Raw genomic sequence first — 61168 nt, forward strand, 5'->3', positions numbered from 1 at the left:
AATGCAAAAAATTAAACGACACAAAATGTAGCCGAAGGGTAATTTTATATTTATGTATACACCGAAAGATATTTACAGAGGCATGAGGAAACGGCCGCAAAGCACAAATACAAAAAACAAAAAAGGCAAAAATAAGCTAAGGCATTACCTGCCAAGTCTTCAAAGTATCACGGCTCTCTATCCGAACCCTCAGGCTGGTAGCTCGCCTTAGGTCTCGACTTCAAGCCTCTTGGCCTCTTCAATCCCGGCCGCTAAGTCGACCCTTCGGGCTTGGATCTCCTCGAGAGTCTCTCTATGAGATAGCCATTTCACGTACTCAACCTTCATTATAGTACGGGCTTCGGCTACCTCGACGTCATTCTTGTACAGGGCTAGCATGTCCTGGGCTTCTGAGACCTCATTTGAATCCACCTCTAATTTGGATTTTAGCGCAGTATATTCTTGGTCGAAAGTGTCACGTTCTGCAATGGCCGAGGCAAGTTGCGCCCGGAGCTCCTCATTCAGCTGAGACCATTTGTCGGCCTTTTCTTTCATCACTCAGAGCTGCACTTTAGTTGATGCCAGGTCCTATTTGGTGGCATCCCGCTCTGATGCTAGGAGATCCATTTTTTCCCCAATACTCATCAGTTGAAGCCTTGACCTCATCCATTTCGGACCTAAGCTAGTCGATCAAGGTTATTTTCTCCTGGACCTACGAGGTTGCGGCATTAGCATTTGCATTTAACCTCTTGTTATCGATCTCGAGCACTTTTACCTTTTCAACCAGAAGGGCATGGTCATATTTCGCTTTCGAAGCCTCCTTTCGGGCTTTCTCCAACTCAGCTTGGAGGGCAGAGCGGTCGACCATGTCCCTAAGGACTTCATCCTTCTACTCATAGAGAGCTTTATACATCTCTGTTTGTCAGACCTACTCCTTGAGCTCGAATTCGAGGTGACTCACCTCCATCCTGGATCGGTGAAAGATTTCATGGTGAAGCATCGAGACCTGGGATAAAAAGAAAAGAAAAATCGTTAAAATACCATTAAGGCAAAGAGAACTCTTTAAGATGAAAAGAGAGGAAGGTATACCTTATTCACCGCCTTCTGAGCCTCGTTGAAAAGGCTTGGCCCGTCTACGTCATTCATTTTCACTTGGTCCTCTTCAATTACCGAGGAACAGAGATAGCTGGCCAATCGTACTGGCTCGGATAGCATGCTACTATGCGTCGGTACTGTGAACATGACCGTCTTCTTCCATCCAGGGTCCATACTGGGAAACTACTTCTCGGACTTTGGGCTCGAACTCATCCCACTGGACCCCGATTTCATGACCCTTTTTGGGATCTCTAGGTGGCCAAAGACGGAGTAATCCTCTAGCATGCCGACGTCCACGCCCTCCAAAAATGAGTTAAGGGCCTCATCCACGGCCCGGGACGATTCGGTTGGTTTTTCTGCGGCAGCCCGCGCTTAGTCTAAAATAGTCTCCATATGAGGCGGTGTCTCCTGAACTTCGGTATTTCCCGAGGCAGTCCCCCTCGGGACCGGAGGAGCTTCTTGTGAAGTTGTAGCCACTTGTTCTTCTCAAAGACCCCGTGATGAGGAAGACTCAGCCTTTCGAGCATCCCCCTCCGGGGCCACCAACTCCTGGTCTGCATCGATTGGCACATGAGTAATGAACTCCAAGTCATCGTCATCCTTGGAAAAGTCCTTGAGCCGATGCAGAGCCTCGGAATCTGGGACCTGGGCACCCGAAGCCCTTTGGGTGCTCTTTCTGACCTTGAGCATGATCCTTTTCTTTTTATTAGCCTCGGCATGAGCGTCTGAGAAGTCAGGAGACCTTTCTTCTTCATTTTCTCCTCCTTCTTTGCAACAACTTCGGCAGTAGGCTGTAGTGAAGCAGAGGGCTTTGTAGATGGGGTCGAGGCCATGGCCTCACTAATTTCCCGAAGTTTAGTGTACTTAAGCAAACCTGTGGAAAGAAAGACTTAGTCATAACAATGACACAATAAGATATTGCCAAGAAACAAAAAATCAACCAAAAAGGGGAGGGGACTCACCATGAGAACGAGCCTCCCACTTGCCTTTGGAAAGCTTGCACCACTCAAGCTTGGGTAGGTCAGTTGCTTGCATATGCCCTCGATCCACTCCCTAAAATGCAGGAATGTATTGGGGACTCGGCAGACAACTATATGTCAAATGAAACAAATAATGAGAAAGAAGAGTAGATACAAAAAAGCTTTGACAACTTAAGAGGAAGTTACGTTTTGAGTTCCACTTCTCGGGAACAGCATGAACTCAGAAGGAATGAGGTCCTCGGTCTTTATCCGATCAAGCCTACCCTGCCAGCCTCGGTCCCTGTCCTCGTCTATGCAGGAGAAGGGGCTTTTATTGCCCGATGGGCGAGCTTGATTAACCCTCATCAGAAGATCCAGGAGCTGTAGACTCGGAGCAAGTGGTCAATTATGAACCTAGGCTCCTCCGAGTTGTTCGCAAAGTGACGGCGAAGGGTCACGATCCTCCAAAGAGATGGATGAATCTGCCCGAGGTAGATTTTATACCTCTTACAGCATTCGAAGATTACCTTGTCAATCGGACCAAACGTGAAAAGATACGTGTAAACACTTAAATATCCTTCCATGTGTCTCGTGATGTCCTCGTCAGGAGTGGGAAAAACTATGTCTTTGCCTTCCCATTTGCAGTCCTCTCGAACTACTTCAAGCATCTCCTCGGTGATGGAGAAAATGTACCTCCATGCTTCTTCACCTCGGTCTCCTTGTGCAGAGGATTTCTCGACCTTGAAGTCGTTATATATGGAGCAGCCTCAAGGGATGAAATCCTTAAAAGGAGGTCCCGGGGCTACTACTGCTCGATACCATCAGCCGATGAAGAAGTCGTCGGTGCAGTATTTTAGGGTACTAATTTCAAAGACTTAGCCATTTTTATTTGAGGATATAAAGGTTTGAGGGTTTGGTATGAATGTTTGAAGGTTTGGAATGAAGGTTTGAAGATTTATTATGAAGGTTTGAAGATGAAATATGAAGATATGAAGATGTAAAGAGCAGGTTATGAAGATTTGGAGGGTTGATGAACAGATGAAAAATTCGAGGGTAACTCAAGCAAGTTCGAGATCAGAAAGTAAAAAAGTGAAAATAGGAAACCGAAGCATTTATAGGGAAAGAATAATGAATACATGGAGTTTCACATTCGGTAAATTACGAGGATGATCAACCAGCGGTTGACGCATGTCCAAAATCAGAGAAACGTGGCTGATGGGACGATTTGGTTCGTCAACTTGCTTATGGTGTGCGAGGGAAGGAACCAGGGTCAATTTGTAAATTCTCAACGCTCTTATAATTTACTCTCCGAGAAGTGAGGGGACTATCTGTGTATCGGTAAAATCGCGGATAAAGTTACCCCCGATTTCCCGTTGAGAAGCGAGAAACAACATTACTCATCACTAGCTCGAGTAAGGCCGAGGGTGCCCGTAGATCAAAACTAGGAGCGGACAGATGGTGCATTGGGAATCGAGCATGGACAAACCCGGAGAGATCCGAGCTCGAGCAATACAAAAAATAGAGGGTAAAAGGAAGAAACGATTAAAGAAGACAAACGGAGAGCCAAAATATCCACTATCAACCGGATATTACGGCCCGAATCACGCTCGATATTAGCTGTAGATCGTGTTTTCATGAGAGAGAAAAAAAGAAAAATATTTTTACCTTATTTATACTTGTATTGGGGTTAAAACTCCCCTACTATATAAAGGGGAAAAATATTTTATATTTTGGGTCACTGTTGGCACGCATATCAAAGCAATAAAGTTTACGTTTGCCCTTTAGTAATTATTCAAGTGTTCTTTAGCTCATCCATCTAGTTGTAACCGAGATCCATTCTGAGGGCTCGATTGGGACCGGTCCTTAGCGTTTGAATCTAACGCAAGGCATAATTATTTTGTCACATTTGGTTAGATCGTTTTGCCTCTTTTTAATTTAATTACTCATTGTTCTTTGATCCTTCAAGTTAAATTAAACTATGTGTCCTTTAAACCGCGTACAAATTCAATTGTTATCCTTTTTAAAGGTAAACAGCATTGTTACCTAGTCTTTTTCTCTCATATCACCCTTCATTATTATTAAATAATTTTATTTTATTATTTATCCTACCTTTTTATATAATAAATTTACCCTATATCATAATTTTTTTTATAATATTGTAAGTTTATTCTTCATATTGCTGGTGTGTGATATCATAAAACGACGGCAAACGATACAAACTATCCAAACATTGTATTCATCAAAAAATATAGTACAATGCAATATAATACAAGACGATATATTATGAAATGATTGTTAGGAATATGTCCTAATTTTTTTACCTTAAAATTTTATTCTTTTACTTAAAGGAATGGTAGAATATTAACCATAATTGTTTTACTTTTCCTTAAAAATAAATATAGATCTTTTCCATATTTGATAGATCCCTTTATTGGAGGAAAAGTTTGTAACCTCTATAAATTGAGTATTCCTCCTTCATACACAATAATATAACATAATCCACAATGTAGTAATTATGAGAGTTTTGTTTAGGGGGAGAATTTATTCTCTCATAAGCTTTTTTATCTTTTATATTAGTAATCATATATATGTATGTCATGGCCAGGCCCTGCAACGTCCGACTTCGTGCCATGGCCACGCACGACGTTGCACCATGGCCACGCCCTGCCTCGTCCGACGTCGTGCCATGGTCACGCCTTTCCACGCCCGACATCGTGCCATTTCCACACCCGACGTCGTGCCATGGCCACACCCAAATTCATGTCATGGTCACGCCCGGCGTCGTGCCATGGCCACGCCCTGCCACGCCCGACTACGTGCCATGGCCATGTCCGATGTTGTGCCATGGCCACGCACGATGTTTTGCCATGGCCACGCCTTGCAATGCCCTGCATCATGCCATAGACACGCCCTGCGTCGGGCCATGGCCACGCTCGACTTCGTTCCACGGTCACACCCTACGTTGATCCATGGCCACGCACGACGTCGTGCCATGGCCACGCCCTGCTACTCCATGTGTTGCGCCATGGCCACACCCTGTGTTGTGCCATGGCCACACCCTACGTCGTGCCATGGCCATGCCCTGCCATCGCCACGCCCTACCATGCCCTGTGTCGTGCCATGGCCATGCCCTGCCATGCCCGATGTTGTGCCATTGCCATGCCCTGCATCGTGCCATGGTCACGCAATGCCATGCCCGACTTTGTGAAATGGTCACGCCCGATATCATGCCATGGCCACGCTCTACCATGCCCTGTATCGTGCCATGGCCACATCCTGCCATGCCTTGCATCCGGCAATGGCCATGCCCTACGTCAGGCCATGGCCATGCCCTGCGTCGTGCCATGGTCACCCCCTGCTATGCCCTGTGTCATTCCATGGCCACGTCCTTCCATGCCCGACGTCGTACATTACCACGCCCTGCGTCATGCCATGCCCACGCCCTGCATCATGCCATGGCCATGCAATGCCATGCCCGACTTCGTGCCATGGTCACGCCCGACATTGTGCCATGGCCATGCCCTACCATGCCCTACGTCGGGCCATGGCCACGCCTTCCATGCCCTATGTGCGCCCTGCCATGCCCTACCATGCCCTGCATCATGCCATAGCCACACCCTATGCCATGCCATGGCCATGCCTTGCCATGCCCTGCCACGCCCTGCGTCATCCCATTTCCACGCCCATCCATGCCCTGCGTCGTTCCATGGACACGCCCTGTTATGCCATGCGTCGGGCCATGGCCATGCCCTGCCATGCCCTTTCATGCCCTACATCATTCCATGGCCATGCCCTGCCACGTCTAAAGTCATGCCATGACCAGGCCTTATCGTGCCATGGCAGCATGCCATGACCGACTTTGTACCATTGGCATAGGCCTTGGCCTCGCAAGTTACACCTCGAAAAACCTCTATTTTTGACATTGTATTGGCACATCACTCTTGGAATAGGCCTTGGCCTCACACGTAACACCTCGAAAAACCTCTATTTGTGATGTTGTATTAGCACATCGCTCTTGGCTTGTGCCTTGGCATCGCACGCAACACCTCGAAAAACCTCTAGTAGTGAAATTGGGTTTAGCGTCATAGGCAAGACTTTCCCTCGACATGACTAAGTGACAAGTCACATTGGTCACTTAATACACAAATAGTATACGTTCCAAGGTCTTGAGGATTTATTCGATTTTCCAACACTTGGATATAGCATCAAATAAAGAGTAAACCACTTTTCGAAAAAGTTAGAAATTGATTGGATTGAAGGAGGAAGGATGAATCAAAGCGACAAAGGGCTGAATCGCAGTGGATCATGCCAACAAGGCCACTCTGCCACTTACAATACCCCGTCACATATTTAAGTCATCTGCGAAGGATTCTACCTGCCGTTCGATGGAAATTGTACTTCAAGGCGGCCACATCGTCTCTTCCGCCGTGATGACTTAGCCAACGACACGTGCCCTTGGGGATAAAGGCCCCTACTACGGGTCGGCAAGAGGACGGCGGGCGCATGCGTCACTTCTTGCCCGGATTCTGACTTAGAGGCATTCAGTCATAATCCAGCGCACGGTAACTTCGCACCACTAGCTTTTCAACTAAGCGCGATAACCCATTGTGCGAATCAACGGTTCCTCTTGTACAAGGTTGAATTACTATTGCGACATTGTCATCAGTAGGGTAAAACTAACCTGGCTCACGACGGTCTAAACACATCTCACATTCACTGTTGGTGGGTGAACAATCCAACACTTGGTGAATTCTGCTTCACAGTGATAGGAAGAGCTGACATAGAAGGATCAAAAAGCAATGTCGCTATGAACGCTTGGCTGCCACAAGCTAGCTATCCTTGTGGTAACTTTTCTGACACCTCTAGCTTCAAATTCCAAAGGTCTAAAGGATCGTTAGGCAATGCTTTCATGGTTTGTATTTGTACTGGAAATCAGAATCAAACGAGCTTTTACCCTTCTGTTCCACACGAAATTTCTGTTCTCGTTGAGCTCATCCTAGGACACCTGCGTTATCTTTTAACAGATGTGCCTCCCCATCCAAACTCCTCACCTAGAAATATCTTCTGCCCGGATCGGCCTGCAAGCAAGCCATGGGTCCAAAAAGAGGGGCACTGCCCCGCTTCCAATTCAAGAAATAAGTAAAATAATATTAAAAGTAGTGGTATTTCACTTTCTCCTTTTGGCTCCCACTTATACTACACCTCTCAAGTCATTCACAAAGTCGGACTAGAGTCAAGCTCAACAGGGTCATCTTTCCCCGCTGATTCTGCCAAGCCCGTTCCATTGGTTGTGGTTTCGCTGGATAGTAGACAGGGATAGTTGGAATCTCGTTAATCCATTCATGCGCGTTGCTAATTAGATGACGCGGCATTTGGCTACCTTAAGAGAGTCATAGTTACTCACGCCATTCACCCGCGTCTGTTTGAATTTAGAGCATAAGGTAGAAATCACATTGCGTAAACATTCGCAGGGACCATCGCAATACATTGTTTTAATTAAACAGTCGGATTCCCCTTGTCCGTACCAGTTTTGAGTTGGTTGTTCGATGCCCAGGGAAGGCCCCTGAAGGAACCGTTCCCAGTTCATCCCCTAGGCAACACGCGGCGACCCGCTCTCGCCGCGAGAGCAACTCGAGCAATCCACCGATAATCGACGAGTTCGGGATTGGGACCCCTCATGCCCAGCCCTCAGAGCCAATCCTTTTCCCAAAGTTATGGATCCATTTTGCCGACTTCCCTTGCCTACATTGTTCCATTGACCAGAGGTTGTTCACCTTGGAGACTTGATGCAGTTATGAGTACGACCGGGCGTGGATGGCACTCAGTCCTCCGGATTTTCAAGGGTCACCGGGGCACACCGGACACCATATGACATGTGGTGCTCTTTTAGCCGCTGGACCCTACCTCCGACTGAGTCATTTCCAGGGTGGGCAGGCTGTTAAACAAAAAAGATAACTCTTCCCGAGTCCCCCGTCAACATCTCCGGACTTCCTAACGTTGCCGTCAACAACCATGTCCCGGTACAGGAATTTTAACCCGATTTCCTGACGGAGTACGTGCTAAACGCGCTATCTGTCGAGGTTCCCCCGACCCTTAGGATCGACTAACCCATGTGCAAGTGTTATTTACATGGAACCTTTCCCCTCTTCGGCCGTTAAAGTTCTCATTTGAATATTTTCTACTACCATGAAGATCTGCACCGACGGCCGCTCCGCCTAGCCTCACGCCCAAGTTTTTGTAGCGACCGTCGCGCCCTCCTACTCATCGGGGCGCCCGATGACCAAACCATATCAAACTAATATGCTTCTTATTATATAGTTTTTTTTTGTCGTCTGATTATCATGTTCAAGGTTTGTAAATTATTAGCTTCCCCATGACGCCTTATTATTTTCGAACCCAACAACGATATTTAACAACCATCTAAACAAGTTGTAAGAGGATTTGTGTTGGTTGTTGACACAACGGTTAGTCACTATTTTTTTCACCAATTAGCAGGATAGTTTTGAAATATACTTCGAGTCAATTTTCGACGTTCACTGCATTTTAGAGAAAAATAATTTGTAAGTTGAGCTATAGCTCAAGGTCTAGAGAAGCATCAGTGCTCCACCGTTGGCTTGACTAGCTGCATCAGTGCTCCACTACTATGGAGATTGGGGAGAGGGATGACTTGCAGAGGAAATCAGTCGAGAGAAAATATTTGGAGAGGAATGAAGAAAAATGATTCCATTGTATTCTGAAAGATATATATCATTACTTATGTACAACACCTGATCATTACTTAATCAACTCACTCCACTAGTTGGTTATAACTAATTCTGACTGCTTATGCCAACTGACTAACTACACCACTAACAACTTCTAACTACAATTAGTCATGCTAATAAGTATCAATTAATAGCTTTCCTTATAGACGAAGTAAAAATTTTCTCTCTCTAAACAAAACACTCTCAACGATAACATTCTATACCACCATCTGAACCACACGCTCTGACCCATGGAGCCTTCAGGCGGCGGACACCCGACGCGTCTGGACCTCTAATAGGATCCTCCCGATAGGGCGAAGCAAACCTATCAAACAATTCAAAGAAAACCCTCAAACTCTACTCTTGGCACGACACAAAATTTGAATGTGACCCCAAGTCGTCAGGAACAAGAGGCTATGATTACGAGATGGACGACTCATAATGGAATGCCGGCTGTAATTTTTAAGGCAAAAGACTATAATGGGGTGATGGCTGAAGAGTGTAAAAGAACTCTAGTTGAAAGATTTCTGAAAATTAGTCCCCAAATTGATAAAATTATGGCACAATTTTTAGAGAAATTCTCTCTGAAAGGAACAGTGAAGATAGGGGCGTGTGACAACTATAATGTATTTCTAGATTTCATAAACAATAAAGACTTTGACTTTATTAGATTCAAGAGAGTGGTGAAAATTACTGGCGCTCAAATGTGGCTACAAAAATGGCTACGGATTTCAAACCAGATGAAGATCTGCCAATTGTAACGGTATGGGCCTTACTCCCTAAACTACCATTTCATATGCATACTTGGCACTATTCCAAGCAGGTTATAGGGCTAGCAGAAACATTGTTAGAACTGGATATCGCCACTAAAACCAAAACCAGACCAAGCATGACCAAGGTAAGAGTGGAAATAGACCTTCTTAAACCTCTCCATACGATTGTTTATGTTGGATCGGAAGATGAAAATGTCCCATTAAATGGATATGTGCAAAAGATTGAACGGAAAAATGTCCCAAAATAATGTAAACACAGCAGAAAGCTAGGGCACTCTCTAGTTAATTGTTGGGTTGTTGAATTAATGAAACAAGAGGAGAATAAAGAGAAGAAGAATGAAACAGAGGAATCAAGCAGGGGAAACAGAATGAGAAAATCATCAGCAGAGTAGAAACAAAGAAAAAGGAAACTTAGGAAGAAAAAAATTGGCAAGTTCCAAACACAAAAAGAAATAGAAAAAATAAATAATTTAAAGCCAGGTAGGAAAGTCAAAATGTGAATGAACAAGATCCTCAAGGCCGAGAGAAGGAAGAAGATAGTCTTGATTAAGGCAATAAACAAAATATGGTGAAAAATGATGAAGAGACAGAAGACCGGGAAGAAAAACAAGCTACGCTTATTGAGGATGACCAGGGTGAGAAGGAAGAGGATATAGAACCAACTATTGATATGAGGAATATCAAGAAGAATAAGAAGAGGAAGAAGATACCAAAAAAGAAAAGATCTGTTAATTTCAAGCCTTTATTAAGAAGCAACAAGAGGAACATGTCCAAGAATTCAATAAGAAAGCAGACAAATACTTTAGAGACTATAGTAGAAGACAGTCTCAATGAATTAGAAACTAAGAATATCAATAAGGGCAAGGAGGAGACTACTAAAGATAAATCAAATGCTCTTGATACTGAAGCTGAAGTAAGTCCTAACAACTCTGTAGCAGCAGTTGACAACAAGGAAAAAGGATCCAGTACAAAAGAAAATCACAAGATTCAGAGAGTGTTAACAGGGGGATCAACATGAAAGCAACAAGCATGAGGTCTCTAACATAGAGTCAGCTTCTCTGTCATATAAAATCAAAAATCACCTTAGCATCCAAGTTGTTGTTGATGTAGATGATTGCAATTTACAAGATAAAGTTGTGCAAATCAACACCAAAATTGAAGAGGGAGTGAGTGAGAATACCTGTGAATCCACTTCACCTACCATCGCAGAACTCCTTAACAAGCAACCAGAAGACCCTGCAGAAACTCAATTAAATGAGGTATCCAATAAACATGGGATCTCTCTTATTAAAAGAGTAAGAAGCAGAGACGGGAAGACTTGCAAGAACAAAGACAAAATATAACCTTCCTCGAGGGAAAGGAGTCAAAGTTGATTTTTTTTCCCTATAGTATTCTATGATTAGTACAACCATATGGAATATAAAGGGATTGAGGTCTAAGAAGGCCTTACCTGGATTGAAGAATCTGCGTGACATCAATAAAACAGACTTTGTAGCCATCATGGAACCCTTTGTCAACAAGAGCAAAATCGAAAGATACAGGAGATACCTTGGCTTTCAACACTGCTACGCTAACACGAATGGTCAAATTTGGTATTTTTGGAAGCAGAATTGCAAACCCATTATCCTTGCAGATGAGGAACAACAAGTTACCATTCAACTCAAGCATGACTTGTATGATCCTGATTTTAACATCACAGTTGTGTATGCCAAATGTACCTCATTTGAAAGAAAGGATTTATGGAGCAGCTTAGAAAATATGCACTCAATCATCAATGGACCTTGGTGAATTGGAGAAGATTTCAACATTATCATGGATCCTGATGAAAAATTAGGAGGTAATCCTCACCTCTGTTTTAAAAGGCGTTTCCGGGGCGAGCCCCGGGGCGAGGTATACCAAAAATGCTCTGGGGCGATGGTGTGGGGCGAAAGTCTCAAGAGGCGTACGCCCCGCAATTTGGAGCGTACGCTCGGGCGTTCGGGGCATACGTCCGGGCATTCGGGGCGTACGTCCGGGCGTTCGGGGCGCGATATTTTAGTAAGGAGTAAGCCCCAGAGACTTTTTCAAATTAAAATAAAATTTGTTGAATTAGTCCTTCATATAATACCCAAATTCTCAAAAGTCAGTTTGGTAATTACTCAAAAGGTTTAAAAAGGAACTCAAAAGTATTAAATTTAAAAGTAAAGATCTTTTTTATTGAGTTAAACCCTAATTCATGATTTTTTCAATATTTTATCTTGTCCGCTAGTCTACTAATATCTCCTAAAAGCAATAAATATTTATTTATTTTTATAAATACAAAGAGAACTATATTCTTCTTCATAGCAGCAAATTTAAAATTCAAATTGCAGGTTAATCATCCTTTTTGTTCCTCCATATAAAAAACTTTATTCTTTGACTCAAATTACTTGTGCTTGTAAGTAACGTATAATAGATTAGTTTGATTAGTTTTTTTGTGGGGATGGAGCACACATATATATAGTTTTTTTCAATATTTATGCAATTTTACTTGTTTATAAATATTTACTGTCATTATATTATTTTATAAAATATTAAAAAATAAATACCTATGTGGCTTACGCCCCGCTGAGGCATATGTAAAATACCTCGCCTTATGCCCACGCCTTTTAAAATACTGATCCTCACAGAATGTCTAGGAGATTTGACTTCACAAACTGTATGGACTACTGTGAGGTCTCAGACATTGACTCTACAAACCCCAAATTTACATGGTGCAATAACTGGAGACCAAGGAAAAGAATTTGGAAGAGACTTGATAGAATCTTCATCAATGACCTCTGGGCTCAATTGTTTCAAACGTGCAGTGTTAAACATCTTAATAGATCTGGTTTTGACCATAGGCCCCTTCTGTTCAAATGCCACAACAATTTATCTCATAATATCAAATACTTCAGGTTCTTAAATTTCTGGACTAATCAACCAGGATTTTATGAACTTATTAATGATATTTGGACACCCCTATTTAGGGCAACTGTATGTAGAGGCTTCAGCAAAAGCTTAAAATATTTAGCAGAAAACTTACTCAATGGTCCAGGGATGACATTGGTAATATCTATGACCATGTTAACAAGTGGGAAGCAGAAATGGAACTATTAGAAGAAATTGACCAGGAGCATAATACTGAACAGAGCAGAGAGAACTTAAACATATGTCAGGCCGACTATATAAGATGGCAATCAATGCAAGAGTCACTCTTGAAACAAAAATCACAAATACAATGGTTTGCAGAAGAAGACTACAACACAAAGTATTTCTATAGTGTCGTCAGAGAAAGGAGGGGGAAGCTTCAAATTCATAGAATCAAAAACCACAAAGAAAATTGGGTCAGAAGTGAGGAAAAGATTACAAAAGCTTCTATCAAGCACTATGAGAAGCTGTTTAATCTCTCCAGAAAGGATGTGAATCTGAATATCATTGATTGCATTTCTAGGTGTATTACTGATGAGGAGAATGACATCATTAACTCTATACTAATGAAAGAGGAGCTTAGAAAGGTTGTTTTCAGTATTAGTGGTGATAGTGATGCTGATCCTGATGGTTATAACGAGACATTTTATCATAGCTGCTGGAAAATCATTAAATATGACATCATTCAATTTTTCCAGGCCATCTTCAATGGTAAACATCTGACTAAGTTCTTTTCCCATACGTGCCTTATGTTGATTCCAAAAGTAGAAGCCCCTGAGGCTTTCTCAGAGTTAAGGCCTATTATCCTAGGTAATGTCTCGAACAAGATCATTACTGTGATTATGTCCAAAAGACTAAACCCACTCCTACCCAAACTAATCTCTTATAATCAGAATGGCTTCATCAAAGACAGATTGATCACACAAAATATCCTTGATCAGGAGATTGTTCAGGGTATAAAGGGCCACAACAAAGGGGGTAATATTGTGCTTAAATTAGATATGAAAAAGGCATATGATAGGATATCTTGGGACTTCATTACTGCTGTGATAGAGAAATTCGGATTCTCACAACAATAGATTAATATCACTAAGAATCTGATTTCCAATGTTTGGTATTCTATTATCCTTAATGGTACCAAGCATGGTTTTATTACATCCTCACAGGGGTTGAAGCAAGGAGATCCTCTTTCTCCTTCCTTGTTCATTCTGGGCTAGAAGTTCTCACAAGATCCCTTAACAAGCTTCATGAAGATGACAATCTCCCTCATTTTAACATGCCATCCAGAGGTCCTAAAATTAATCATCTTGCTTATGCGGATGATATTCTTATCTTCATGGAAAGCAACAATAAATCCATCAAACTTATCATGAATAAAATCAAGAAATATGGTATGGAATCTGGGCAAAAACTCATTGTCAATGAGAGCTTCTTCATTACAGCTCCTAATACTAAAGCTGGAAGGATAAATAGAATCAGGAGGACCACTAGCTTCATGGACAAACAATTTTCTTTCAAGTATCTAGGATATCATATTTATGTAGGAAGGAAGAAAATTTGCTACTTTGAGGAGATGGTTGCCAGGATTATTAAGAGAATAAGCGGCTGGCAAGGAAGAATGCTATCGTATGGAGGGAAAATAATTATTATTAAAAATATTCTACAATCTCTCCCTTTGTACACACTATGTGCAATGTCTCCTCCAAAAGCTACTCTTAGACTCATTGAGAAACTTTACTAGATTTCTATGGGGTTCATATGGTGATAAGAACAAATTTTACTGGAGTTCATGGAAGAACTTATGCTTTCCAAAAGAAGAGGGAGGTATAGGCATTAGAAGAATTTAATGGCATTTGCTCAATCAAGAATTGGTGGAGGTGCAGAACATGCCCCTCACTATGGGCCAATTTTTTGGGAGCCAAATACTATATTAGAGCACACCCTATCTCTAAATCTATTACATCTGGGAACTCACACTCTTGGAGAGGTATGATTCAATTTAGGGACAAAGATAACAGGAAAATGTAGCTTCTGGTGGGATGATTGAACAGGTAAAGGATCACTCGCTAAGGTAGTCAATCATTCCAAAATAACTGGCAAAGTTTCAGTTGCAGAGTTCTTCAGAGGAGAGGGATGGGATATTAATAAGTTTAAAAGAGTCCTTCCCATTGAAATTACTCAACATATCAATAGTATCCAAAGAGGAAGACGGGATCAAAATGACTATGCTACTTGGAGGCTCACTGAGGATGGTCACTACTCTAATACCATTGCTTGGCATATGGTACGAACCACTAAACAGAAAAATCTCATACTTGGTAAAGTTTGGTATGAGCATCTAATTTTTTACCGTACTTGAATATTTTCCGCTCCCATCTTTTCACGCGTGTCCCTACTCTTTGTCCCCCACACTTTGTCCCTACTCCACTTTCTCTTGTCCCCCATGCTTGCCCTCATGCTTGTCCCCCCATACTTTATCCCCTCTCCACTTTTTTTTGTCCCCCATGCTTGTCCCCCCACTCACAAACTCCATACAACTCTCCCTACCCATTAAAAACAGCCGAATTCCTTTCTTCAAAGAAAAAAGAGAACGGAAGATAAACGGATTCCCCTCATTTTGAAGGTCAACCCTAGCAGCCTTTTGCTTTCTTTCTAGACAGAAGACGCCTCCTTCCTCACAACAGAGAAGAACGAAAATCCTCTCCAAAAATAAAGCCTCTGCCGACCTCTTCTTCTCCATTCACTCACACGCATACACTCTGACCTCACACACACTCACCATCACACTCACACAGAGATGGAGGCTCACCCACTCGTGTTTTGAACACACATAGCTGAAACTAAAGCTAGAAAAATTAAATGAAGATCTGAAAATCAAAATCCCCCAAAAGATAGAAAGAAAAGCTGGAATTTCCAATGGGGGTTTGAAGAGACCGATTTCAAAGTTCGATTTCTTTCTTCCTGGGTTTCGGAAGGTTGTTCGTGAGCCGTGGAATTGTTGTTTTTGTCGCTGATTTTGCTGATTCTGTGTTGCTAAGCTCTATTCTAGATCTTTCACCCTTACTTGGTTCCGGTTTGCTTGTTTCTCTATTACCCAGGTACTTCCTTTGAACCTTGGATTGCTAATTGGATAGGAAACGTGTCTATGATGGAAGATGCATGTGGGTTATGAAGTTAATGAAATAGTTTTGTTCAGCTCTAAATCTCTGTTGTTCTATCTCTGTTTAGTACTTTGTATCCTCTCATTGTCTTAATGTTCACCTAAGCAGGAAAATGATTGGAGTAGTAATTTTAAGAATGATGAATATGCAGTCGTTTTCTTCAATATTTTATTTTGTTTTGATAATTCAGAATATTCCCTTTTTTTCTTCTTATTTTTGCACTGTACATGCCTATATGTGTATTTGTTGGTCAAATGTCGTAATTATTGAGTGCCTATATTTGCACTGTTTCTTTTCTTTGAAATCAGTAGTGTTAGATTTCTAGTTTGGCCTTTAATAAAAGTGGCACCAGAATGTTAACTAAAATAAGTTCACTTTGAAGAATTCTACAAAAATAATAATTTAGCTGAGATTTGTTCATTAAAAGGCGTTATCAGGAGCCTTGAAAGGAATTTGTTCCTTTGTTAAAATTTTAGGAATAACGAACAGTACGTAAAGTTACAATTTAGTTATTGGTCTCGCATGGAATTTTATAAAGTAAGAGTCATTTACTTTTCTTCGATGAATCTTTCTTCTAAATAGCTTAGTGATTCGACTGATCCTCAATCCCCATTATTAAACTTTACGCTACACCTGCTTTACTCCATAATATTTGAACTTTCACAATAATCTCAAATTAGTTTTGGAAAAATCATGAACATCGTAGTTTGCTTTAGGCGCGATTAATAATAAATCATTGTGGCTATGGGTACGGTTCCCTTGGCATAGTCATGATACATAATTCCCAATTCGAGTGTGCATTTCACGTGACTCGACTACAACTTCAAATAATAATAAAAATTAACATGTTGTAAATCGCGGGTGCGTTTCACGTGGCGCGATACACAATATGTAAAAAAACAAATGAGTGCGCGACATCGCGACTTATTCAAACAAATTGCATAAATACAAAAAAGCAGTTTAAAAGTTAAAAATGCACAATAGGTTTTAAACATGTAATGATTCAGATAATCAAGCCAAGTATTAATTGTTAAGCGACCGTATTAAAACTACGGAACTCGAGAGTGCCTCACACCTTCTCCCGGGTTAACAGAATTTTTTACCTGGTCTTCTATGTTCGCAGACCATGATAAGAGTCAATTTCCTCGATTTGGGATTTAAAATAAATCGGTGACTTGGGACACCATAAATTATCCCAAGTGACGACTCCGAAATAAACAAATAATCTCATTTCGATTAATGTCACTTTAATTGAAAAAACTCTCTTATCCCTATCGCCCTCTGGGGAAAAGGAGGTGTGACAGCTCTGGCGACTCTGCTGGGGACTTCAAGAATTCGAGCTTGTACATTGACTTTATTTGTCTTTATTAATTTTTGTATATATTGTGATTTATTTGGGCCTATTGTGTTACTTTTCGAGTTTTTACCGTTTTGATATTGTTGAACTGTACATATAAATTGTATCTTCTCTCGCATCCCTCTGAGTCTTCTGATAATTAGTTATATTGTGTTTGCCTACCAGCATCACAAAATTTCTGTCTTGAGATAAAGCCAGTTAGCCTACCAGCTTCTGGTGAAGGATTTAGTCACACGTGTTTAGGCGGGAGAGCCGTTAGCTAGCTAGTGCTGTTCTACTACTAGTGACGCTTGACGCTCCTCGGCTCGGGTTGTCCGCCCGGGTAAGCCAGGTCTAGATACCATCTCCTTTAGGGTTTATAAACTTAGAAGAACAAGCCACAAACAATGAATATCCCTAGTAGGCTACGCTTTATTTGCATCATGTGTATTTGACTTAGCAGCGCTCGACACAGAGGTCGAGTTCTGTTTTAGGACATGCTTTGTTGAGACCATTATGTCATGTTACGTGCTACTTGTTGCATTATTTGAGAGGCTTGCATGTCGACCGGCTTTAGCATATATCAGTTGAACGAAGAGAGAAAAAATGATGTGGTTTAGTGCATATGGTTTTTAAAGATTAATTTTCATTAAAAAAAAAAGAACATAGTCGATTTTACCGAACTACGCGGGTCTGATAATCACCAGGATGTGAGATACGTAGGCAAACCTCATCGGTTCCGGCCCCAATTTTCAAAAAATAATAATAATAAAATACTAAATCCAAAAATATTTTTTTTATAGTCCCACAGTTTAGCTTTTATTTATTTATTTATATTCTTTTATAGAGTCAAAATCCGAGAAATCAGAATTTTTGTGTGTCAATAATATGTTTGATCAAAGCCTAACCCCGTGTCTGGGTAGACAGGTATACCATGAGTGGGGAAAGAGGTAAGTCTGAAAAGAGGCCCAAATCAGAAGGGATACCAGATTTTTTGATTGTCGATCAGATACCACGGTTGTTGTGGGATTGGTGGAGAGACTTTAAGGAATATGAGCGAAACCAGATAAAGAAATACTTGGGACATTTGGTTCACATGATTACGATAAAGCCCAGGAGGGATGTGATTGAAGCTTTGATTCCGTACTGGGATCCTGAAAACAATGTGTTCCGTTTTACCGACTGTGAAATGACTCCGACTTTGGAGAAAATCGCCCATTTCCAGGGGTGGGGCCGCAATCTTCACGGCCAAAGGCCCATAGTACCAAAAAATGTGAACGAGGGTAGGTTTCTGAAGCTTTTGAACATAAATTACGGACAATATGAAGGTCTAGGAGGCAAATGGGTTAAGTTGGGCTTTTTGTTTCAGTTGTATAGCCTAGAATGCAATTTCGAAAGGAATGTCGGAAAATTGAAATCAAAGGAAGATAAGGAAACATGGAAGGTACATAGAAAGTTTGCATTTATGGTCACTTTTTTGGGGCGTGTAGTTTTTTCGGAAAGAGAGGGACGCATTGACATCCGCTTGGCAGGTATAGTTGAGGCTCTGACCTCAGAAGGGGGTGATTATACTTTGGTCCCTATGATTCTTTCTTGCATTTTCCGTGCTTTAACTAGATGTAAAATGGGCGCGCGAAACTTTGATGGTTCCAACATTTTTTTACAGATATGGTTTTTGGAGCATTTCTATCGTCATCCTACGATCACTGATTTTAGTGAGCTATGGCCCAATCATACTTATGATCACCAGAAAAGAATTGACGAATGTGACTTACCAGAGGGGATTGGCACCTGGAAAGAACTACTTCTTACTCTGTCTGCCAAACGGATCACTTGGAACTACGATTGGTTCTCCTCTAAAGAGGTCATTTGTGAGTCTGCATACCATACTTATTTGGTACTCATAGGATTGGATGGTGTTCAGTCTTATGCTCCACTTCGGGTAATGCGCCAATTTGCACGACTACAGGAGGTGCCACCAACAGGAGATATGAGCAAGTTCTGTTATGATTTTAGTAAAGATCAACCTCATGACGAAGAAGAAATTATGAAAATTTGGTATGCAAGTAAAGTCTCGGAGTTGAATGATATGGTAGAAGACCGAGATTATGGAGAGGTGATCCCTGAATATATTACCTGGTTTCATGACCCTTCGTCGCTTAGAGATAGGCCTGAAGGATCTAACAGGAGGAAAAATGATCAAAGAGCTATAGAAAGGTTAAAAGAGAAATTGGAGCATTCCCGGATGACCATATCTAAACAACGAACCCAACTGCAAGCCGGAGTCACTCAGATTCGTTTAAATATTGAGAAAGATTATCAATCGGCCTTACGGGGAATGGATAAAGATCTAAAGCATGCTAAAAATGAGACGGCCCGCTTAGAAGAAGAATTGGCAAGCACTATTAGTTTAGTTAGAAGAGTTGAGGCAAATAAAAATGCTGAAATACATAAGCTGCAAGAAGACTTGAGTATCATTGAAGAGGATGCGCACCAACAAAAATTGGAGTTTGATCAGCAGAGAGAGCAGTTTGAAAGAGAAAGGGCCCATTGGATACGCTCAAAGGGTCAGTTTCTTGCACAATTGGAAGAAATAAAAAGGCATAAGGGAGGTCATCAACATGCAGATTTTGAGGTAGAGCGGCGGCAGTGGATGATTGAGAGAGCTGTGCTAAACCGCCGTATTGAAGAATACGAGGGACGCGAGACTAAGATGGGTAACGCCCTCAACACTACCCAGATATGGTTGCAGAATTGTCACGTGAATATGGGGCAAGCTAGAGAGCAAATACTTCAATTAGCAGAGAAAGCAGCATATATTCATGACGATCATCATCATCTAAACAATGAGAAAGTTGGTCAACAGGCACGTTCCCTCGTTCCACAATTGCCGGGAGTGTTTCAGAATTTGTACGAGATGTTGGGGGGAGAGTGGAGACCAAGGGATGCAGACCATTGATGATATCAGTTTAAGAAAGAATACCATTGAAGATTAAAGTTTTAGTGCAGTCAATTAGTTTTTAGTTTCATTTTTCATTTGTCATATTTTTAATTTTATATTTGTCGCATTTTCAATCATATTTATGTCTTTAGAGTCAATTTGAATAATAATATTTAAAAAAAAATCAAAATTGTTATTATTTCACCCTGAACTACATAATGATCTGATTCATACGGTGACATGATACGTAGGCAACCCACAAAAGGTTCGATCAAAATATTTTTCAATGATTCTAAGATAAGGGATCAAAATGAGGCGTGAGTAAAAAAAATGAGAAGAAAATAAGAGCGTCAATAAGAAGCAACCTCATAAGCCGGAATGAAACATGAAGCCTCCAAAAGCATGCTAGAAATAGTGACAATGATAGGAGCATGGCACATTATGTGTGATTCATATCTATAAAATGCTTAACCCTAATACGTTTGTTGTCTCTTACGTAGTAAGCTTAAGGTGGTTGGTTTGTGGTGAAACTAGCAACACACCATTACTTCACTAGATCTAAGGGAGCAGTAGTAATGGCCAACGATGATGAGATCGAGCTGATCACTGACGACCCCCAGGGTCAATCAGTTGAACAAGAGTTGGAGGAAATAAGAAAATTGAGACAGTAATTATCTGATGTATATCAAGCTTGGGTGTCTGGTCAGCCTCCACCCCGTGGTCCCTCAGAGGGAACTTCCACCGTACCCCTGGCTACTCAACCACCGCTCCATGCAACGAGCGACCACATCCTACCACCAGGGTATGTGCAAAACTACAACCTCCATGTTTCTCCTGGTACCTCTAATGTGCGACCTCCAGTCGCAGGTCGCACCGGTCAGGAACACTCCTCTAGTCGTGTCTGGCGCACCGGCATACACAATCCCGCCTCCACCTCCTGTGACGAGGCCAATCAATGAGCCACCATATCATGCTTATGATGGCCAATACTACTCTCCAAATATGGCTTTCGGGGTCTCGGCTCCATATAATCAGACTCCTCAGTACGAGTCACCGGTGGAAAATGAAAAGCTTGCCAAGACGGTTGAGCCAGATGAGATGGTCAGGAAAATGAAAAGTCTTGAACAAAACATACAGGGACTAGGGGGTCACAAAAGTGTTTCGTTCAGTGATCTATGCATGTTCCCTCACATCCATTTGCCACCAGGGTTCAAGACCCCAAAATTCGAGAAGTATGATGGACACGGCGACCCTATCGCCCATTTGAAAAGGTACTGCAACCAGCTGAGGGGCGCAGGTGGAAAAGAAGAATTACTGATGGCTTATTTTGGGGAAAGTCCTGTGGGGGTAGCCTCCGAATGGTTCATTGACCAAGATATCTCTCACTGGTATGTCTGGGACGACATGGCCCAAGCCTTCATCAAACAATTTCAATACAACATAGATATTGCGCCAGATCGCAATTCCCTGTCCAATATGAAGAAAAAGCCGACTGAAAGCTTTAGGGAGTATGCAATCAAGTGGAGGGAGCAAGCAGCTAGAGTTAAGCGACCCATGGATAACCACGAGTTGATCACTATTTTTCTGGAGGCCCAAGAGCCTGATTACTTTCAGAACATGATGTCCGCAATGGGTAGACCTTTTGCAGAAGCGATCAAAATAGGAGAAATGGTCGAAAATGGCCTCAAGACTGGCAGAATTGTAAGTCAAGCTGCTCTCAAAGCCACCACCCAAGCTATCCAAAATGTGTCGGGACGTTTGGCAAATAGAAAGAAGAGAGATGAAGGGTTCATGATGACTTCGGAATCCAGGGAAGTTCAAAGAGGGGCATCGCACCCTTATGTGCAAGTTCAGCAGGGGCAATCCAGCTACCCTCAACATTACTATCCCCCGCCAATTCCTCAGTACTCCGTGGGACCGCCACAATATACAGTGTTTAATGCTCAATCATATGCTCGTCCTCCCAATCAACAGGTACGGGCACCAGCTCCAAGATTCCCCCGACCTCAGCAGCAAAATTTTCGGGCACCCTACAATGCTCGTCCTAGGCAGGATTATGGTTGAGAGCAGAGGCCGGTGGAAAAATTTACTCCATTGGCTGAATCATACTCTAGTCTGTTCCAGAAGTTGAAGCAGATGGGCATGATTGGACCCATCGCTCCCCACCATATGCATACCAATTCACACGGATTTCAAGCAAATGCTAGATGTGAATATCATTCAGGTGCTCCGGGGCATAGCACTGATGACTGTTGGACCCTGAAAAGAGCCATAGAAAGACTCATTGTTGAAAAATTGATTGTAATCACGAATGGCGAGGACCCTCCTAATGTGACCAATAACACGTTGCCAGTACACAATGATGTTCATTTTATGGGAATGATTGGCCGAGATCATGAATACAAGCCGGTTGGTCGAGCAGAAATGACAGTGGTAATAATTCAAGAGGGAACCAAACTGGAAGTAAGTCCAAGCCTAGATGCACCATTGATTGTGAAAGGCGCCCAGAGCTTAGAGAGGGCAACTTTATTTGTTCCAAAAATCTCGAGGTTGGAAGTTCGCTCCAATGTTCCAAACCCAAAGTTATACATCCTTAGAGGTCACCCCCATCACAAAGCAGAATCAGGGCAATACGACGGGTATAATAGAACCGATCATAATCAATCCTGCCACACAACCCCGTGTAACAAATACGAAAACCATCCCTTGGAACTACAACAAAACTGTAGTAACCTACAAAGGCAAGGAAATCATAGAAGAAGTGGGGGAAACTGGAGGTTTGACTCGATCAGGGAGGTGTTACTCTCCAGAAGAGTTGAGGAAGGCTAAGCAAATCAGAGAAGGTCAAATGCCAATAAAGAAACCGGTCACTGAAGAAGAGGCGGAGGAGTTTTTGAAAAAGATGAAAGTTCAGGATTACTCAATCATTGACCAGCTGAGAAAGACTCCTGCCCAAATCTCTCTGTTATCTCTGCTCATACACTCAGGAGAGCATGCCCGTGTACTAATCAAAATCCTAAACGAGGCACATGTCTCAGAGAATACCACCGTGAATCAGTTAGAGAAGATGGATAATAGATTTTTTTAGGTGAACAAAATTTCCTTTACTGATGATGAACTTCCTGAGGAGGGATCCGGTCATAATAGGGCTTTGCACTTGATTGTCAAATGTGAGGGGCATTATGTGAAGCGAGTCATGGTTGATGGAGGCTCGAGTGTAGATGTATGCCCCCTCTCTACCTTGCAAAGTATGAAGATCAATACAGGCAGGATCCGACCCAGCAATGTTCGCATCCGGGCTTTTGATGGCTCAGCGAGAGATACCATTGGGGAGATCAACCTCACCATGACGATTGGGCCGATTGATTTTGAAATTGTCTTCCAAGTAGTGAACATGGAAACTTCTTATAACTTTCTTCTTGGAAGGCCATGGATCCATACAGCCCGAGCTGTGCCATCCACCTTGCATCAGATGCTCAAATTCGAGCACGATATGCAAGAAATTATTGTTCACGGAGAAGACGAGTCATCCATTTATAAAGACCCGTTAATCCCATGTATTGAGGCCAAGGAAGGATGTGAGTCTATTGTCTATCAGGCTTTCGAAGTGGTTGTTGTGGACCATGTTGAGGAAGGAAAGCCCATTCTGCATCCTTGTCTATCCGTCACATCTGTAATGGTGGTTGCACTTATGATGAGACAAGGTTATGAGCCAGGAAAAGGCTTGGGGGCATCATTGCAAGGAATTTCAGAACTCATTTCTCCGTTCAGTAACAGGGGTACTTTTGGTTTAGGCTTCAGGCCAACACAAGCGGACAAAGATAAAGCCAAGCACCGCAAAAAGTACGGGTGGGTCTTGCAGCAACCTATCCCTCACATCTTCTACACTTTTGTCGAGCCACGATTCAAACATGGTCAAAATTCCTCGGCGCATGCAAACATTGATGAAATTTTCCATGGCCTCAGGCAGATGTTTTCTGAAGTGAATATGATCCAGGCTGGTGAAGGCACTAGTCGTGCCGATATGCAACTAATTGGCCCAGAAACCATGCTCAATAACTGGGAAGCAACTCCTCTCCCCACAAGGAAGGAGTCTTGGTAGTTGACTTTTGCAGCTTCTTTCTTTTGTACTTTGGGTTACTTTCAGGGTTGTAATCCAAATATCTTAGTATGATTGTTTTATTTTGACGTTAACCCTTCTATCATTTCAAATTCAATGAAATGCAGTTCAGTTTCGTATTAAATTTTGTATCTTTTCCTTTTCCTAATTCCTGCCATTTTATTTCCATTTCAGTTTTGTTAATGCCAGCTTTAATAATATGACATACATGCAGAATTCATGCCCAGATCTCAAAAAGCTGTCTAATTTCGAAATAATACATCAAGAGGTCGAATATGTTGAAGATAAGGTTTTAGATGAAATAAAAAGAGATTTGGAACAATTTGAAAACAAGCCTAGTCCCAACCTAAATGAAACTAAGCCAATTAATATCGGAGGTCATGAAGAAGTCAGAGAAACAAAGATAAGCATTCACACTGAACAAAAAACTAGAGATGCCTTGATTCAGCTTTTATTTGAGTATACAGATGTGTTTGCCTGGTCTTATGATGATATGCCTGGTTTAAGCGCCGATTTAGTGGTTCATAAGCTTCCCACGTATCCTGATTTTCCACCAGTCTAACAGAAGCAGCGAAAATTTAAAACGAACATGAGTGATAAAATCAAAGAGGAAATAATGAAGCAATTGAGCGTCAATGTTGTCAGAGCCGTACGATACACCACCTGGGTGGCAAATGTTGTGCCCGTGCTAAAGAAAGATGGAAAAACTAGAGTCTGTGTTGACTACAGAGACCTGAACAAAGCAAGTCCGAAGGATAATTTTCCTTTGCCAAACATCCATATTCTTGTAGATAATTGTGCAAAGCATGAGATACAGTCGTTCGTGGATTGCTATGCTGGGTACCACCAGATTCTAATGGATGAGGGTGATGCAGAAAAGACCATTTTCACTACTCCGTGGGGTACCTATTGTTACAGGGTCATGCCATTCGGTTTAAAGAATGTAGGGGCAACTTACATGAGGGCCATGACCACCATTTTTCACGACATGATGCACAAAGAGATTGAAGTATATGTTAATGATGTCATCATAAAATCAAAGACACAGGCTGATCACGTGAATGATTTGAAAAAGTTCTTCGAACGGCTTCAAAGGTATGACCTTAAGCTCAATCCAACCAAATGTGCGTCTGGGGTTCCATCTGGGAAACTCCTCAGTTTTATAGTCAGTCGGAGAGGCATCGAATTGGATCCATATAAGATAAATTCCATTCAAGATCTTCCACCCCCGAAGAAACAAAAGGAGGTCATGAGTTTGCTCGGAAGGTTGAACTACATCAGTAGGTTCATTGCTCAGCTCACAACCACGTGCGAGCCCATCTTTAAGTTGCTGAAAAAGGATGTTGCAATCAAGTGGACGGACGATTGCCAAAATGCTTTTGACAAGATCAAATATTATCTATCAAAACCCCTTGTACTGGTCCCACCTGAACCTGGTAGGCCTTTGTTTTTATATCTATCGGTGATGGATAATTCCTTTGGATGCGTTCTGGGGCAACACGATGTGACAGGCAAAAAGGAACAAGCAATATATTATTTGAGCAAGAAGTTCACCAATTATGAGGTTAAGTACACCCTTTTAGAAAGGACATGTTGTGCCTTGACTTGGGTCGCTCAGAAGTTGAGACATTATCTTTTGGCCTATACTACTTACCTCATATCCAGAATGGATCCTCTGAAGTATATCTTCCAAAAGCCAATGCCCACCGGCAGGCTCGCAAAATGGCAAATCCTGCTCACAGAGTTCGACATCGTCTATGTCACTCGCACCGCGATGAAAGCACGGGCTTTGGCCGATCATTTGGCAGAGAATCCAGTTGATGATGAGTACAAGCCATTTACCACATACTTCCCAGACGAAGAGGTCAACTTAATAGAGGAAGTAGTTCCAGATGACAACCCTCTATGGAAAATGTATTTTGATGGAGCTGTCAATATCAAAGGAGTTGGGATCGGGGCAATCCTCATCTCACCTATTGGACAGTATTACCCTGCAACAGGCCGGCTTCAGTTCTTCTGTACCAATAATACGGCAGAATACGAAGCCTGTATCATGGGTTTGAAAATGGCCCTCGATATGGATGTGCATGAACTATTAGTTATGGGAGATTCTGACTTGCTTATCTGGCAAGCCCAAGGCGAATGGGAGACTCGAGACAACAAGCTTATTCCATACAGACAATGTGTACAAGATTTGAGCAAAAGATTCAAATCCATCGAGTTTAGGTACATTCCCAGGTTTCACAACGAGCTAGCCGATGCTTTGGCGACTTTAGCCTCGATGATCCCTTATCCGGGAAACACCCATATCGATCCACTAGAAATCCAAGTTCGGAATCAACACGGTTACTACAATATAATTGAGACACAACCAGATGGTGAACCATGGTATCATGAAATAAAACGATTCCTGAAAATGAGAGAATACCCAGAGCATGCCAAGGGAGATCAACAAAAGAACTATAAGGCGGCTCGCCAGCAATTTCTTCCTGAATGGGGAAATTTTGTACAAAAGGACCCAGATTTGAACTTGTTAAGATGCGTAGATGCCACAGAAGCTAAGCGGATCATGAGTGAAGTGCATTCGGGGGTATGCGGACCTCACATGAATGGATATATTTTGGCGAAGAAGATTCTGCGAGCGGGGTATTATTGGCTTACAATGGAGCGAGATTGCTTCAGTTTTGTTCGCAAGTGTCACCAATGCCATATTCATGGTGACCTGATTCACTCTCCACCTTCGGAGTTTCATCCCATGTCCTCTCCTTGGCCTTTTGTTGCTTGGGGAATGGATGTTATTGGGCCAATTGAGCCAAAGGCTTCAAATGGGCATAGATTCATTTTGGTTGCAATTGATTACTTCACCAAGTGGGTGGAGGGCCGTCACTTTCAAAGCAGTCACCAAGAAAGCAGTGGTAGACTTTGTTCATTCCAACATCATCTGCCGCTTTGGTATCCCAAATACCATTATCACTGACAATGCAGCCAATCTCAATAGTCATTTGATGAAGGAGGTATGCGAGCAATTTAAAATTATGCATCGCCATTCTACCCCTTACCGGCCAAAAGCCAATGGAGTCGTTGAAGCAGCGAATAAGAACATCAAGAAGATTCTTAGGAAAATGATCCAAGGTTCGAGACAATGGCATGAAAAGTTGCCTTTTGCTCTTTTGGGATACTGCACGACTGCTCGCACATCTGTTGGTGCAACTCCTTATCTGTTGGTATATGGGACGGAAGCTGTAATACTGGCTGAAGTCAAAATTCTCTCTCTTCGAATCATTGTGGAGTCGGAGATTGAAGATACAGAATGGGTAAAGACCCGATTAAAACAACTAATGTTGATTGATGAAAAACGGCTAGCAGCAGTGTGCTTTGGCCAGTTATACCAGCAAAGAATGGCACGCGCTTACAACAAGAAAGTGCGTCCAAGGCATTTCGAGGTAGGCCAACTCGTTCTGAAACGCGTTCTTCCACACCAAGTAGAAGCTAAAGGAAAATTCGTCCCAAACTGGAAAGGACCCTACATCATCAAGAAAGTGTTACCAAAAGGGGCCTTGCACTTGGTAGATGAAGAAGGACGGGTACCAGACATGACTATTAATGCAGATGTAGTCAAAAGATATTATGTCTGATATATGCCCACTGTGGAACTTTCACGCATGATTTTCTTAGATCGAGATGACGAAGGCTACCATTGCTCGTGATTCCAAGCAAGTGTGACCCTTTTGTTACCCCTTTTAAGCTGTATTTTTCTTCCTTGTTTTCCATTTTTGGAACCTGTGTACTCCATTTTTTAAGTCAAACAATAAAAAAAAATTGAGTCATTGAACTACGTCCGACCTGATTCCGAAAGGATACGTAGGCAGCCTTACCCTGGGTTCGGTCCCATCGCAACAAAAATCCATATTCCCAATACTCCAAAACTGGGGCAGAAGTTTGTTTTTATCTTACGGTTTTCCCATAGAAACAGTTCAAAAAGTTGTAATTCAGTTCAAGTTTCTTTTCGCCTTTTCCTGTTAAGAATTTCTTATCGATCTTTGAGAATAGTTGAAGTCCCCATGCCAGGGGCATTGGCCAACCTTCCGCATGAAAAAAAAAAAGAAGAAGAAGAAGAAGAAGAAGAAATAAGAGAGTCTTATCGGTGAAAATCGTATGAGCACTGTAAGGCGACAGTGAGCAGAGAAATGAGAGAGGTCAGTTAGCGAAAATCCGCAAAGGGCGCTACTAGCCGAATGAGGGTCTTCGATGCTCCGGCATGAGCACAACCAAGACAGTTTCAAGATGAACATTTGTGACGTATTTTGAGAATTAGACAGCTCAGACAGATCAGGCGTCCAGTCCAAAATGTATGTCATGATTCATTGAAGTCGGCATATCTCCAGATAAGTCTCCTTATTTCTCTCCCCGAAAGGGACACCTTTTATTTAGACACAATTCCTTTTTCACTTCTAATTGCTCTTCTATTCTTTTCCATAATTTTTCTTAGATTCCCTTTCGGTCTAATCTTGCATCAAAAGCAAAGCAAAAATGGCTGCAAAACTGTCTACAGTTTTCCCGTAATACAGAGCACAATTTGGAGCATATACGGCATTGACGAAGGCAGAAATCCATTTGTGATCTCTTTTGATAAGGCGGACAAAGTGTCTCAAAGAAACTGAAAAGGTCACTTAAGCAAGACTTGCTTCATGGGAAAAGTTGATAAGCACTACAGACACAAACTGGTTCTAAGTGCAAGACAACTAAGTTTGATTTTAAAGAAAAATTGCTTTGCCTTAGATACAAGGGTTAACGGTACCGTGGACATCCGGGTATGAAACAGTCAGGGGAGACGTCAGAAAGACAAAGTCTCCAGAAAATGATACAAAGTATCCGAGCATCTCGGTACCACTCTGATAGAATCAGTTCTTCGACAACGGGGTGTCCGTGAACTCAAACTCCTCAGTGCATCAAGGCCACAAACCGACCACCACTTTAAAAACTCACAAATTTTCTTTGTTTGAAGCAGGAACAAAGCAGTGTAGAATGGCGGTTCTCAAAGGACGAATGTCACCAAATGTAAGCTCCTTAAATTCTTCAGCATTCATCACTACTGTCCATACCTCTCATTTCGTAGCTTAACCCATGTAGAACCTTTTCGCCTAGGGGGATCCAGCTCATAGTTCCGGGTAGAAGTACTTTTCACTCAGGTTGTTTTACGTAGCTTAACCCAGGTAGATCTTTTCGCCTTGGGGGATCCAGCTCAAAGTTCTGGGTAGAATTACTCTTCGCCCATGCTATTTTCCGTAGCTTAACCTAAGTAGAACCTTTTTCGCCTAAGAGATGTAGCTCATAATTCCAGGTAGAAGTGCTCTTCGCCCAGGCTGTTTTTCATAGCTTAACCCAGGTAGAACCTTTTCGCCTAGGGGGATCCAGCTCATTGTTTCCGGGTAAAAGTACTCTTCGCTCAGGTTGTTTTACGTTACTTAACCCAGGTAGAACATTTTCGCCTATGGGGATCTAGCTAATATTTCCGGGTAGAAGTATTTTTCGCCCAGGCTGTTTTACGTAGCTTAACCCAGATAGAACTTTTTCGCCTAGGAGAATTTAGCTCATAGTTCCGGGTAGAAGTATTTTTCGCCCAGGCTGTCTTTCGTAGCTTAACCCAGGTAGAACATTTTCGCCTAGGGGGATCCAGCTCATAGTTCCGGGTAGAAGTACTCTTCGCCCATGCTGTTTTACGTAGCTTAACCTAGGTAGAACATTTTCACCTAGGGGGATCCAGTTCATAGTTCCGGGTAGAAGTACTCTTCGCTTAGGTTGTTTTACGTAGCTTAACCCAGGTAGAACCTTTTTCGCCTAGGGGGATCCAGCTCATAGTTCCGGGTAGAAGTACTATTCGCTCATGTTGTTTTACGTAGTTTAACCCGGGTAGAAATTTTTCGCCTAGGGAGATACAGCTCATATTCCGAGTAGAAGTACACTTCGCCCAGGTTTGCTTTTCATAGTTTAACCCAGGTAGACCCTTTTCGCCCCGAAGATTCAGCATTTTTTCAGTAATACAGGGCGCCAACCCCTGGTTATATTTTCTTTTCCAGTAATACAGGGTGCCAATCCCTGGTTATATTTTCTTTTCAGTAATACAGGGTGCCAACCTCTGTTTATATTTTCTTCTCAGTAATACAGGGTACACCAATCCCCTGATTATATTTTCTTACCAGCATAGGGTACACCAATCCCTGATCTCCTTACCAGTATAGGGTACACCAATCACTAGTTGTGTTGTCCAACATAGAGTACACCACTCCCTAGTTGATTTTATTTTAAATGCAGGATACACCACTCCCTGGTATCATTGCCAATATAGAGTATCCCATTCTCTGACCACATTTTCCCAACATAAGGTACACAAATCCTTAGTTGAGACATTCTTTTGGGACAATAAAAAAAAATCATCATGACCTTTTCAGGGTGCACCATTACTTTTTTTATTATTATTATTTGCTTTCAATAAAGAAGTAGTTTAGAATTTTGTTACAATAACTTACGAAATTTTCCTAGTGAAAATTGGGGCAGAAAAATTTCGTTCGTTTGTTTGTTGTGATGTCTGAGCAGGTGTTACCTCGAGGCACAAGGTTTGAGATGAACAAAAGAAGAAGTTTGAATCCAAAATAAAGAAAAAAAAGTGGATCCAAATGCAGAAGCAGATGGAAATGATATGGACGGCTCAAAACATGACTGAAGTTACGAGCTTCACATTTTCCGTTTTGCTTAAAAAAAGCCGTAGAAGAATAAACTAGCACCTACACCTAGCAAGCATCAAGGTTCAAATCAGAGTCTGCATGAACAACCAGTCAAGACTCAAGATCAAGGTTCAGAAGACTTATAAATAGGAATCTTGTAACTTATAGCTGATAGGCTTGTTTAGTTCCTTTAGATTTTGATGTAATAACAGGGCCACTGACCGGAGCCTCGACGGAACCTAGCTCAACTTTCGAACTCATCACTCCATCATTCTTCTTGAACTACACGCGACCTGATTCCTTTATAACCCGGAATATGTAGGCTATCCAAAATCAGGACTCGGTTGCACCATTTTCTTTTATTTTCTTCCTCTTTTGAATAACGATATGGTCAAAACTTAGTCACACGGCTCACTTTATCTTTGCCTGAAAACTTTTAATGTTTTCAATCAAAGAGGGGCATGCTGTGAGCACCTAATTTTTTACCGTGCTTGAATATTTTCCGCTCCCATCTTCCCACGCGTGTCCCCACTCTTTGTCCCCCACACTTTGTCCCCACTCCACTTTCTCTTGTCCCCCATGCTTGCTCTCATGCTTGTCCCCCCACACTTTGTCCCCTCTCCACTTTTCCTTGTCCTCCATGCTTGTCCCCCACTCACAAACTCCATACCACTCTCCCTACCTATTAAAAACAGCTGAATTCCTTTCTTCAAAGGAAAAAGAGAACGGAAGATAAACGGATTCCCCTCATTTTGAAGGCCAACCCTAGCAGCCTTCTGCTTTCTTTCTAGACAGAAGACGCCTCCTTCCTTACAACAAAGAAGAACGAAAATCCTCTCCAAAAATAAAGCCTCTCCCGACCTCTTCTTCTCCATTCACTCACACGCATACACTCTGACCTCACACACACTCACCATCACACTCACACAGAGATGGAGGCTCACCCACTCGCGTTTTGAACACACATAACTGAAACGAAAGCTAGGAAAATTAAATGAAGGTCTGAAAATCAAAAGCCCCCAAAAGATAGAAATAAAAGCTGGAATTTCCAATAGGGGTTTGAAGAGACCGATTTCAAAGTTCGATTTCTTTCTTCCTGAGTTTCGGAAGGTTGTTTGTGAGCCGTGGAATTGCTGTTTTTATCGCTGATTTTGTTGATTCTGTGTTGCTAAGCTCTATTCCAGCTCTTTCACCCTTACTTGGTTCCGGTTTACTTGTTTCTCTACTGCCCAGGTACTTCCTTTGAACCTTGGATTGCTAATTGGATAGGAAACGTGTCTATGGTGGAAGATACGTGTGGATTATGAAGTTAATGAAATAGTTTTGTTCAACTCTAAATCTCTATTGTTCTATCTCTGTTTAGTACTTTGTATCCTCTCATTGTCTTAATGTTCACCTAAGCAGGAAAATGATTGGAGTAGTAATTTTAAGAATGATGAATATGCAGTCGTTTTCTTCAATATTTTATTTTGTTTTGATAATTCAGAATATTCCTTTTTTTCTTCTTATTTTTGCACTGTGCATGCCTATGTGTGTATTTGTTGGTCAAATGTCGTAATTATTGAGTGCCTATATTTGCACTGTTTCTTTTCTTTGAAATCAGTAGTGTTAGATTTCTAGTTTGGCCTTTAATAAAAGTGGCACCAGAATGTTAACTAAAATAAGTTCACTTTGAAGAATTCTACAAAAATGATAATTTAGCTGAGATTTGTTCATTAAAAGGCGTTATCAGGAGCCTTGAAAGGAATTTGTTCCTTTGTTAAAATTTTAGGAATAACGAACAGTAAGTAAAGTTACAATTTAGTTATTGGTCTCGCATGGAATTTTATAAAGTAAGAGTCATTTACTTTTTTTCGATGAATCTTTCTTCTAAATAGCTTAGTGATTCGACTGATCCTCAATCCCCATTATTAAACTTTACGCTACACCTGCTTTACTCCATAATATTTGAACTTCCACAATAATCTCAAATTAGTTTTGGAAAAATCATGAACATCGTAGTTTGTTTTAGGCGCGATTAATAATAAATCATCGTGGCTATGGGTACGGTTCCCTTGGCATAGTCATGATACATAATCCCCAATTCGAGTGTGCATTTCACGTGACTCGACTACAACTTCAAATAATAATAAAAATTAACATGTTGTAAATCACGGGTGCGTTTCACGTGGCGCGATACGCAATATGTAAAAAAAACAAATGAGTGCGCGACATCGCGACTTGTTCAAACAAATTGCATAAATACAAAAAAGCAGTTTAAAAGTTAAAAATGTAAAATAGGTTTTAAACATGTAATGATTCAGATAATCAAGCCAAGTATTAATTGTTAAGCGACCGTGTTAAAACTACGGAATTCGGGAGTGCCTCACACCTTCTCCCGGGTTAACAGAATTCCTTACCCGGTCTTCTGTGTTCGCAGACCATGATAAGAGTAAATTTCCTCAATTTGGGATTTAAAATAAATCGGTGACTTGGGACACCATAAATTATCCCAAGTGGCGACTCTAAAATAAATAAATAATCTCATTTGATTAATGTCACTTTAATTGGAAAAACTCTCTTATCCCTATCGCCCTCTGGGGAAAAGGAGGTGTGACATTTGGCACAACTGTATTCCATTCAAAATGTCATTTCTTATTTAGAGAATGATACATAGGAAGCTTCCATTTGATGACACAATCAGGATGTTCGGTAATCAACTAGTTTCAAAATGCACTTGTTATAGTATCCCTCAATGTGAAAATATCCATCATCTTTTCTTTGATAGTGAAGCTGCTATTAGTCTATGGAAATTCTTTGGAAATCCTCTGGGAATCCAACATATCTCTGGTTCCATTAGTAGTGTCCTCACTCAATGGTGGCAGAGGAAATCAAAGAATTTAGTACATAAGATGATTTTACATATAATGTCAATCTTAATTTGCTGGAAACTTTGGAGAAGCTATACTTCGTGCAAATTTGGGGATGGTATGAAGTTTAGTCAATACAAAATGAAGTCCCAAATTCTCTGGAACACCAATGCTACTATGAACAGGAAGTTTCCCTCTATTCTCACTCATAACAATTGGTATAGGAACTATGAGTTAATTGAGAGACTTAAACCTATACCAATTTGGAGGTGTGTATTATGGGAGATGCCTCATATCAAGGAAAACTAAAGCTTAACACTGATGGGAGTTTCAACAAACAAAGTGGCAAAGTAGGGATATGAGGAGTTCTCAGAAATGATGAAGGAGAATTTGTCATGGCCTTCTCGATTCCTATCAACTGTAGTAGTAGCAATGTTGCGGAGTTGAGAGCGATTAAATTTGGGTGCGAGTGGTGTGTCAATAATAGACTCAACAACTTCATGGTAGAAATTGATTTTTTGGTGATTCACAACATGCTGCAAAACAGAACATTGCACAACTATACACTAAGGAAGGAGATTGAAGACATCATTGAGATATTAGAACATACTAATGCCTCTATCAGTCATTGCTATCGAGAGGCAAATCAGGTTGCTGATTGGTTTGCAAAAAATGCCACAACATCAACAGAAGGCATCATCCACACGAATTTCCAGCAAATTCCCAAAGCTGCCAAAGGTCCTTTCTTTATGGATAAATGGCAAGTACCCTCATTTAGAATTAGATACGAAAAGTTCAACTTTTATGTTAGTTAAGTTGTGTTATTTTTGTCCATAGACCCTTCCTTTCACTGTAGGAAAGACACCACAAAGGTAAGGTTTATGTCCCCAGTGTCGGCTTAACCATAAATCAGCTAAAGCTGTTGCTTTAGGCTCCCAAATTTTGGGGCCCCATTTTCAATAATAATGGACTTATATTTTACTTTATGTTTTGGAAAATATCGAGTACTATTTAGAAGAAAATGAAAATTTTCTTATAAAAGAAAGGCCAACATTTTAGCTATGTGAATAAGTGACGGGTTAAACCTTTACACTCTCTTTCTTGGTTTATCGAAGAGCTACAATCTTTCATTTCACCTTTTCCATCAATTTACATACTTTGTCTTATATTCTTTCTTACTTTTTCTAAGATGAACTATTTGTTGTTCAAAACTTCCCATAATTTATGTTGCTTCTTAAAGACATAGTTAAAATTACTTTCCTTATAATAAATTGTGTCTTATTTTCTGTTCTTTCTCACGTTTAAAACTTGCGAGAAATATTAGAAGCAGCATTACGAAATTTGGAATTAAGTCTTCATACTTCTTGAATCTAGTTCTTTCATTCTAACTTTTCAGTATCTTTTTTTATCTTAAATTTGTTATTTTTACTTCATAGGTATATTTTTAAAACATTTATTAGAATTTGAATATGATAACTAGAAAATATAAATCTTGTTATTCTTAAAAAAAAAAAAAAAAAAGGAGAAGAGTTGAAATATACAATCTAAAAAAGAAATCTTGATAAACTTTTCACAAACAATAGAAAAACTAAATTCGAAACTATAGGGGAGTGTTTTTAGATGAACAAGTCACAAGCCTATTAGAAGAAATCGATTATAAAAAACTAATTAATAATTTTGCATCTCAAAAAGTTATAAAATATATCCTAAATAAAAATATTTATTAAAATTATTATTGAAGGGTCTCCAATTAAAATTTGGCTTTAGGCCCCAAGTGTTGTTGAGCCGCCTCTGTATGTCCTTATTAAAAAAAGTCATTTTAATAAAATTTGATATTTACATTTTTTTAATCTTCTTAGCCCTTTAAATTTTACTCACATAAGGAGACTCTTACTCGATTTGAAGTCTATATACTTTGATTAGTGTTTCTATGTTGGAAATTTAATATATCACCTGGTATTTATCCCCAGATGAAAACATCGTATATTCCTGTTTTGTTTATTTGGCTTGGTGCTTCTTGTCGTTTTTGACAGGAAGTGTTGACCAATAATTTTCAGAAAGGTTTGACTTATGAAGAATTAAAAAAACCGAAAGCTGATTATGGAAATCGTACACGAATCAAGAATTATAATAGGGAAATTTCAAATGAAGTAATTTTACTGTGTGATACATAACAAGCCGGATCTTCTTTTATTTTAAAGTAAGGCCTTTAATTTACTTATGTAAACACCCACACATAACTATCTTTACTTAACGTAGGATATTTTACTTTAATAAGTTTACTTAGAAATAAGCTTCATGTAGCCAAGGAGACAACCATATCTTACAAACCAATGAAGATGATCGTAGCAAATCGATCACACAAAATATGTGAAGGAAAATCCCAAACTCGCTTTGCTTCTCCAAGATTTTCTGATATTTCAGAAAAGTTAATTATGCTTGGGTCATTAACCTCGCAGTGACCATTCGAACATGCTTCACAAGATCCTTTAGCGACATGCAGAAACTGTCCTCCGTCTACAAGGAATTAAAAATGGATTTAAGTTCTATGTACATGTGGTGTAAAAAATTTATACTATTAATATTGTTCAACATGTGAAATACAGTAGATTACTTATTATTATTACTATGTTCATTATCTTAAAATTTTACTTATATTAAACTCCGTGATTTGATTATATAAAGTTTTACGGCACTAGTACATACATAAAACTTAAACTCATCAAAACCTGAGTGTAACTACTATACACTGACATTTAAATAATAAATACAGATAATCATCCATAAAATGTTATATTGCCAGTATATATAGATCAAATAAGTTATTTCAGTATAACCACATATGGCATTTAATGGTTTGGTAAATAAAGTGGAGTAAATTTGAAGAATAATACCTGAGCAACAACAGTGACATCAATGGCTTTTTTCCCAAATGGCATCATACAGCTTTGAACAATAGAAAGATGAAGCTTCTCTATTTCGTTATGGATGTTAAGGACGAAGGCATTGCGCCTCTCACAGGTTATTCTGATCAATACATTCTTATGATCTGAGAATCTTACTTCAATATCTGCGTCGCCAGAGGAGCAATGATTGTTTTCATCAGATGAAGAAGAGGAATGATCATCTTCTTCCAGTTGAGATTTATTCACAAACATAACTGATTCCTGGGACCTTGTCTTTTCCTCTTCTTCCAATTGTTGCACCTTTTCCTTAAGCTCTTTCACATGTCTGATTGCTTGTTCAAGAATTGAAGCTTTGTCCACCTACCAGTCAGTATTTACAAAACAAATATGCTAAAAATCTTTAGCCCCTCATTTTGTAAGTTCTATGATACACATTAATTAATAATCTAGAAAACGTTAAATAATCTGCTATAACTAGTTAAACTATAAACCATACTAACAATGTAAAAAAAAAATATTACACTATCAGTATATAGCTTAAATCCAATTTAAAATATATATACTTACAGTGTAAACATTTTGTATATGAACAATATAGTTTAATCTATTATAGTAAATTAGTTACCGTCTCCCTCGAGTAACCCATATGTATTAATTAACTTAGTATAACCATCTAAGCAATTAAACATGTAAATAATACTTCACAACAGTTAGTGCATGCAAACTTAAAACTCTTTCATATTGTTATATTATAAATAAACAAAGAAATAGAGACGGATTTAGAATTTTAATCTTATGGTTCAGAATTTCGGTTTCAACCATGGAAACCATCACCTGTTCGAGTTATGATTTCATAGCTCAATTTTTTCTGTACTTTTAGAGAACTTTATACCGAAAATCCAGAAACTAATTAATTCTAGTATGTAAAACCGAATTTGAGGAGAAAAATGATTACCTTTTTAAGACCTGGAAGAATGGCTGAAAGTGTGACGAACCTCTGGCTAAGTTTTTCTCGGCGTTTCCTCTCTGCAATAATGTGATCTTGGTCAACTGAAGGAAGTCTCTCTCTTTTCTGACCTTGTCCCAATTTCGTGGCTTGGCTATCATTTAGATCGTAGCCACTTTTAGACTTTAGAAATTGAAAATACTTGTGATCTGAATCACACAAGTATATCTCATCTACTGCTTCTATTTTACAGCTTTGGTGATTAGGGACCGAATCCATATTATTATTTTTTGTAAAAGAAAGCATATTAGTATTCATTTTGAGCTGATTTGCCGCAGGTCTTTTGGAACCAATTGGGCAATTTTCCAAAGGGGTAATGAGGGAAAAATCGATTTTGCTGACTTTACTTTTGATTTCCTGATTGAAATAATTAGAACGGGAATAAGCATGACTATCTGGAGATAGAGATAGTTCTCTAGTTTCTTGATCCTCTGAAATTGTGGATTTTTGAGTGGTGAAATCGTCAAAAGATTTCTTCTCATTTGAGTAATAGGCTCCGGCCTCTCCCTGCAAATCATACAAAACAAATTAAGATATTTCGTATAATATTATCTAAGGATTAATTTGTTGTATATTCTTACCATTCTTGAAAACCATCTTAGAGACGAATTGTCCATTAAATGGTGAAGTAATTTTAAGAGTTGCTACAAGGCATTAGTCGTGATGCCAGTGCATTATATTAGAACCAAACTAGGAGTAGGAGGAGAATCTTAGATTGACAGAAAGTTAAAGGGATACTTATTTTCAAACAAAGTGAAAAGGTAGTTGCAATTAGAAATGAATATTTTAAATGCCACGAGTGAAATGTTACCATTTTTCAAGTTAAAATGGATATTTTCAGTTCTGGTTTAGCACCAAGCAAGCTCGTGACGGTTTCCTAATTGATAAATTAAAGCAAAGTCCAATTTGGAAGACAAGCCAAATCGGCCAAAATTATAATGAAAGCTTTGACAGCATTTTTATCCATTTTTTCTTGAGTATTTTATACAACAGGCGATGGCCAAATGATTAAAGTTTTAGCCATCTTTACATGGGAGCAGTTATTGTGCCAAGAATAATTAGTCAATATGGCATATATAAATAATATTTCAGTAGCTGTAGATTCCTTGAAATTATCTACTCTAAACTAATTATATGGTACACACGGACCACATGCTGACTTTATTATAGACTACTAGTCGTACACATCGAGAAAATTATGTGACCAATTTTTACCAACTAACACTAGTTATAAATTATAACAAAGAGAATAACGCCAAGTTCTTTTGATCCACTCTTAATATTGTAAGGAAATAAAAAACAATTTGAGCGGAAAAAAAAAAAAGAACGCACTCGTAGGGTAGGTACCAAATAGCTAGCCAGTATAGTGGAATTTATTAGAATACTTTGACAATGTCAAATGTGAAAAACAAATTTTAACAGTGTGGAGATCGGCCAACCATATTATAACTAGAAAAAAAACTACAACACAGAGAGAACCGTCAGAGTTACACGGAATAGGAATTTATTATGCTTTCTAACCTCAAATCACCCACCTTCTTCCTGCACTTAAATTTGAACATAATATCATTTTTGTTGCACCTTTTTTTTTGGTTGCTGAGAGTAAGAGGTGGTAAAATGGTTAAAACAAAATAGTTATCTATTCATATTATCTATTAAAAAATATGTTGGATAATGAACTTTTTAAAAATGAGTCGAATATGGATAAGAATCATATTATCCACTTACAAAATGGATAAGCAATGGATAACTAATGTGTCTAACTTTTACATTTGTAAAGCTTTAAATTGGGGGTTCCTCAAGTTGGGGAGACTAGAAATTCTCCAAAAAGTGATCATATTCAAGAAGCCATGGATAATATGGATATCTATATTATCCACCGGATAACCCATTTTTTATCCGTTTCAAATACGAGTCGGGTCGGATAATTTATCCGTTTTTTAAATTACCCATTTTTGACCCGCTCATATCCGACCTGACCCGCCCGTTTGACACCCCTGCTAAGAGGTTACACACCATTATGTTCCAACAATTATTAGTTTCCAAAAAATAAATTAGATAACCTACTATAACAAGTTAAAATGCGATAATACCGTGATAGTTCTTTGCACCGTTAACATACATAAATTAAACTCTAAAACGAATACATACTTACACAGTTATTATCATCAAAGTTGTTTCTTTTTCCTTTTTAATCTTGGCAAGTATTTTTTAAATGCTTCTCACGATATATAACCTTTGCTCTTCAGTAAATATGTTAAAACTTTCGTGGCGGAGCAATAGTTTAAATGAAAATTGTGTAAACAGGATCTAGTCTTTATCAAACTTCATTATTTGATAATTAAAAAGAATTACATTGTGTAGATTATCTTCTAATCCGTTTGTAACTAAACAAAAAGTACGTGCACTGGAAAGTCATAAGCAATTATATAGAAAAAGCTAATTACAGAAAATATTGAAAACGGGTACGAAACTATGAATCAAATACGGTCTTGCCGCAAATAGTAAGGTAATATGTCTTGTTTAAAGTCCTTGAGGAAATCTGCTCTTACTCTTTTATATATATGCATTATGCACAAGTTAAATAAAATTCTTATAATTTCACAAAATTAACCCACAAAAAGAAAGGGGAGAGGGAAGCTTCTGCTCTAACATAGCAGATACCATAGTGCCGTTTTCTAGATAAATATTCACCAATCTCGTAAGTAATAGGAGTAGAAGATCTCCATTTATGTAATTAGGAGATGATCTGTCTTATTCATCTAGTTTCTTTCTTTTCTTTTTTATTTTCTCTTTCTTTATTTATTTCCATTAATTTTGGCTCATTTTAAATTTAAGATCGCCGATTTTCCAAATATCTTACATGGAGCGTAGTTATATATTTATACGGCATGAATGTTCTCTCATATTTATTTACTGGGATAGGATGTCAATGGGTTTCTTTTTCTTCACCTGAGTCAATAAGTTAGCTCTATTGCCCATCTCATAGCATATGTTAAAACGTAAAAGATGGGTGATATAATATAATAGAGAAAAGATCGTTTTCTTCTATTCAAATTTAACTAATTTGCTTGAACTATTTCTTCTTTTTTCTATTCTCTGATCCGTTCGCAGATCTCCTTGATAGATGAAGTAAAAGAATCAATTAGCTCGGAATATAAAATATAAATCTCTCTTCATTTGATCTACGTGCAACCCAGCTCATAATTCAAGCACTATCTCCACGAATTTTAACAATTATAGTTTCATCATTTATTGTCTATCACTATCAGCGTCAACAACTAACCTAATTCGGATTCTGGTCAAATCAAATCCCAGGAATTATATTTTACTAAAGCTTCATATCTAATTGAAATGACTAAAGCTTCATCTGGTAAAATTTTACCACTTATCTAATCTCTCTAGACTCGATAACAAGTTTATTAGCATTGAAATAAGTTATATCATGCTCACTCTGAATCCGAGTTAAAATAGCATACACCAAATACCAATAGATTGGATATACTATTATCAAGTTGTAATCACTAAACTACAAACTCAACTCAAAGTGAATATAAACCCTTCTATTAAAATTATTAATGAAGGGGATCACGAGATTGGCTGAATCATCAAGTATTGCACGACTACTTTTCTACCCAAACCCAAAACATCTATAATCTCTTCTCCACAATTAACACTGTTTGCTTTTCCTCCATTTTCTCTCATTCTGGGTTAGGGGTGGCAAGTGGGTCGGGTCGGGCCCTAAACGTGAGTAACGGGTCGGCCTCGTGGGCTGTGAGCCCGGTCCTTAAATAAACGTGTTAAACGGGTCGGACCCGTGGTCTCAACAGGCCCAACGGCTAAGCAGTATTTTTTAAAAAAATTAAATAGAAATTAGAGACAAAAAGATGTTAAAAAAATATCTAAGGCAATGCCTTGTAAATTTTTTATAGAATTGTGACTAATTTTTTAATTCAAATTTAAAGACAAAAATATTGTAAAAAGATATTCAAAGCAATGCCTTGTAATTTTATTATAGCAATAAAAAATATGACAATATCTTTCTTAGTCTTCCTCCTCCTATGGAATGAGCACAACAAGGTGTTAATACCACCATTGAGAAGAAAAAGGAACTAATCAAGATGTGTCAAAATACAAGTTACTCAATACATACTAATTTTTGTTCATACAAGTTACATGCTATCTCTTACAAACTTCAAAAATCCTTCAAGGTTCGGAGGAAGTTCCGTTGGTGGTGGCGAAAAAGTAGCTTGGTCATCGCCGCTTCCATTGTCGGGCGAAGCAGCATTCTCAGCAAGTTCAGCTAGCATTTCTTCGTAAGCTTCGTCTACCTCTTGTTGTGATTCAGCAAGTCCAAAATTTCTTCTTTCCCGAACGGATCCAATCTCTGAAAAGTACTGATTTTTTCAAGTTCTCCCTCATAGACGCTATATAATCACCGATTTGAAATCTTGCTTGACTGAAAGCGCTCTCCGATGCCACAGTTGAAGTTTGAATAGTTAAAATGTCTCGGGCCATCCTTGAAAGAATCGGAAAGTGTTTTTCTTTATCCTTCCACCATTGCAAAATATTAAAGGTATCGTCGAGATTCACTTCCTCAAGTTGTTGCGACAAATAAACTTCAAGCTCATTTAGTTATGAAAAATTACTACTACTAGAACCAAAAGAACCCCTAAATTCCGCCCAAACACTAAGTCCTCTTACTCTCGCAGTTCTTTTAGAAGATTGAGTATCAAAAGAAGAAGAAGTTGGAACATTTGGTCTAGCATGATTTAATGCAACTTGATAAGCATTATAAATAGTTTAAGCATTTGTTCTAATTGGGGTTATTGTTTCCGGAAGTTTAGGCAACTCATCATCCTCAAGTGTTAAACCATTATAAACAGTTTTATACCAAAATTGAGGACCTCCTAATTTCATATAAGGATCTAACAAAGCAGCAACACCATAAACAGGGGGAATAGGGAAAAAATATTTTTTAAACTATTTTCTCATAGAATCAATAGCAAGTTGATAAATTTCCTCGCCCTGTGAAAAATGAGCAAACAAATTTGCAAGTTCTGCAATATAAACTAAACAGTTAGAAATAGTAGGATAATATTGCCAGAAAATTCTTTTGTAGCAATATGAAATAACACAAATATTGTTCATATTCATGCTTATATTTATAAATATCGCTCTTTACAGTTGTGCGAGAAAAACCTTTATAAGTATGATTAAAAAAAATTCTAATATAATGCACAAACGCAGGGTTAGAAGGAAAACTATAGGTTAAGCACATAACAGTTACCATTTTTGCCAATTCTTCCCCATCTTTTTTTGGATCATAATATAAAATACCATTGGTAACAGTGTTAATTCCCGATTAAAATTGATTTGAACCGATACTAGGGTCAGCCTGACTAGGACTAGGTACACATTTCCTTTCGGCCAGAGTTTTCAGACGTTGATATCTGACGTTATCTTTAGGGTGTTTTTTTATGTGTCTAGCCAAAGATTTTGTCCCCGAACGCGATCCAGTATATTTAAAAGCTAACTCCATATAACAAGTTTTACACTTAGCCTTATTTTTTGGAACTAGTTGAGTAAAAAATGGTCAAACAATAGATGTTTCCTGCCGTTTGGTAGGTTCTTAGAAAAAGTAAGGACAGTAACGGGAATATCAAATGGGTCATCATTTGGATTAGCAGGGTTATCACTAGTTGGGTCAACATCAGGAGCAGGACTAGTGGGTGTATCATCGTCCGGTTGAGTTTCATCAAGATCAATTTCCTCATCATCATTTTCATCAATAGTATTATAATTATTAGAATAGAGAGCATTCATTAATTCATGGTCTAAATGTTCACCGGGTGCAATATTATGGCAAAATTCAGTGTCGCTAAATTGTAATAAACTATTATCGGTATCAAGAATAGCAGGTGTAGAACGGGTATGGGGTTTGGTTCGGGGAGCCAGGGGCAAGGGAGGAGGAACGACAGTACCACTAGATTCGCTAGTCTTGGATTTTCCCTTATTCTTATTTTACCAAAAATATTTCTTAAGAAAGACATCTTAATTAATCAAATAATAGCAAATAACTAAAACAAACAAAACTATAATATTAAAACTTAAGAGTTGGAACGAGTTTACCGAATTGACGAACAACTTGTTAAAAATTGATTATCGTTGAAAACTTGAAGACTTCAATTCACCAATTTCACAATTCTTTCACAAATTGTAACAACCTCAATATTTTTTGACTATTTTTTAAAATAAAATAAGTAATAGTAGCAACCTCACTATTTTTTTTTTTATAAAGTACACAATTGTAGCAAGTATAGAAGAAAATTAGAGAGATTTTGATAGATTGATATTGATTTTGTAAGAAAATGAAAGAATGAAATGGTATTTATAGTAAAAAATAGGAAAAAAGTGTAATAATAAAAAGTTTGGGGTTAAAACTAAGTTGGAGGAGTTAAATGGCTATTTTTTAAATAGCCAACGGCTATTTTTTAAACCCCCAACAACTCTTTTTTTCAAAAGCCAAACGGCTCTTCTTTTTTTTAAAAATATCCATTGGGCCCGTTTGGCCCGTCAAGGGACCGGTCCGGTCCCGGTCTCTTGACGGGCCAGGTCCTAACAGTTCCTAGCTAAGAACCGACCCACGAGACCGGCATGAGCCCACCTCTAGCGGGCCTAACGATCCTAGCCCGTTTAGCCCACTTAGCCTCCGGGGCCGGCCCACTTAGCCTCCTTATTCTGGGTATATTAATTTGAAAATTCACCCTTCTTACAAACATGATCACATTATACGTAGGATCTCCTAACAGGTTTATAACAATTAACAAATACATATAGACCCCATTCGCAACAATTAAAAAAAAAAGGCACAACTTCATAATGTTGACTAAAAAAAGAAGCCGTAGACCAAAACTTGTTATACTTATACAGATATTAATAAGATTATTTAAGTTCTAACAACCAGAAATATTTTCCACATCATCTTAAAAATCAGAATCCCAGAGACAGACAGCATCAACCTTAATCCTAAAGTAGCAGTCCGAGCAATAAAGCAAACTCAGCCATCCTTATGCTACTGCATTTCTTCTGATCTACGAAAAGCTCATTCGTGTGGAGGTGCAAACTGACAAATGTAAAAAACTAGTATTATAGCATAGTTCAGCACACAGCAACAACGGGAAAAAAATTCTCTTTTTTTTCTTTTTCTTTTGTGTGGGGTGGGGGAAGGGAGAAGGGGAAGGGGAAGGGTGATCGACGAAGCAAAAGTTCCAACTCTGATACAATTTCCATAAATCTGATAGACATATTCATCTAGTTAAGCAAATTCCTGGAATACAATAACTTAGACAAAAGCTGAAAGAACTTCTACATGACAACTACCAGGACTAAAAGATACAGAGGTTTTACCTCATGTAGAGACTGATAATAACCGATTCTCACATGCAAGGCAAGTAACATGCAGTTATTCTGCTACATCACCTGATTTATGCACAAATGCTTAAGTCATATCTTCACTGTTTTTCGCCTGAGCCTGAGTCCAGATCTTCACTGTCTTGTCATTCCCAAGAGAACCAGAAGCAATCATGTTCTGTGTGGGGTGGCATGCTACAGAAATTACGGTATCAGTATGACCTTCCAATTTTTGAACTATCTTCCTTGACTGAAGCTCCCACAGATATACACAATTATCCTCGGAACCACTAACAATATATTTCCCATCTGTTATGGAAAATGTTGATGAAACGCAGTACTTTGAGTTGACATGGCCCGTGTAAGTTTTCAAAACTTTTCCTGTCGAGAAGTTCCAAAGTCTCTGCAAAACAAGGGAAAGAAAAAGTATATAAAGGTCAGGGTGCACGTTAATTAGCAGTTTCCTTTTTATTTATTTTTTGGAAAAGTAGTTAAGTAGAAGTATCTGAAAGATGAAAATTTTGCAGAGGCATTACAATAGATACAGAGGTATATCGACTTATTCTCTATCCGATGGAACTTGTAAAACAGTGCATATACTTCATTTTGAAACTAAGCAATACCAAAATCTTCATTTTGAAAATAGTATTTGAATACCATATGGAACACATCTGCCAAGATGTAATGGTTCATTAGTAGAGGAAGCTGTACTTTGAGAAGAAAGGAATGATGGAACATTCTTGAAGCACCATGTCAACTTTGTCACAACAAATTCACGGTAGAAGTTTGCTTTACTGAACAGACGCCTTGAGGAAACAGGCAAGAATAAATTTCACAGATCAGAGACTAGCCATCTCTCAAAAGTTGCAAGCAACCAACAGAAAAGACCATAACTTGTGATTTCTCAAATAAACCAAAAGAGCATGTCTTGTGGTAAGATAAAAAGATGAGATGGACTCTCATATCACAGTTCATAGAGAAATCAGAATCAGACAAAGCTTGAATAAATAACTCCAAACCATGCATTTCATAGATGATCAAAGCACCAAGGTGCGCAAAAGCTCAACCGTGGTTTTCTCTTAGTTAAAGATCTTTTGGCTGTTATAAACAACAGGGGAAGCAGCTTTGTCTCAAGATAGACAGTTCAGGAGATCGACAGGGAAAGGAAGGCAACTTTGAGGACACCACTATGTTTTCTTAGGCTTATTTGGGGCAAAAGAAATGCAGACAAGAACGAGTTTAGGAGTATTAAGGATTGCTCTTATCTTCATTTTCTCATTTTGGAGTAAAGTGGAGGTTCCCCCTTGTATGGATAGCTGGGATACATACTTCTGATACCATCTTACCTTGTCTGATATTATTGACATTTTGCTTTATTCATCAAAAGAAAAGGAAATTTCCACCTCATCTCCAGAAAGATGCAATGGAATTTTCAGGTTCTTTTTCAATCATCAGCTTTTCCTTCTAATAATCGACTTTTGCCTAAAAGATTATGGGCGGAGAAATATATGAACGAAGAACAAAGTTATCAAAGTATCTCAAGTTCATCTTTTTTCATAATTTATGACTTGCCACAAAAGTAAAATTTCTCCACATTGATATGTCTTGGGCACTAGGTTAGAGAATTTGTTGTGGAAGAGCGATAAGCATGAGGATGAAGCCCTAGAATGGAACAGCTGATGAAGAGTTCACAACCAAGATCCCTTTCAGGGGAATAAATCACCACAAGGACTGGACAGTAAAATGGAACAACTGGAAGCTGGTTTTTGGTTTTCGATAGGTAGACAACAAAGCTTGTATAGCCAACCCTTACATGAGGTTATAGACATTTCAGCTTCGTTTTAATTTATTAAGTTGGGGTGAGATAGGCAGGGGTATGGGGAGACCAAGGTCTGAGTAGCACTTCCACAATCATACAGAGAAAGAAGTTCATCGATAAATCCAGTCAAGTATCTCTTCATGCCACTTTTGAGATGTCATAATGGAGTTACCTTAAGACTTCTAACATGGTTGCACATAGCTTGATTACAATATCAAAGCTAATGATGAGTAACTGTGCCTTTAAGCATGACAAAAGCCAAAGGACCTATACACCATTTCGTGCAATGGGATATGCGTGGATACGAGTGTCAAGTGGGCCAACTTCCAAAGGTCAAATGGGATAAATTGATTAGCTGGATCATAATCCAACCCGCCCAAAGTCTCTTTGCGTCAAGATGGGTTGAGTCATGAAGGTTAAACAATAGGTCATAGCCAATCCCTCTAACTTGACTCAACCTCCTTTTTGCTTCTCTCTATTGCCTCCTTTTCATACTGACTAAGTCCATCCGAGGAAAAACAGGGATGAAAATAGCAATTTTGCTTTTGGTACAACACCATTAACTTTTTCAACTTCTAAATCATGGCTAAGCCAAAAGCACTTGTGCTGTAAAACAGCATCCATTACAGGGAAAGGAGCCGAACTTCGTAAACTTTCTCGATAAATCAAGAGAATTTTAAACTAATTCCAACAGATCAAAGGAGTATTAAGAAACTTCAAAATAGTCCCTAAAATTTGCATTGAAGCATAAACATGAAGAAAGTCCAACCAAGTTTACCATACTTCCAAATGAACCGTATTACTCAAATACCAAGGATAATTATGGACCAAAAGTTTGATAAAAACCGCATGAAAAAGCACAACCCACTAGGAATAACATTGGGTTCACCAACGGGTTACCAGAAATTTCCAACTTTAGCTTATCATATTTCTTGGTGAGAAGATAGAATCTCGATATTGGAAAGTCTATGCTTCCAAAAAGATCTGTGAGTTTAGAGTGACGAAAGAAACTTTTTTTATGAAGTAAGAAATTGTATTAATGAGGCATCCAGAAGATGCAGATATACAAAAGATGACAAAAGTGTACAGTGTCTAATAAGACACTAAATTAGCTCCTGTACAATGTCTAAGCTAAGAGTGACGAAAGAGACTTCTGAAGTAGTAAAAGACTGCACAGATCAGTGGACTTCTCTCATCTACACATGAGAATGCATGTGACAGAAAGAGGTAACTAACACCTCAATTTCACCCTTTATAGAAAATGTGAGGAATTCGCCAGAGAGACATGGCGAGTAGATCTGCTGGAGATCCAATAAAAAAGTGAAGACTGAAGCGAAAGAGACCTATTTGGGCAGCCTTCACAGATTGATTTGGGCGACTTATACTAGCCCAATCCGAACTGCTTTTTGGCATGGATTAATTTGGGCATAGCCAATTCTGACCAGTAAATATTTTAGAACTCGCCCAACCTGTTAACATTTGGAGGGTGGGTTGGGCAGATTATATTTTTTTGGATTGGACTCGACACCCCTGTGCATGGCATACTTCAGAAGTCCTAGTTCCTCTTACCAGTTTCACTTTGACTTCTCTTGAGAGAAGAACTAGATGGGTTATCTCTATCCCTTAACTAAGAAAAAAGATAAAATAAATATCTTAGAAATCTTGGACATGTTTTTTGTCTGTGTTTGGATCAACTTATACCTGCTAAATAAACATGAGTAGATACGTAATGCATAATACAGAATGTCAGACCTGCATAATGCAAAAGCCACCGAACTAGGCCAAAGGGACAAGTGGATGCTTTTTAGCAAAAGAAAATTATCGTGACCAACCAGAAAGGCAAGAATTGCGAGCCTTTCTGATCCATTGTAACAGGATTTCAAGTAGATTTTCCTCCCATCAACTCCAAACAATATAAATGGTTAAGTCGATGACTAACTACACCAATCTTGGATTTTTTGATAAAATAAAATATGAGTGCAAAGTTAGTATACACCAAAGGTATGTTCCATCTCGATTACATTTACTAATACAAATTTCAGTAGACATAAGTAACAAGAAAACATTTCATGATTATCACATGACACAATAATCAATAACAAACTTCTAACCAACTAGTTAGGTCCTGGTTGTGTACTATACATCTTTTTTACTATAACTAGAGCTCCTTACTTACTTCACTAAATGCAAGCAACAAAACTCTTCAGCAACTCTTAGTTGCCCCTAACAGCAGTTTCCAATGCCACGGAAAAGCACACAAAAAACTATATGTTCTGACTGAAGCACTTGATCACCATATGCATCTTAAGCATTTTATCAGCAAAACCAAATTTCACCACAGCATAAAACTACAGAGCTCTTGTACCCTAATCAGCTCAAAAGAAGCCAACTTTGGCGATTAACTCGAGTAACTTGAACATAATCATGTATATAAGGATTCCTACAGAACGAACTTTACAGTCTTTCAGACGTAAATCCATTTTCAACTCCATAGAAAATAACAAAAGAAAACAGCTGATTGCAATAACTTCACCAAAAAACTATGGTTTTTTTCAATCAAAAGCTACCAAGACTCAACCTTTACATCTAATTCAACTGAATAGCAAAAAAGAAGAACAAAAAGGAAATTCTGGGAACAGCATTAAGAATTACCAGAGTATTATCCAAAGTGCCAACGAGTATAAATTTGCCATTGGGGGAGAACTTGACAAAACTAACAGGTGGATTTTCATCATCAATAATGGTCTTCATACAATGCCCAGTTGAAGCATCCCAGATTCTACACAACCCATCATAGCTACTTGACACAATCAACGACCCATCCCGATTAAAATTTACAGCTGTCACAGGATCTGAATGCGCCGGCAGAACCTTAAGACACTTCCCAGTCTTCACATCCCATAACCTAACAGTCTCATCAAAAGAACCAGAAACCAACAAGTTCGATTGAGGGTTATAGTTAACACAGAACACATAGTTTGTGTGACCTGTTAGGGTTTTGACATGGGAACCGGTAGTAACGTCCCATAATCGGACAGTTTTGTCGTCGGAGGCAGTTGCTAGGTAACGGTTGTCGGAGGAGAATGCCACGTCGGAGATGCCCTGTTCGTGACCTTCGAATTCGTGGAGGAGAGAGCCGTCGGAGAGGGACCATGTCCGGGCGGTTTTGTCGGCGGAGGAGGTGGCTAAGAGTCTGCCGTCGTCGGAGAATTTGACGCTGGAGATGGCGCGTTTGTGGCCGGAGAGCGTGTATTTGAGCTCGTAGGGTTTGAATGATTTTGGAGGGTCGACAGTTGAAGCCATCGTGAGTGGTGGAGGAGGGTTTTTGAAAGGTTTAAGAAAGGGGAAGTTTTAGCGACTGTTAAACTGATATATTTGCCGCCGTGGAGTTTAATGTTTAATGTTTAATGTTGCAGTGGGACAACCTCAATCTTGGATAAATCCCGAGTGGCATAACTCTAGCTGTCTGGTTAGGCATTGCTCTCTTCACTTCTTTTTCCATTGAATCCATAAAGGAAATATTGGACCTTTCTTGAGGAATTCTATTTTTGTAAGGTGAGGAATCAAAATAAACTAATTTAACAAGAGTATTTATCCGGCTTTTATTTTTAGCAACTTTATTCGTCATTTGATTTCTTTTCTCTATTCTATAGGTGTATTTTATCAGCAAACTTCAAACAGCTAAGTTACCACTTAACAGCAACGTGCAATTATCAACAATGCGAGAGTAGTAATTGAACGTTTCAATATTATGTCGATTACTTTGAATGAGACAACTTCAATCTCCAATATTAGCAAATTGCCAGGTACTATCTGATTCTATTTAAAACACCTTGCTTTTGAGTTTTGGTACTGTGACACCCCCACCCCCTTCTCTCTCACGCCCCGGCGCATATTATTAGACTTATTTGAACCTTGGACTAAGCACATTTCCAGGGATCCCACTAGGTGACCAGGACCCGCGTGCACGTCATCTTCGTCTAAAAAGAAAAAGAAAATACTTGTGTTTCTATAGAGTGGAAAACGCATATTTTTTTCTTTGTTGTGACAATAGTAGGATTAGAGTTAAAGGGGGAATTGGAACCCGCATCATCATGGAAGTACTACAACTAAGCTAACAAACGGAGTAGATTTTTAATGACGGACTTACAAATAAAAAACAAGTGATTTAACTATTAGACGACACCTTAAACTTTGGTGAATAAAAGCTTTTCTTCAGGCTATCATCTGCTAAGCAGAACCTTTCAAGTATCAACAACCAAAGATGCAGAGGAACCAACACTTCCATATCAGCTTTTTATGCTATAAGACCAATAGCAGAACTCAAAACCAGCAACGGTTCTCCAAGAGCCTTGCAGAAAATTGGGACTCAGCGACATTGAACTGTTTCACTCAACTGCTAGCAACTTCCAAATATTTTACACTACTGCAGTATGCACGCACAGCAGCCACCAGAACTACATTCTTTACTTTTCTTCTTTTCTTTTTCTCTTTTTCTGGATCAGGAACTACATTGTTTACTTCCTTACAAGAGTCGAATGAATTGAATATCTATGCCAACTACTGGAACCACTAAATGGCTATAAAATCTTTAACACTATCTATAATATGTACAATTGGAGGGACAAACTGAAAAAGGAATCAAATGAAAGAATAGAAGGTTTAAACAAATCTTGGTGGCTGAGCTTCGAGGCTATTGGAACTAAATGAAACTTGCTTGGTTGTATCATATGAAGGAAGCACCTGCACATCTTGCAGGTTAAATTGCCCAAGTTTTGGGAATACATGATTAGAGTTGAGCGAGGCAAAGTTCTGGGCTAAGGAGCTACTGTGAAACCGACCTCCGCTTGATACCCTGCGAACCATCGTCCTTCCATGGTGAAGGTAATCATTGCTACTGATTTCAGCATGGTAGCTTGGGTGTATTTGCTGCCTCATAGAACTTGATGGGATATCCTATGAGCAAGATACATGAGTTTAATAAATGTAAAAGCCAGAACAGAAACAGGAGAAAAGAACATTGAGAGGCACAGCAACTAAAATACACAAACAGAGGGAGAAGAGACAGAGACAGAGACGGTTGCATTTCTGAACAAAAATGGCCTGTAGTTCTCAATACAGGAGCATCCAGAATGCAGAATGATTGGTTTGAAATAATACCTGTTGCTGCTGCTGCTGCTGCTTCCTGAAGTTCACATGGGAAGGTGTCATTGACATGCCACTTTCACTGCATGAAGAAAATTGGTTTAATGTAGGCGGATATGAACTGCAAAATTCAAGTTGATGCCTATCAGGAACTCCATTAAGTGAAGAAATCCCATCTCTAAACAAACTTTCATCTCCGTTCAGCTCTGTATTTTCTGTTGGAGAGTAGTCATACAAATAATTAGAACTGTGGTCTTCGTCCCTGCAATGGATATGTGGTAGTCTCTGATTTCCCAGGGAAGTTGGCCTAGGACAGAAGTATTGATCAAGTGGCAAGCTGGCACCAAGTTGAAAATTTGGGGGAGAAGAAGATAAGGTAGTATATGTTCCATTTCCTGTGTTTGGTGACTGCCTTCTATCAGATAATTGAATTTGGGCAGTCATTGCCCAGTCTTCAATAGTTATTCCTTGTTTAAGGGCAAGATCTGTTATCTGCTTTTCATCAAGGCCTAAACTTAGGAGCAAATTCCACAGATTCTTTTGTGCTTCCCTTTGATTGTGGATTATTTGATCTCTCATCGCTATTTCAAACTGAAGTTCAGTATTAGCAATTCCCTACATTTATTACAGTAAAAAGGTGAGGTTCAAATAATACATCAATTTTCAGTCAAAATTAAGATAAGCGATTTTCTGCATAATTGTTTTGTTCCCATTGGGCTTGCCAGTACAGAGGTAGCAAACCAATGAGTGGAAGCATGAACAGGAAAAATGCAAAGAACATAGTACATCTTGTGGTGGAAAGAAAACTGGATAATTGATATATCTTCTTTGTTGGGATTAAACTAAATGAATAAAAATTATAATATGTGTTTACCAGTAGCCTGTATTGACTCAGAACTCTCAAGTAAGTCTTGTTTCCATTGCTGCTAATGGCATCATCAATCATAGCTTGGAGTTCACACCTTCTCTTCTCATTTGCTTCAATTTCCTGCACGATTTAGAACTCCTGATGTGTTAAGAAGAAAAACAGAGATCGGGACAAAACCTACATCAGCAGTACTTAGCCACCTTCAGATAATTGCTACTGAGCTCATCATTGTCACGAATATTATCAAGAATGACTTGGCGCCTTGATCTAAGAGCCCGGACAACTGCCCCATCCTTTTCAATGGCCTGAAAAAGAAGGAAATATCCAATGAGAAATTCTTGAACAATTTAATACGATATCTTCAAGAGATTTAAGGTCATACAGAAGGAGAAAGACAAGACATTGTTAACGATCTTTAATGATTGAAGAGCAAAATTCAAAAGCACCTTGGATCAGACAAGAAATAAAGGAATGAAATAGAAGCAAAAGACTAAGTGCTCCACTTTCAAGATCAGAGTTAACTGACATTAGGGAAATGATCCTCCAAACAGTAGTAGTGCAGTCATACCGTAGGGAGTACTAGACATGAAGTAGAAGCTTATTAAGAAATTGGAGCAACTGATCTACCAAAGATACAAATCTTTGCGTGCAAGATAGGTAAATGTTTGGTTAACACATGTTTAGTGCCAGACAGAAGCATATCAAGCATATAGATGTTTGGGAAATAAATCGTCCATCGAATGATGCATAACCTGTTGTTTCGCAATTGCATCATCAAGATTTTGGAGTTCATTACGGTTGCTAATGTTCATCTCCTCTATCTCAAACAAAGCCTTCTGTAAATTTATCCTCTCCTGGACATTTTCACTGGTTTCATGGCTCAACGTGTCCAACCAAGAAAGCTCGTCGTCTGAGGCTTTTTCAGTAGGCTTGGCACTTAGTTGTGTTTCTTTGTCAGCTAATTCCTTCCTCAAATGGCTGACCTCATTCTACAAGGAAAAGAAGCTCTTCTAAACATGCATGATTTTGTAACGTCCAGTAAACATGTTAAAAAATGTCAACTTGCTTACTTGAAGGCTATCGATCATCCGTTGGTAGTCTGAAACATGAGTATTGATTGTGCCAATATTTTTCTGAAGAGCATAACAATGCAGATCAGAACTGATGAGCAACACCTACTGGAATTTGTACTAACTTGTGAAGATAACTCAAACATGACAGATCAATTTTTCCAAGGCAATAAAACAGGAAAACAGCTGCAGAGGATATGGCATAATTTGGAAGGGCAACACAAATCACATTGCATAGAAAATCTATGAGCAAAGCCAAAAGTATAAATTAGTATACAGAATATGCGGATCTATACAAACAAATTCATTGGTGGTGTATGGGAACATACACCACCAACAGATAGCAGTTGGTATTGGAGGAAATTAAATTCATTGACAGGCCAAATGATAAACTGGTATCATAGAGGGAAGTATACATTAACCCCTAAAGGTGATTATTCTGTGACAAAAGCTATGTAGCTATGCTGGGGAATCAAATTAGAGTGAAGGAAGCTGATCTAATCTGGAACTCAGTTATGATGCCAAGGCAAAGAGTAATTGTATGGCTTGCCTACCACGACAGAAAGCTAACAAAAGAGAGGTTGCATAGGCTACACATACAGTTGTCTTTGTGAGGAGGGTGTCCCTGAAACTCAATATCATCTGTTTGCAGAATGTAAGTGGATAACTCAAGTAAGAAATGCAATGGTTAGCTGGGCTGGAATTCCCATTCAGAAGAAAGGGATCATGCAGAGCTTACAATGGTTCGAAAGAAGATATTGGCGGCAATATAAGAAGGAAGTGATGACTGCTATATGGGGGCCAATGATCTATCACACATGGCAAGCCAGAAACTGGAAATTGTTCAGGAATGCCACTGTAAATACTGAGTATACTATAAAGCAGATTCAAAGTGAGATTAGAGAAAGATTAGCATCACTGCATAGATACAGGACTACACTTAGGGACAACTGTTTCATTAATAGTTTATGTAACTAGTTTGGGACTCAATAGTGTAATTAGCCTTGTTTTTTAGATAGCTTCGAGGTTCAGTTGTTAAGAACAACCTTCTTGGAAGGGGGCTCTAACACCGGATGCTCTTTTAAGTGTACAAAAGTTTTGTTGTTAATGGTAATTTCACAGGTTATTACCGAAAAAAAATTCCAAGTTGAAACCAGACTGAACCAAGTACTATGCACCCTGAATTGCATTCTATAATGCCCAATTCAGCATGGCGATCAGCAATAGGCTCATGAATAAAACAATTCAGTCATTATCCTTAGAGTAGTTACTGGGACAAAAGCAACTAGAAGACTTTCAGTTGGATGTCAACGCTTAACCATAGGTCACACAGAGAGTATTGGGCCATACCAGTAGGCAAATGGCAATGAGCTTACCCAAAGATCACAAAAGAACAAAGTAGATTTAAAAGGAAGTCAACCATGCGCAACTTCTATACCTTACCACAACCTTAGTTGTCCCTTCACCAGAAGGATAGCTACATGAATCTGGTGATACGGTTAAACCTTGCTAGTACCAGGCAACCATTAAGGGCTAAATTTTAATTCCTTCTTTTTAAAACTTTTTCTTATATGAATCTGGTGATACAGTTAACCTAGCTAGTACCAGGCAAACCATTAATGACTAAAATTTAATTTATTCTTTTAAAAACTTTTCTTACAAGCTCCGTCCTTCTTCCTACACTATTCTCATTAGTAACTGCAATTACTGTCATTCCTCTGCAATACTGGAATGCAAAGCCTTTTTAATACACTCCAGCCATCTTAATGAATTTATTCCGTTAGAAAAACATCAGATTAATCACCTATTCAACTTTACTTTTCTTGTTACACCACCTTCCAGCCATCCATTCTCTATCCAAGGTTTACTATAATATTACTTCTTTATTGCGAAGTGCCAATCTCTGCATCTTAAAACATAGTTAACAATGAAGAATACTTTTCCTTCTGATATGGGAAGATCTCTATAATAGAAATTGGATTCGACTTTAACTATGTACTGCATTGAACATTCACACAAAAAAATATGTGATGATCTTCTAGTATGAATCTAGTGTCCTACTGTCCTTTGTTTCACTAGTACATCATATTGGACTCTAACCTGAATGTGTGTCTTAATTTCCTTTGCTCTGTCAGCATACTTTAAGGTATTCACAGTATGGTGATACTGACTGACAGCTGGTGATATGGTGGCGATCATTATTGTTTGAGAATTACCACTCAGACCATCTTTCAGAATCCGTGTCAATTTACTGCAAGAAGAATCAACTAGATTAGTTAACATTAGGTAAAAGATTTCACAACACAATAACAACCATTCAAGTACCTATTGCGGTAAGGAACATAAGCTAGACCCTTCTTCTGTTGTTTCCCTAGAGCATTTATGCAGTTTGCCAAAGCAAGAAGAGATCGATTAATGTTAGCGCCATCTCTCAACTTTTGACCTCCACTATTTGTTTCAGAAGCTCGTTCACTGTGTCAAAAGTTTTGCACATAACTATCACCAATCTTTTTCTCATGCAGGAAAAGAAGAAAAAAGAAGGAAATATTGGGCAGACCTTCCAGCAAGATCCACAAGTGCCAGCTTTCCTCTTATAACCTGATTAGAGTATTTGTCTCGCTGTTTCCTAGTCACAGTAATCTCCAACACTGCATGAGAGCTGCTCAGGAAATATCAGTATTTCCATATCATTAACAAGGTGAGATGACCAAGAAATTGAGCTAGTGGTAGATTCCCCTTGATTTTTACAACAAAAAGCAGAATATCAAGAACCACCACCCTTTCTTTTAGCTGTAATTATTGTAGGTGTTTCATGTCTGATAAACAATGGTAAGCTTCACTTTTTATGAACTACAGCGATGTAAGAAGTCTGTGTTTAAGTCTTCTTTGCCAAGGAATCACGAAAAAGAAGGAAAATTATAGATTTCAGTTTGCTGTAGAAAGCTAAAGAGGATTTTAGTGAACGTAGGATATAACATTAACAGGAAGTCAATGTTACTCACCGTGATGAAGTTTCATTGACCTCTGTGCTATCTGTTTTTCGCCTGCTGTTCCCCAAAGTTAAGAGCTCAAGGATTTTATCAGCTGAATTAACCTAAATACAAGTATCAGGGTCAAGAACAACAGGCAAGGATCTTGTATCACTAGAGCAAAAGTCACCAAAAGTAAATAGTCATTATCTAAAGTAAGGGTGAGGCCAAAAAGCATGTGATAAGACAAAATAACCAAATCAACAGATGCAGAGAGCATTACAACTGGAGGAAGTACATCTTTTCATGTCGGACTTAAAATAACTGGAAAACTAGAAAAACTTGCGTTAAGAAGTATGAAGCAGATTGTTGTTACATTCTTTCATGGACTAGGGTATTAAAGGACTTGGTGGACAGCATCTCTAAGGCACCAAGAAAAGAATATCATGAATATGCTGTAACACTTTAAGTTCTGAAACTAGACCCATTGGACTTCATAAAACTACTGAATTAGAGGGAGTTCTTTTATTTGAGGAAAAAAAAAACCTTGACAACAGATGCTAAGTATGACGATCCAAAATGTAGCAGTCTCTGGAAAAAGATAAAGTATTAAAATATAGACGAACCTTGATACATCTAAGGCCAGCAACCACAATTCCTTGCTCTGGGTCCTCTCTGAGCTCCAAGTGACCTGATGACTTCTCAAGTAAGTCATATATTACCTGATTTCAACATATTTAGATGTCAAAAAGCATTGCCTAGACCACTTCAATCGAGAACTGCTTATACCATGAAAAAGACATCAAACCTCATTGTAGACTTCAAGGTAGGAGCAAGTAACTTGAAACACGTCAGAACTTTTGTCATTCTTGATAAGATCGAATATCGTGTTAAGACTCAGAACCATAAGTCCTGGGTCATCTTTAGTTCCAGCCATTGTATATGTTTTTCCGCTGAAAATACAAACACTTGTTTAATATTAAGATTATCTTGCGGAAGCACTCCAAGGCTCTCCAACTAGAATAGGAAAAATAAAAAGATAAAGTACAAGAAGAAAATAAGCCAAGAAATATGAGCTTATAACTTCCCTATGTTCAAATAAACCCAACTAGTGACGCTTTTTTTAGCCCACCTAAAAGCCAAAAAGGTGTGTCTTTTCTTAAAATCAGTAAAGAGTATTGTATATTAAGGGACAAGCACCAACAAGACACAGGAATAACTCGCTTAAGATCGTTGATATGCTGAAAGTAACTCAATATCTATAATTTCCTTCAACATCACAACAATATAAACCTTTATTAACCAATCTCTGCTTTTCATTTAATTTCTTTGCTCTGCACCAATCTCCCAGTGCTATTAACCTATCAAGTTACTCCTAGGATTCAAAATGATCATTGCTGTAGTATTTTGCATCTCAACTTTAGCCACACTCACCATATTGTTGAAGGAAGATCAGACTGGTGGTACTTGAAGCTAACACATAGTTAATTTCATACCACAAGCATGTCTATGGCCTATATCCCGACCCCAGGAAATTAATCAGAAAGGTTCAAATTTTCTTCATCCAATGTAGTATATACCTGCCTGTTGAACCATAAGCAAAGACAGTTGCATTCAGGCCTTGAATGACCCCAGCAATTGTAGACTGAATACTTCTCTCATAGACGCTCTGAGATTTTATAGCATCAGAGTTTAATTAACGACATCAAATGCAAAGGCATGTAAACTGGCATCATTCATAAGTAGCCCAAATCTAGAAAAGAGAAATAACAAAGATAAAAACAAACACTTGCCAAATTTGTGGATTTAGGTCCAAATGCGTAATCAAAAGCATATCTTCGTTCTTTGCTACGGTTCTGTATGCGATCTAAGTAATCCTTTGACAGGTCAGGATCCAATACAACCACCTCCTACATTCATCATTGTTGTCACGAATTACCAAAAATAACTCTCAGGTAAGTCAATCAAATCCACAACGAACAAATATATTAACATAGAAGTTTCTACAATAATCATGTTTCAAAGAAAATGACAGTGACTTTTAGATAGAACAGTAGAAAATGATTCGAGAATAAGTGAATACACAAAACTACCTTATCATTGTTTACTCTAACTATATCACGACCTCCTTCTCTATCCGTCAGTGGCCTACATTTCACCGCTACCTACATCCATCAGAAAGATACAGATTAAGCAAAACACAAATCAACAGTTGGCTAAACATTCAAAGCCTCTAATGCTAAAGAAGTCCTGAATATAAAACGTTACCGTAAGAGTAGTGGCCTTCCTTGTAGCTGGAGCTCTAATGCTTGGCATATTAAGCGAACATTTGCCTCAAAACTTCACCAAAGCTTTGAGTATTACACAAGCCGAACAAGACGCCTTTTCAATTTTCAAACCTATTTCTAATTTGAATTCTGACGACGAACTACTACTTCTAGTACACAGAAATTACTACTACTAACAATCAAAGACAATCAAATGCAAATAGCAGCAAAATCGGTAACCGCTGTTCATTCAAACATAAAAAAAAAAAAAAAAAAAAAAAAACGACCGGCGAACAGCCAGATTTCAGAAAGGGAAATGAAAATCTCTCGAGAACCGAACGGGAAAAGTGTGAAATATATGCGAGTATAAACGGCTGATTGGGTAGGAAGATCAGAAGGGAAAATAGAAGGGGCTTTCGTTGAGATTAAAGAAATGAAAATTCAGGTACACCGCCATTTGCATTGAGATATCAATGTTTGTTACTCTCCCGAAATTCGTTACATATTTCATTTGAAACAGTAAAATTAATTTTCAGGAAACAGAAGGTGACCCCCACGCCAAATATGAATTTAGAATTTTAAATTTAAAATACTAATGTGTCAATAAATTATTTATCAACAATTTATTTATACTTTTAAAACTATTCAATTACAAAACTAAAATTACTTTCGTGTTATACTATATGTAACTGACCTATCATTTATTTTTATTATTATTCTTTAAATGTTGCTGATATCATTAAATATGGTTATGGGATTTACCTTCAGGGTGGATGGGGGAGGAAAAGTCCTATCCTCCAATTTAGTTAACGATTGTGACTCTTGATCGTTATATCATGTTGTGTTTGGTTGAGACAGACAGGGTATTTTTGGAATTTTGTGGGCTGGAAAGATAATACAAAAAAGTTCTACGATGCTTCTTTTACAGTAAAGTATTTAATTTTTGAAATTATGCGTGGACAAATAGACCTTTTTGAGTTTCGCAAGAAAAGTTTCTGATTATAAAATGATGAGAACCTTTTTGAAGTTTGAGAATATTTGAATTAGACCCACGACCAGCTTTTAGCTTCAGCCTTCAGATTTTGAATACACACTGCTTCACTTAAGTCAGATAGATTTTCTTTTAAGTATTTTTTAAAACAAGGGAAGGCGTGCGTGCGAGCCACAACTGCAAAAAGAGATCAAAGACTAGTAAAATCATAGTAACTGTTAGATCCAAATCGTGACCTTTGTGACTAGAAATATATAATTAGTAAGTACTACTTAGTATTTATTTGAAGTTCAAGGAATCTCATTTAGATTGCGATACATATACCTTTTTTTTAATCCACGGTAATACATTATTCTACAGTCACAGACTTAGTGGTCCCAACATAACGAGAGACAAAAATAAGAGGGACAATGAAGAGAAAATTTTGGATCGAACTGCTTTAACTGGTTGTACATCAACTACTAACATAATCACCAAGTACATCTTGCTAGCCAATTGTATAGGTATATAGTACTTTTAACCCATCAAACGCAAGAATCCACTTGCTTAATCTCCAGAAAAGCGGGACCAAATATATTTATATTTATATTTATAAAGCGAGACATCCACAACTTTCAAATCCTAAATCCGCCTCCGTGACCAAATACTGTGACCAAGACTCACACTTCTGCTGAAATTATACAACTATTTCTGTGCTTCTGGTCAGTGATATCTGTAGCACATGATAAGGTTAGCGCCTGGACCAACCCAACAAACTCGAACCGCGGAAGTGAATTTGCTGGGCCTGATCCCTTTTTCCTAGATGTTTAAAATGGAGAAAAGGGCCTATTTGTTTGGTGGGTCGTTTGTTAGCAGATAATGTTGACGACACAAAGAACTGCTGTTCTACTGTCGCTTTCGATGTTGGGGACTAGCAAGATTTATCAGTGTTGAAACTTAAAATGGCTAGCTACAGCATACAGATAGATTTGCAGAAATACAGACGCAAAACGATTTTAAAGCAGCAACCAGATTTACTGTGTACCGGGAAACCAGCAGAGCTCCTAACAATCGACAAATTTGAAATGAAATCTATAGAGTTCGCGACATCGTATTTCAAAAACTCTAC

The 61168-nt window shown here is 39.0% G+C and overlaps 3 protein-coding genes and 1 long non-coding RNA gene across 8 annotated transcripts; 1 reads left to right on the plus strand and 3 right to left on the minus strand.

The window, feature by feature from the left end:
• The first annotated feature begins 15022 nt into the window (after positions 1-15022).
• LOC104084827 (uncharacterized) lies at positions 15023-34748 on the plus strand. The gene is made up of 2 exons (XR_011414148.1): positions 15023-15575; positions 30630-34748. It is a non-coding gene; the product is annotated as an uncharacterized lncRNA (long non-coding RNA).
• A 979-nt stretch (positions 34749-35727) lies between these two features.
• LOC104120117 (transcription factor bHLH18-like) lies at positions 35728-38255 on the minus strand. Its single transcript, XM_009631814.4, has 4 exons — positions 38100-38255; positions 37468-38025; positions 36501-36872; positions 35728-36123 (listed from the first exon to the last, which is right to left on the minus strand). Exons 1-4 carry the CDS (start codon positions 38133-38135, stop codon positions 36040-36042), a joined length of 1050 nt encoding a protein of 349 aa, XP_009630109.1. The 5' UTR covers positions 38136-38255; the 3' UTR covers positions 35728-36039.
• Positions 38256-44403: 6148 nt separating this feature from the next.
• LOC104120118 (COMPASS-like H3K4 histone methylase component WDR5A) lies at positions 44404-50270 on the minus strand. 3 transcript variants are annotated; one of them, XR_691593.4, is made up of 3 exons: positions 49403-50184; positions 44929-45334; positions 44404-44644 (listed from the first exon to the last, which is right to left on the minus strand). XR_691593.4 is itself a non-coding variant. In XM_009631817.4 (3 exons), exons 1-2 carry the CDS (start codon positions 50051-50053, stop codon positions 45020-45022), a joined length of 966 nt encoding a protein of 321 aa, XP_009630112.1. In that variant the 5' UTR covers positions 50054-50270; the 3' UTR covers positions 44404-44644; positions 45001-45019. The 3 variants fall into 3 exon arrangements, 2 of the variants coding, with proteins under 2 accessions (XP_009630112.1, XP_009630111.1); XM_009631817.4 differs by having other exon boundaries at positions 45001-45334; positions 49403-50270; XM_009631816.4 differs by lacking the exon at positions 44404-44644 and having other exon boundaries at positions 44805-45334.
• Positions 50271-51201: 931 nt separating this feature from the next.
• Positions 51202-59641, minus strand: LOC104120119 (kinesin-like protein KIN-8B). 3 transcript variants are annotated; one of them, XM_009631818.4, is made up of 16 exons: positions 59071-59641; positions 58896-58967; positions 58596-58712; positions 58383-58471; positions 57611-57755; positions 57429-57524; positions 56836-56927; positions 56391-56492; positions 56159-56305; positions 55934-56084; positions 53834-53896; positions 53516-53752; positions 52964-53068; positions 52770-52883; positions 51911-52510; positions 51202-51706 (listed from the first exon to the last, which is right to left on the minus strand). In XM_009631818.4, the coding sequence occupies exons 1-16, from the start codon at positions 59116-59118 to the stop codon at positions 51413-51415; spliced, it is 2472 nt and encodes an 823-aa protein (XP_009630113.1). In that variant the 5' UTR covers positions 59119-59641; the 3' UTR covers positions 51202-51412. The 3 variants fall into 3 exon arrangements, with proteins under 3 accessions (XP_009630113.1, XP_033508435.1, XP_009630114.1); XM_033652544.2 differs by lacking the exons at positions 58383-58471; positions 58596-58712 and having other exon boundaries at positions 59071-59640; XM_009631819.3 differs by lacking the exons at positions 58596-58712; positions 58896-58967; positions 59071-59641 and having other exon boundaries at positions 58387-58471.
• Between the last annotated feature and the right edge of the window lie 1527 nt (positions 59642-61168).

This window comes from Nicotiana tomentosiformis, chromosome 2, assembly GCF_000390325.3.
Source record: "Nicotiana tomentosiformis chromosome 2, ASM39032v3, whole genome shotgun sequence".
Classification (NCBI taxonomy): Eukaryota; Viridiplantae; Streptophyta; class Magnoliopsida; order Solanales; family Solanaceae; genus Nicotiana; species Nicotiana tomentosiformis.

Coding starts and splice junctions, on each gene's coding strand:
- LOC104120119 (XM_009631818.4), bottom strand. CDS start 59,118: ATGCCAAGCATTAGAGCTCCAGCTACAAGGAAGGCCACTACTCTTACG. Junction 56,928..57,428: donor CTGGCCTTAGATGTATCAAG/GTTCGTCTATAT, acceptor ACTTGTATTTAG/GTTAATTCAGCTGATAAAAT. Junction 53,897..55,933: donor AAATTAAGACACACATTCAG/GTTAGAGTCCAA, acceptor TATGCTCTTCAG/AAAAATATTGGCACAATCAA.
- LOC104120117 (XM_009631814.4), bottom strand. CDS start 38,135: ATGGACAATTCGTCTCTAAGATGGTTTTCAAGAATG. Junction 38,026..38,099: donor TAAGATGGTTTTCAAGAATG/GTAAGAATATAC, acceptor TATGATTTGCAG/GGAGAGGCCGGAGCCTATTA. Junction 36,873..37,467: donor TTCTTCCAGGTCTTAAAAAG/GTAATCATTTTT, acceptor ACTGACTGGTAG/GTGGACAAAGCTTCAATTCT.
- LOC104120118 (XM_009631817.4), bottom strand. CDS start 50,053: ATGGCTTCAACTGTCGACCCTCCAAAATCATTCAAACCCTACGAGCTC. Junction 45,335..49,402: donor GCACTTTGGATAATACTCTG/GTAATTCTTAAT, acceptor CTTGTTTTGCAG/AGACTTTGGAACTTCTCGAC.